The sequence below is a fragment of the Tachypleus tridentatus genome, chromosome 13 (genome assembly GCF_004210375.1).
Source record: "Tachypleus tridentatus isolate NWPU-2018 chromosome 13, ASM421037v1, whole genome shotgun sequence".
NCBI classification, from domain to species: domain Eukaryota; kingdom Metazoa; phylum Arthropoda; class Merostomata; order Xiphosura; family Limulidae; genus Tachypleus; species Tachypleus tridentatus.
The window spans coordinates 220,274,860-220,335,807 of record NC_134837.1 but is presented as its reverse complement, the minus strand read 5'-3'; the positions used below and the strand labels follow the sequence as shown (position 1 = coordinate 220,335,807).

General features: G+C 34.4%; 1 protein-coding gene and 1 long non-coding RNA gene across 9 annotated transcripts; one reads left to right on the top strand and one right to left on the bottom strand.

Moving 5' to 3' along the window:
• Positions 1 to 566: 566 nt before the first annotated feature.
• On the bottom strand, positions 567 to 41,662 carry LOC143240481 (ras-responsive element-binding protein 1-like). 8 transcript variants are annotated; one of them, XM_076482970.1, is made up of 4 exons: positions 41,522 to 41,662; positions 10,969 to 11,172; positions 8,788 to 8,990; positions 567 to 8,522 (listed from the first exon to the last, which is right to left on the bottom strand). In XM_076482970.1, the coding sequence occupies exons 1-4, from the start codon at positions 41,616 to 41,618 to the stop codon at positions 4,194 to 4,196; spliced, it is 4,833 nt and encodes a 1,610-aa protein (XP_076339085.1). In that variant the 5' UTR covers positions 41,619 to 41,662; the 3' UTR covers positions 567 to 4,193. The 8 variants fall into 8 exon arrangements, with proteins under 8 accessions (XP_076339085.1, XP_076339089.1, XP_076339086.1 ...); XM_076482974.1 differs by lacking the exon at positions 41,522 to 41,662 and adding an exon at positions 40,276 to 40,683; XM_076482971.1 differs by lacking the exon at positions 41,522 to 41,662 and adding an exon at positions 38,614 to 40,681.
• LOC143240482 (uncharacterized) lies at positions 38,967 to 42,064 on the top strand. The gene is made up of 2 exons (XR_013021783.1): positions 38,967 to 39,101; positions 41,529 to 42,064. It is a non-coding gene; the product is annotated as an uncharacterized LOC143240482 (long non-coding RNA).
• Positions 42,065 to 60,948: the final 18,884 nt, after the last annotated feature.

The following is a 60,948-nucleotide window of genomic DNA, read 5'->3' as shown; positions in this document are numbered from 1 at the left end:
CTGCTAGAAGCCGGGTTTCGATACCTGTGGTGGGCAGAAAACAGATAGCCTTTTGTGTAGCTTTGTGTTTAAATACAAAAAAACAAACAAACAATTCTCCATTAGATGACTATCTTAACTTAAGCAGTTATAAACACCAAATGCTAATATGAACTCATAAACCATTATCTGTTTGTTTGTTTATAACTGAGCACAAAGCTACACAATGGGTTATTTGTGCTGTGCCTATTGCGAATATCGAAACCCGATTTCTAGCATTATAAGTCCGCAAACGTTCCACTGTACTACTAGATAGCTTAAACCACTGCAGTATGTTAAAATAGGAATTATTTTTCCTGAGCCTACAAGATATTTACGTAAATGCTTGCTAGAAAAAACAACAAAAGTGCTTTGAACATATGACCAAAAGTAGGCCTTCTAAAAGTGTAACCTAAAACTATGCAGTTTATTCCAAAAGTAATAAAACAAACTGCAAGTTGTGATCCAAATATCTCTTTCATTTTGTATGTAAATAAGTACCTACGGTTGATATCGAATGAGTGACAGAATAAATGATCACAAACATATATTGGTCAAAATCAGTTTTATTACTGTGCATGCTCAATCACAAATATACAATTACATTCTAACGACTATTTGGTAAATGGAATGATTGCTTCAAAGGCATGTGATGGTATAACTCAGAGACAAAAACTGTAATCATATATTAAACATTTAGAAGGATGGACATTTTTCATTTCATCCTGCGTATTGCTTAACTATATTTATTTATTAAAGCACTCGTATACTCTGAAAATGTAATAGCCATTTGACTAGCTCCTCCTATTAATAGTTAAATAAGATGATGACAGTTTTTGTTACAGCACAATAAAATGAATATATATTTCATAATGATGTATTTCTGGTAATACTACACTTAAAGTGTTCTTTTAAATTTACCTGTAACTTTATTCGCTCTTCCTTGCATTACAAAATTAATATTTTCAATCGAAAAACTGGTCTGGGAATATTGCTTATAAAATCACATTTTCTCTGGAATGAAATCAACAAACTTCTTGTACGAATTATACTTAAAGAATTAAAGCAAGTGATGCTGCAGTGATTACGGTGGGTTATTTTTTAAAAGCAGCTACACTGGAAGAAAAAAAATTACTGTACAAAATTCATTTTACAGTTGGAAGCGATTTTATCCAATTTTAATAATCATGGAAGGACAAACATCTCTTCCAACATTACTCACTCGATTGCCTAACGTGTACAGGATCATTTTGATTCTCCTACATATTTGGTCAGTTTATTTCGAAGAGAAAAAAAGAAGTTATATATATGTAATATTTAAAACTTTTTATTTTTCTTTTGTACAAAATGGGACAAAAACGTTTTATTTTCAAAGGAACATTACAATATTTTTAAATACTAATTTTTTTTTCTCCATTTAATCTGCATAAAAAGTGTTATTTTGTATAATGGTTCTTCTTTAAGAAGTTAACTTCGACTTCGTTATACTTCCAACCGAAATATACTTTGTATATGTACAACGCACGGGATGTGGACGGTAAGTATTGGACTCGAGCATAAGACTGTAGATAGAATACTAAAACTACTAGTTTTCTACACTGACTCACGCTTCTAATAGTTCTAATGACATCGCGTAACTTATATGGCTCTCCTTCTAGGCAGATTATCCAATAAAAGCAGTTTTGCTAACTAGTAATTACTTTTGTTAGGTACATTTATCCAAAATGAGGCTTAGTAAATTCAAAGATTCAAGCCTTTTTCAGCTATCCAGAGTTAATAGTTAAAAACAGCTTGTTTAGAATAAAGAAAAAAATAGTAATGTATTTATAGCTGAATGGTTTAAACAAGAGAGTTCTATAAATAGTTTTGTATTTTACTAACATGATAAACAATTTCATTGGATAATCAGACAAGTTTGTAATGAAGTCCAGCACATAAGTATCTGAGGCATAAAGTAATAGATCAAACATTCATTTAAAGATTTGAAACATTATTCTATACCATTATTTTTAAGTGCAAACTAAGTCTAAGAAAATTTATGAAATGTGAAACACAGTCCCAATGGGCATATTGGTTATGATTTGGTGCTTTAATACCAAGAATAACTGTACGATAAGTAACTTCTTCATATAATAAATACCTTTTCTAAAATTCTAAACCATTCCAACACACATTTGTCTATTAGAGTAACTTTATAAAATTGCTGACTTAAAAGACCATGTGTTATTCAAACGTATACATATGCACAAGATAGCTTTGCAAAGTCGAGTAGTAGTGGACGTTATATATGTAATGTATGTAATGTTATATATGTTATAAATGTAATGTTATATATGTTGTGTATGTAATGTTATATATGTAATGTGCTGGAGCAAATCTTGGACGCAAATTTCCAGTTTTTCGCTCATATTCAAGCAAAAGAGAAGTGTTTGGTTGCTAGAGAGAGTATATATATATATATATGTGTGTGTGTGTGTGTGTGTTATCATTGCATAGTTCAGCCTATGAATAACAAACTGACCACAGGAAATAAAAGATTACTAATAATGAACAATAGTGAAAGACAGCATGCATTTGGTGGACGGCATCTAAAAGCACATTCCAAATAAGTAAAAACCAATCATCTATTTTTTGTAATAAACAAGATGATGATTACCTTGTAATTATTTTATGCTATCAGCCATATCCCAGATAAACTTTAAAAATACTTTTTAACTTTGATAATAGATACTGGGCTAAATAATATAAGGCATTTTACACAAAATTTCTGTAAGTTACGAAAATTCGTATGCATCAGTTTAATAATTTTATATGAAGTTTTATTATTATTTTTTTTACTTATCACAGAAAATTCTGACAACTAGGTGCTGTGCACTTAGTTCATCAACATGAACACAACTTACAAAAACATTATGATCTCTTACAGCAGTTCCTGACAAATCAGAACAATTCCTACATAATACAAAATTAATGAAAATTATATTTCTTTGCAATATTTTAAGAAAGATAAGGCGACTTAATTGTTATAAACCCGCAGGAATAATAATAATAACTTTAAAACACTCGTTAATTGTGAACATATTTGGGTATTTTTGAGAGAAAAAGAGACAGTTCTTTATTTGATTTTATAAAAAAAACTTGCAGTAACTTATAATCCTGACGTATTGATATATGGAAAATGACTTTTATAATAATATGCCACATCTTTAAAACATGTATAAAATGGTTTCAAATGAATACTTTACAATAGACCAAGTAAGAAATTAAAGACAGTATTTCTCACAATATCATGTTAATGTATTCTTATTTTTATCATTGTTACTAATCGCATTAAAATCTGCAATCATTATTTTCATTAGAATTCTACGTGTTTACCCAGTTAATAATGCTTATATTCTACTGGTCCACTTTACAACGATATATATATATATATAACTGCTACTAGTTAATTTCAAAAATACAATAACAAGTTGAATCAAAACCTTACTGCTATCACAAATTTAAATGTTATAACAACATCAACATTAAATATTGATCAATAAACAACTGGCCCCATTCAACCACTATACCAGTAATATTATCTGAAATGAGACCTTTACATAAATATATGAAAATGAACATAATTATAAAAAAATGAAATGATAAACTCAAAACTCCATAACTTTGTGACTGGATCGTGATCTTTCCTGAGAAACAAAGGAAGGAAGAATTACAAGATTTAAGGAACTTTTTACAAAGCTTATCAAGAAGCAATCCACTAGTTGCTTTACAAACAAAACACAGAATTTCGTTTTCAAACACAAGTAATAAATCAATGCATAGCCTATTTCTGCATGTTGGTTAGGAAGCTGTTGAAAATTCACTTGAAAATGAATTCACAGTATGACGTTGACATTTAAAATTTTATTAAACGTGCTTTCTACTAACAGTAAGACAGACAGTGAAGGATACGAACTGTCATAGCTTTTGAACTCCAAGGAGTTTAGCAGCAGAATCGGCAGAATCAAGCATCTGGTCAATGATTGTCGAATCTTGGATTCCAAGTAGATCTTGGATCAAAGCGTTCTCGTCCTCTGCTACTTTGCTGATCTCTTGAGAAGTTTTGTTTGTAAATGATAATTCTTCATTTGCAACTGATGTGCTGCCCGTGGTTGTCCACTCCGAGGAGGAATGAGCTAAACCTTTCGAACGAGGTAACAAATACAGTAACGAGTTTTGACTTGGTTTTTTCGTGACTTTGATTTTGATCGAAGGCTAAATTTCATTGGTGGGCAGTCTTCATCTGTGCTGTCCTGAAAAGCCAAAGTTGCATGTCCTTGATGTTTACGACGATGACGTGTCATACTATGCTTCAGAGAAAACTTGCGATGACAAATGTCACAAGCAAAAGGTCGCTCACCAGAGTGTGTCCTCATGTGACGTCTGAGATCTTCTGTCGACCAAAATCGACGTAAACAGAAAGCACAGATAACTTTTCGTTGAATATAACCCAACTGTTTACTTCTGGAGTCGTTTTCATCCTCCTCGTTGTTATTGTTGATAATATTCATATCTATCGGTGAAGGTAACATGGCCTCTTTCTCCAAGCCTTGTTGGTCTAATGCCCCCTTATTTATTAACAGCTGATATTCAGAGTTATGGATTAGCTGCAAGTGGTCAAGACATTCTTGTCTCTTGCCATAAGAATTGTCGCATAAGTGACATTTATAGGGTAGATCCAAATGTTGTCCTGTATGGGCATCAAGTTCTTTACGTGAAAGAAAGGTTCTATCACAGCACTGACAATGCATATCGTTCAAGGGTTTATGCTGTTTTGAGTCTGAACCAGAACAATCGCCTTCTGTATCCAGAGCACTCTGATTAAATGAATCTTTTTGCTCGTTCTCACACACTTCTAAGGCATTAGAATGGTCTTCATAATGCTCGTGATTATTAAGTTCAGAATCTGAATAGCGAGGTCCAAGAATTCCCCCTTTTTTGGTCCAGTGTTTTAAGTAGTAATGTTTTCTAAGGTTTCCTGGAGTTGAGAACGTGCTACTTGGACAGATATTGCACTTGAATGGCCTTTCGGGAACACTCCGTGAATGAATCTCACTATTACGGCCGTGTTTACGAAGCAAGTGTCTCTCACAATTCGACTTTGTAGTGAACCAAATTGGACATCGAGGGCACTTGAAAGGCTTTTGGCCAGTGTGAGTTAAGATATGTCTGCGCAGAGAACTTGTCCATGGAAATTTTCGAGAGCAAAATGGGCAGGAAACGCTGTTTGGAGAATCATTATAATAACTTTTCTTTTTAGAAAGAGCATTATTAACAGACTGTGTACTATCTTCGGCCGAGATTTTACACTCTTTGATTTCAGGTTGTACTTTTTCAGTAATCTCAGAACTACTGCTGGGTTTTCTATCATCTGTTTTGGCATCCATCAGGTACTGACGAAATGCCTGAGAATTGGCAGTATCAATAACTGAAGAAACACTGGCTAAGTCTGCAGCACCTTCTGAATCACTAGTAATTTTTTTGTTACTCTCACTGCTACTTAAAGTTGAGTTATTGCCACGAATTTTGTCAACTTCACTGTTGATATCACCAGTTTCAAAAGAAGTAGAACGTTCGGATTCTTCAGCTAGAGTTAAATTGAGCCCTTGTTGTTGATAATCTAACTCTACCGATTTGTTTTCGTTAACGCATATTGTGTCTTCAGTTTGGTCGTTTTCTTGAGCTTTGTTTCCAAGAACAAGGTCTCTGAGCGCAGCTCTAGTTTTACTGGAAAGAGCTGGGGCACTAGGTTTTTGCACAGAAGGAGTTAAATTAGGAATGAAGTTTCTGCTTCTTGTGGGTCGGGCATATTCAGGGTGTTTTCTTTTAATATGTCGTTCCATGTTTGATTTCAAAGTAAAACCAGCTGAGCAGTAGGGACAAATGAATGATCTTTGGTTTCGTGGAGCTAACTTGTCATTTACCATTTTAAAGTTCATGTAAACATCGTCGTTTTGCTTCAGAGTTCTGGGTCTTGGCGAAATGTTTGTTGAAAAGGAAATATTCATATAGGGAGAACCAGAAATTCTAGGTAGACCATGAAATTTGTTCGTTGTACTAAGTTTAGATCCCGAAAATAGTGGTGGTGAAACGTGGAACTGTTGAGAATTAGAAGCGAAAGAGGTTGGGAAATAACCAGGCATACTGAAAATGCTGGCTGGTTTCGCAATTTTATATAATTCTGATTTATTGCTTGTTTTCAGGCTCAGGTCTAAAGCATGCACAGCAAGGTTCAAAGGTTCCTCTTGTGGAGGAGGCATAGTTGACAAGATGACAAGACTATTGGCAGCCGATACAATATCATCAATGCTACTAAGATCTACACTGCCTGTTCTACTTGATGTTCGAGAGATATGCTCTATTTGCAAGGCCAAATTCAAAGGCTGATTAGTATCTGTTAAATTTTCAGACTGAGACCCAAATGATGACTTGCTGCGATCGTCTTTATGTGGACTTTCATCTGACAGAATAAGGGATTCTTGGTCAGATATATCACTTGTTACATTTGCAGAAACCACTTCACTGAGTTTTTCTCTCATATCAGGATGTTGCTTCATAACGTGCCTGATGCAGTTGTTTTTCGTAGAAAATCCTAAATGGCAGATATTGCAACAGAATGGCTTTCGGCTACAGCTATTTTGTAGTGATCTTAGATGATGTCGAAGTACACGATTAAACTTAAAGTCCACGTTACAATACTTACACACGCTAACTTTAGTATTAATTTCCTTGGGTGACTTTAATTCAGCCATGTTCGGGTTATACTGCATAGCACTTCGAATTTCTATTTTGTTTACTTTTTTATGACGTTTTCTGACATGGCGTTCACAGTTAGCTTTCGTAGTAAAGGCATACTTGCATATACCACATTGAAAAGGCCTCTCCCCATTATGAGTTCGTAAGTGACGGATTAGTGTACTCTTGTCTAAGCTAGTATAGGTGCACAAAGAACAAGAGTAAGTTGTACATCCCTGGGAGTGGCACCTTTTGTGTCTTTTTAGAGCACTTGCACTTTTAAAAGAAAAGTTGCAATAATCACATGGAAATTCTCCCATTTCATTAAGTTGACCCGAAGGTTCTGAGTTATGGTCATTGCTTGGTTTGTTTTTAGTGTTAGACTGTTCGGTTTTAGATGGAGAAGAAGGACTGACTGCAGCTGTATCAGCTACTAGGGGAGACTCTGGTGAAACACTAGTGGTAGGTTGAGGTGGGGAAGCTGGTGAAGCAGCTACAGGTGAAGATCGAACGCTGGACAACAGTGGAGACTTAGATGTAACCGACAAAATCGACTGTATATCAGCAAAATCTCCAGTCGGTTCAGTGGCCATACCCTTTCTAACTTCTTCTTTAGGTTTCCCATAAATGAAATAGGATGGATTTTCAAAAATTCCTTCTCGTGTCTCACGATTTACTGGCTTCAATGCTACCTCAGATCCTTTGGTTTGCAATTCTAAAAGAGCAAGAAAATCTTGTTTTTTGGGTCCCAAATGATTTGACTCAGAATTCAGTGTTTCTATGCAGTCTTTGTCTGCATGTACTTCTTCGAAGCAACGTTCAATCGCTTTATGTTTTAGCTGGTGTGACTGTAGAGAAAGTGGAGACTCGAAGTCGCATCGACAACTTGGACAATAAGTTGTCATCTTTTCGTTATGATTAATTTTATGAAGTCGAAGAGCACTTCCACAAGGAAAACCCTTATTACATTTTGGGCATTGAAAATTGTGAAAGGCACTACTTGGACGTCGTTTATTTTGTTCACAGTATGTCTTTGCAATCAAAGAAAATTTATCCAAAGAAAAATCAACAAATGTGACATCTCGAAATCCAACACTGGGTTGTGCAAGAGTATTTTGCGATTCCAATTCTTTCTTTTTTTCCTGAGTAATGCAATAGCTTTGTTTAGAAGGTGAAATAGTAACACCACCTTCAGAACTTGTATGTGGATCATGAAGTTGCTTGTCCATATGACTCTGAAATTGACATTTTTTACTGAGATCTTCCTCAAAAACGGGAACACCGTACGAACTATTGTTTACTGTGTTCACAGTCTCCGAGCCCACGCTTAATTTTTTCATAACAGAATCGGAAACGTGAGAATTTTGCTCACTACAAAGCTTTCGTTTAGATGTCGGTTTAGATTTCGATTCTTTTGCGATCTTTACGCCTTCCTGGTTCTCATCCGAGATACCGTGGGTCCGCATATGGCGATGCATGTTTCCGTTCGTGGTAAACGCCATGTTGCAAATTTTACACTTGAAAGGGCGTTCCCCTGAATGAACAAGCATGTGGCGATCTAAGGAACTAGTAGAACTGAGAGTTTTACCACAAAGACGACAAGTTCTGCTCTGATCGTTTGGATTGTGCTGACGAATATGTACGGTAAACGAATGGGCCGAGTTCAGTAGCTTCTCACATAATGGACACGAGAAAGGACCTACTTGTGTCGACGAAACTTCGATTGCAGCCTGTGAAGGGAAGAATATGACATTTAAAATGTGTCCCATATAAAGGGAAGATCAAAAGGGCCTCATTATTATCAGTAATCAAAATTTTAACTTGTATTTAATTAAACTTGCTCATAGTTAACGAATTAATGGTTTGATGCAACATTAATAAAAAAAACAACTGAATATCCCAATTCAAATATAGTCAAATGTTAAGAGCACGATAATAATGAATTATTTTCAATAATTACCAAAGTAAACAAATTAGTCGAATAGTGATAACTACCTTTTCGTTACTCCTTTCTGGCTCTTGTATCGTGAGGATGTTATTTTCTCCTTTATCCACTGATGAGAAATTCTGATCCGATTCTTCAGTCGGTTCTTCTCTACTCTCACTAGCTGTTGTGTTTTTCTTAGTGATTGTCCTTTTCTTGTCGATCAATCTATCTTCTTCATTGTCATCCACTGGCTTAACTTCTTCAATTGCTTCTGTTTCAAAAGGTAGATAAAACAATTGGTTATAATGGCATACAGGTGCACCACAAGTTTCTGGACTCAGTTCTCTTTCTCTTTTCACAACAATTAGTACACTTAACACTGATATATAATATTTTCAAAACCTTTTATATATATATATATATATATATATATATATAAACAAACACAATAAAGCATTCTTACTAAAGTAAAACAACATACGGAGCACAACAGTGTGTAATTTATAACTTGAAGGAGAATGTGAAGGCTCACTAGGAATGATGTGTGTGTGTGTGTGTGTGTGTGTCTAGTATTGATGCTGAATTTTGGTTTTGAAATTGTTAAAAATAATTTTAAAATAAAAAGGCATTTAAAAAGAAAAAGTATAGAATCTAAAAGAAATATTACACATTTCGTTGCTATTTGTATAGATTGTTGAATAATGTGTGTTTTCTTATAGCAAAGCCACATCGGGCCATCTGCTGAGCCCACCGAGGGGAATCGAACCCCTGATTTTAGCGTTGTAAGTCCGTAGACTTACTGCTGTACTAGCGAGGGAGCATTGTTGAATAAACCCAAAGAAAAAAATTTCTCTAATAAATGTATTTTCAGTTGTGCAAGAAAAAAACTGTATTATATAATTCAGGTTATATTAAAAACTGCCAAAACAATAAAGAACAATAATAAAGACATTTTGTTTTTTACTAACAGCTCACTTAATTAAAATTCTAAAAATACAGCATATATTTTATAATATGTACATTGTGGTGGATTCTATATTGTTGAAACAGATAATTTAAGATTAAGAATAAGTTTATATAAATTCAATGTTACATGCCCAAAAAACGCCCCATATATGCCAGCAGACATTTTAAATAATGTATTTTGAAAAAAACAAAATTAAATTATGAAAGAACCGTATTTTCATATTCTCCCTTTTAAGGAATGTTAAACATATAATATTATCGTTCGAAAATATTATATACTTTTTGTTTACCCCGCTTAAGAGGGCAAAAGTAACTGGTTGCGTACAGTCAGTAAAAAGTAGGAATGATTAAAACTGTTATTAGACTTACAACAAAAAAAAAGTAAGTAAGAATATAAAATTATAAGATAAATAAGTTACATTTCCGTAACAATAGGAGAATTGTTGTTGTTTTTTAATTTCGCACAAAGCTACTCGAGGGCTGTCTGCGCTAGCTGTCCCTAATTTAGCAGTGTAAGACTACAAGGAAGGTAGCTAGTCATCACCACCAACCGCTAACTCTTGGGCTACCCTTTTCTGTAACGAATAATGGAATTGACCGTCACATTATAACGCCCCTACGGCTGAAAGGGCGAGCATGTTTGATGCGACAGGGATTCGACGACTCTCAGATGACGAGTCGAACGCGTTAATCACCTTACCCTGCCGGGCCATAAGAGAAAGTATAATTTGAATAAAATTTCAATTTAAAAAATAAAGTATATTGACTAATTTTAGTTATTTGCGAGTATTTTTAATGTACTTAGTGCACGCATGGAAAATATGCGATTTTAGATTTGAAAAAATACACGTATTTAATTTGGATTATTTACGTTTTTTTTGAAAAACGATATTGTATGTTTTTGTTATACATTCTTAGTAAAATTACATCATGAAGTCAAAAGAGGTTGAAAAAATTAATAAAGGAGAGAAAAAAATAGAATAGTCTGATATTTCACTGTTTTCATAAACTATAAAATATAAAGGCATGTATAAAATTAGATCTACTTCATTCCGAACTAAACTACATATTTATTAAGCCTAATCTTCAGAAGTCATTGTAAAAGACATGATTTATCACTAAAAGTAAACACTACTGTGTGTGTTATAAATCTTAGTAATAGATATCAATTTTTGTGATATATAAGCTTTTAATCGTTAAAATGTATACCAACATCGTTTTCTTTGCTCTAAACTCTGTATATTGGGTTGTCACTTACAAAGACATTTTTACTGTCAATATACCTTTGTCACTCAATGTAGGATTGTCCACTTTCGATAGCTCTTTCTCAGAAATGTTCTCTCTATTCAGTGTGCCCGACTGCTTCATGTCATTCGCTATTTCGCCACCTAGTGGTCGATATTGGTAAGCATACCCGTGAAGGGTCTGGGGCGAATAGATTCCACAAATTGATGGCGTTTCCCGTATTGATTCACCGCAGGATCGATCTGCAACAATAATAAAAATTATGCATTTGTAAACATGTTGATCTGTCCTTCGGCACAAAAGGGTTAGTATTATAACAATTCAAAACACCATGACCCCAAAGTTCAAAAGTTAGATTTAATGAAAAGATTAGTTTGGGTTCCGCGAGGTGAACATTAAAAAGTAAGAACTACGACATAATATTCTCCATCTCGAACAACAACAAATATTCTATAATTTCTTTCATTTGTTATAGATAATAAGTAGTTCTGAAAGAAAAAAACAACATGGATCATTGGTGTGTCTTATATATAAAGATCCATTTCCAGATGTCATTTAAACAGCTCATCAGATACTTCAAACAATGGAAAAATAAATTATGAATTTCCAAACAGAGGTCTTACAAAAATCTGTTGAAGTTGTACATATTATGATATTAAACAAAAGGTTACAGCTGGGTACATTTGAAACTGAAAATACTCATTATATCTACTAGGTGTTAAAAATGTATTTTCGAATAATACATACATTTTAATAGATACGTTTTTCTCAGAGATATGAAACAAAGCAGACTGTTAAACTTGTTGTTTGTCATAGTTCGTTCGTATTAAATATGTTGTAGATGTCACGAAAATGAACGGTTAATCCTAAGAATATTATGTATATCAATTGAAATTATTTGTTGATTGTTTGTTTTTTTAATTTCGCGCAAAGCTACTCGAGGGCTATCTGCGCTAGCCGTTCATAACTTAGCAGTGTAAGACTAGATGGAAGGTAGACAGTTATCACTACCCATCGCCAACTCTTGGGTTACTCTTTTACCAACGAATAGTTGGATTGACCGAACATTATAACTCTTCACGGTTGAAAGGGCGAGCATGTTTGGTGCGACGGAGATTCAAACCCGCGACCCTTAGAGCATAAATCGACCTTCCTAACCACCTGGCCATGCCGAGCCTTGATGGTTTGTGCATCAATTATAATGGTTGGTTAATATTAAGATTATTATATGTATCAAGTAAAATTATTGTTTGATATTAAGTTTGTATATTAAAGTACTCCTTAGTATGAATTATTAACACTGAGTATATATTAAGGTATTAATCAAGAGCTATCATGAAAAAAAGAGAAACAATATTTGAGAATCTTCCAAGTGAATCTTAATCGATTTTTTGACAGTTTACAAAATAAAACATGCGAAGGAAGTAATAATTAAAACACTTAGAAAGCTCTCCTTCCAGCTCCTAGCTGGTACAGTGGTACGTCCATGGATTTACAACGCTAAAATCAGTGGCTCTATTTCCCTCAGTGGACTCGGAAGATATGCAGATGGGGCTGTTCTATACCATGTTTTGGTATATTTCTGTGAAGTGTATCAGCCTGACTGACGTATAGTGATGAAAACCCAAAATCTTAAAAATTAGATCGAGTAAAGAAAGTGTTGAGATAAAACTGAAAGGAACGTAAATTAATGAATTACGTTATTCATTTCAAACTCAATATCTTTCTTACCATAAAAATATGAACTTGTTTACTGCCTTCATTACAAAATCTGTTATCGCAGTTTTACACCAAAAATGTATCTCAGAACGGCTGGTATAGGTACTAACACTTACTGATAAGGATAGAACAACGTTTCGGCCTTTCCTAAGTCGTCTTTAGGTTAAGAAAGAGAGAGTTTGAAAGTGATCGTTGCTGGACACATCACGAGAGTATAAACAGACACGGGACTGTAGGGGGCGTTACAAGTGGATGCTAGGTTATTAATTAGTATAGGTATAAAGGTGTTCATTTATATTGGTTTAATTTTGGTTTTAGTTGTTGTATAAGTAGGGCTTCTTTGATTTTGCGTTTGTTTATATTTGTTTCCCTACTTAATATCTGGGTGTTTCCTGTGGTTGTGTTTATTTGATTTGCAGTGTTCAAAAACGTGTGAAGGTGTTTTTTGTTTGTTTGTTTTCTTTGAATCTAGTTTCCATTTTTCTGCTTATTTTTCATGGCAGTTTTTGCATTGTATTATAAATTATGTTGGTGTTATGTTTGTCAATGTAGTTTTTACATATTATGGACTTTAGTTTTGTACCACATTTTAGAACAAATTTGGTGTTTACTGGAATGTTCTGTTTTAAGTTTTTTTCCAGATGCTTATTTTTTTCGCCGATATCAGGAACATATGGTATGTAGCAGTGTAAGCTTTTGTAGTTTGTTGTATATTGGGATTTAATCTTTAATCAACAAACGATTTGTTGTGTACGCTGTTCTTCGTTTTGTTTGTTTTCTAACACATTTAAAATGTTTCTTTATTTGTTATTAAACATTAAGCACAGAGATATACAATAGGATATGTACGTTGTGCCCACTGCAAATATCGAAACCAGATCTATAATCTTCAAACTTAGTGCTGAACAATGTCAAAAAATCAGAATAAACGCGCTTTCGTTGGTTCCACGGTTTTGTCATCCTTCGGCGTTAATAAATATTGTAATAATGTAAATATTGTTTTCATAAGAAGCTTATTTTTCCAGTTCTTCTCCTTCGTTCATCAATAAGCGTATTCTGAAAATTTCCTGGCAACAAGAAGAAGATTAATTCACATAATATTGTCAAATCCAGATAAGATACCTGCGAACTGCAGAGATTAGAAGCTATAAAACTCTCTTGTTATGAAGTCTGAAAAGTGATAAGGTTATAAATGATAAAGGGACTAGCGAGACAGATTTAACATATACCCTATAAACCCGGTCTACTCTGACTATAAGAGAAGTGCTGAGAAGCCACTGAAGATCGAGGACTGAAAGGCATCATTGATTCCCTAAGCAATTTGAGAACCTCTGATACGTCACCAAGCCACAAAAACTAAAAAAAGCCCTTTAAGTCCTAAGTACTGCATTGTTTTCTTAATGTACGCTGGAATATCTGTTCTTATCCACGACATTTGCGTATAGCTTAATCAGACTTTCTGAATAAAAGTCAATCCTAGAATCAATAAATAGCTCTTTCAGTTCTTATGAACTGTAAATAACAGGTCATTGTTATCTACAAAGTAAACATTTTTAAAAACATATGTGAAAAGCGAAAAGCTCAAAACGCAAATCAACACGCACATACCCTGGATTACATCACATTTAAACAATGCAAAGTATTTGAGATCAGATATTTCAAAACTACTTTCCTCAGCTGTTTTTCAGATTTTCTGATTGGCGAAATAATTTGAACTCTTCACTAAAGTAAGAGTAATAGTTTGTAGATGGCGCTCTAAAACAACCATTATCTCTGAAATGGCTGTAACTAAAAGCAAAATATCTATTGCATTAAAGAAACGTATAAACAACAGCAAACGCAAATAAGTGGACTTAAAGACGATATTAACTGTCATCTGAAGCGACAACTGTTACGAAATATGATAGAACGTTCTGACAAGTTATTCAAGATTCCGTTGAAGCGAAGCGTCAGCGAATAAGTAAAATGTTCGAAAATGACGTACGCAAGTTCCGAAGAAAAAACGATGTAAAAAATAGGTCTTTTGATCCTCTGATACTATCGAACTTTTATTTACAAGCTACATATTCTGTAAGAAGAACTACAAAATAAAAAGACAACGTAAGTAATATTATGCTGTTTTGTTTTTCAGTATATCTTCATTTAACAAACAACAGTCGTTACAATCTTCACATCACGTGCCCCCACCGTTCCGTGACGCCTAGGTCCCGGTACTTTGGTAAGTCACATGAAAGCTTTCGTAACAACTTTGACTTCTTTTCCTCGTAACCACTGATACATCATTCGTCCAATCACAATATGAAGAACCTGGTACGTCACAAATAAATAAATAAAAACCTAGATTTGGAATTCCCTTTGAGGAAGTAATCGGATGTTGATATCCTGTTGAAACACATCAAATTATGAAACTATGTATGGAGTTTCTAGAAAATTATTATTCTTTTTAAATCGGTTTTCTTTCAAGAATCATTATTATATTACATCTCATTACTTACATTCATAAAAAATATAAAAGTCCAAGAGTTCCATTTTAAACGTATTTTTATAACCTTTAAACTTAATTAGCAAAAGGTTTTTGAACAAGAATGCCACATGGATCGCCCACCCATGAAGCTCAAAACCAAAAGGTGGAAAACCTGAGATGTTTTCGAATTATTTTGAGGAAGGAAAACCTGAAATGTTTTTCATTGTTTTAACGAAGTAAAAACTGAAATACGATAGAGAGTCGAATTCCACCTGATCCCAATTTCAGGGAATCGAATCTCATCTGATCTCAAGCTCAGTTCTAAAAAACACAAAACCTAACGTCACAGAACAGTGTATCGTCCATACAAACTTTTCTAAGGGAAAGATGAATTCTGGGGGGTTATTGTACGAGATCTAAAAATGGAAATATATGAAATCAAACACTGAGCTACCGACAGAAACTAATATAACATTATAATAAAACGTAAAATGTTCCCAAAGATTTTATTCAGTTATTTCCCCCAGTGTTTTTATAGTTTTATATCTCTAGATGCACTTTTATTACAGAAATATGTTAATTAAACTCGTTAAAACATGTAATAAATACAATAAAAACTGTTACCTTATAATTTTTACATTTGTCATTTACAAGCAAATTTATTACCTATTTTCTATGTTCTTTCACTTTTACTGTGATATGCTATATCATGATAAATGCATTTAAATAGACTTACTTCGACGTAGTAATTAAATTACCATGTAATTTAATTATTTGCTTCTTATCCTTTCAAGTTATGGCGAATTGCAAAAACTTTGTTACTTTTGCATTTAGTTTTATTCCTTGTAAAATAGTTGTGTGTATGTTTGTGAGTGAAAGTTTTGGTTATTTGCAGTGAAATTATAAAACAATTCGGTTTCGAAGTACTAAAAACACATTACCAACAATATAAGAAAGTAATGTATCAAGCTAATAAAAATAGGTTAAAAAACACGTACAACAAACTTACATTGATAAAATACTATTATTATTTTAAACTAAAGCTACACAATGTACGCTGTGGGGAATCGGATCCCGGATTTTAGCGTTGTACTTAATGCTGACCCACCTGTGGACTATTAAAATTAAAAAAATAATCACGTCTCAAAGTACAGATTATGGTTTCTTCTACCAATATATAGTATTTATTTCGCTTTACTCCTCGTTATGTAACTATAGATGGCGTTGCACGTGAGAACTGATCTGATGGACATTAATTTACCCTCATAATTTTCTTGAATGCTACTTAAAGTTTTAGTAATTTGTATTCGTCGTTTACAAACAATATTATTACACAATTAGTGGCTTTCACCTTCACCACGAAGTGAGTTACTGAACAAAGCAATCGATAAATTTACTATTATACGCTCTTTAAACTGTTATGAGTATCTGAGTACAAGGCCCGGAATGGCCTAGTCCGTAAAGGCGTGCGCTTTGTAATCTGAGGGTTGCGGGTTCGCGCCCAAGTCGCGCCAAACATGCTCGCCCTCCCAGCCGTGGGGGCGTTATAATGTGACGGTCAATCCCACTTTTCGTTGGTAAAAGAGTAGTCCAAGAGTTGACGGTGGGCAGTGATGACTAGCTGCCTTCCCTCTAGTCTTATACTGCAAAATTAGGGACGGCTAGCACAGATAGCCCTCGAGTAGCTTTGTGCGAAATTTCAAAACAAACAAACAAACAAATCTGAGTACAGGACTATTCAATCCCGGTAATCAAAAATGTCTGAATGAGTCGTACGGCTTGACGTAAGTAAGTTTGCTAGAATAATTGGGTGAAATGACAAAATTAATCCCTTGTTTAGGAAACTTTACCACTTTACTGGCCAAGAATGAATTCCTTAAACACAAATATCAAATTGAAATTTCATCTAGAACCTAGGTCAGAAATTAAACTTGCAAAACTATTTCAGAGTTCGTAACTGTCAGTGCATAATTAGGACTAAAATCGTGTTTTGTTACATTGTGATATTCACCTAACCAGACCGTTTCACAGATATGTAGCGTCGATATTAAACTTACATCGTCAAACCCAAGCTACCGTACAAATGTATATTGACACATTCCAGTCGAACTTCTTACTACATTATACAAGTCATTACAAAGTGTTAAAGTAAACATTAAATTACCATACAAAAAGTGTCACAACCGAATGCCATTAAGGTATTTACTCAAACCAACTGCAACATCAAAATAGTCACTTTATCCAAGAATTAAAACATCACGTATAACTACTTCAAAACAAGTTGTCATAACTACATGTATGTAAGTTTATAGCAAAGATACATCAAGCTATCTGGTGTGTCTACTGATGAGAATCAAATCCCTGATTTTAGCGTTGTAAATCCATAGACTTACCGCTGTCCCACCGGGAGACCCATAATCACAGTATTATACAAACAAACCACTTTACACAATTTGAGACCCACAAGTTATTAAGAAAATAAACTTATTACATTCCACTGCGTGAAGGGAACGAAGTTGGACTAGTGGTCAGCGCGTGTGAACTGTCATTCAGGTGACTCGTTGTAGAAAAATCGCGCTCCGCCACAGATGCACAATAGAAGTAATGGATAAAACACACTATATTCTCAATTCAATACGGGAAATAGCCAAACACTATATAGTCCCTATATAGCTAAATCATTATAGTTACTGTTGTTTTAAAAATTGCTGAAATACATCAGGGAATGGTTAACGTGTAGTTTATATTTAATCTTTTTTGTTGGAATTTTCAACAATAAAAGTAATGAATCATGCCATATTTTTTCCCATACAAGTTCCACAATTTTGTTTCCATGTTGATCCAGTGATTTGTTAACTGACAATTTTGAAACTGTACTCAAATCCTTTGGGAACTTAATATCATTTTGTAATATTTCTTGAGCTTATACTTACAATTTTGAAGTGTTACGATAGCGTGACGTAAACTCAACGTAATCGTCTTCCTTATTGGAATCTTATCACTCACATTTTATTCTGCAGATAAATTTTTGGAGCTCGTTTAATATTTAAATAAGTTATCAAGTAATAAGTAATAAATGGGTGAAGGACGTCTGTAACGTTCTTAATTTATCTATCTTTAAACAAGAAATGGGTCCAGAGACCAAATTTCGAAAAACATACACAAGTTAAATTGATTCCTCTAAACCAGCTACAGTATTTGCAATTTACAAACCTTATACCCAAATTAATTTTCCCATCCTTTTATTAAGTTTTTGGGTTCACCCAACCTTAGCCAAAGTTCTATTCAATATGTTTGAATCTTAAAAGCTACACGGGTGCAACATTAAATGATTCAAAAGAAGCTCAAATTCAAATGAAATTGAAAAGAAATACATATATATAATTATGAGATTAATTGTATCACAGCTCGATATCTACAGGGAGTTGATTTAAATGACTAACAAATTCATATAGAAATCATTTATTATTAGACATGATGTTTTCATCATATTTTAGGTATATCAAGTATTATTTCACCGTTGACTAGTATAGTATAGTCGTTGTTGTTGCTGTTTAATCTTTTAATTTTTCTCGCGACGTGTTGGGTAACTTTTTAAACGCAATTTCCGTGGAGATAGTTATAACATCACCAAAATGTCGTGTTCGAGCTTTTCACATTTAAGATGAGGATGATGGCGTCCCCGCTCCTAGCCGACTCCAACACACATCACCATGCTCAAGAACTTCATAGATTTTTTGAGGATGGGTGTGTCTCTGGAAAAACGTCAGAAAATCAACCTTTGGCGATTTAGAGCCTATAATGTATTCCCGAGGCTTAGTTCTTTTCTACATTAATATCTTGATTATTTTCTAACGATATTCTATGTTTAATAATCTCGCATTTATTTTGTGATCAAATAAAAGAGATTTGTTTGTTTATCAGTGGACAATAAACATCTAGAAGACACTGAGTTCTATTTGGCTCATAAATAAAGCATTAGGTATGAGGGGACTAAAGATGTAAACAGTTAATGACTTATTCATGATTAAACAAAACAAATAATTATTAAAACAGGCCTAGGCTTCAGAAAGACACCTAATCTATTTTTTGAATGATTTTTGACATAAAATAAGCTATGAATGAAATAATAAAAATTATCTTACACGTAATTGTACAGTTTTCTAATTGTTTAAATTAGTTAAGATATTCCCGAAAACCCCAAATTCCGAATAAAGAGAAAACATGCTAATACATATCAGCACGGTTCTCAACTGTGGTCACATATGCCTGTCGGTTGGTTCGGGAAAGGTTACACAAGTACGTACGGAAAGGAAGTTCACATCCCATTTTGGTCCGGGTAGAAAAAAAAAAAAAAAGAGGTTTTAAAATCCACTGCTTTACAACGCACACACACCATAACTAGTACCACGCCCTTTGTATTTGCCGAATAACCCATTCTGGTGGCTATGTTGGCGCAACTAATGAACGACAACTATAAAAAAAGTCAATGAAATAACTAAGTTGAAGAATGTTCTCAAATTGCTTAAGAGTAACACGCTCGCTCTTTCTCAGAAATATTGCTTGTTTGTCGAATTTCGCTCAAAGCTACTCGAGGTCTTTACGCGCTAGTCGTTTCTAATTTACAAGTGATAGACTAGATAGAAGGAAAGTAGCTAGTCAACAACATCCACCACCAACATTTGGGTTACTCTCTATCAAAAAAAAGTGAGATCTTTTGTCACCTTATAGCGCCCCCTATGGCTGAAAGGACGAGCATATTCGGTGACGGAATTCGAAGCACCAAACCTTATCAAGCGGTAGTCAGAAATCGCTATTAATATATCCAAACACTGTGCTTTAGTTTGCCACCGACTTTCCTCGATTGTCAATATTTGTATAATTTCTTTCCTAACGTTAGTCGTGCATTTATCATTGCATTCCTTTTAAACGTTTTCACATACTCATTTTCAGTTTCTATATTATTTTCCAGTTTCTAGAACAAAATCATTAACTGTTTCGCGTTGTTTGTTTACATATTAAACTTAGGATCACATGTGGAGGTAGTTTAACGTTGGTCTTTACTAACCACAAAATAGACATGTGACAACACTAACTTGAAAAGTTGTCTCTCAGACAGTTAAGCTAAAGAGAGTGTGAAATGATCGAGTTACAAGCGTGGTTGTCAATTCGTGCAATCTGTAAAACGGCTGAAATGTGTGATCCACCTGCGCTAAGAGTGTCGCATAAGGACCAACGGTTGATAATCCACACAATGAGACACGAGAAGATACTCCAACACAAGCACAATGCATCGACATTGTTTGAAATAATGTGAATGTTTAATACAACGACTGTTTATGTAGAAATCTTGCTATGACTGACTACAAATTTAGTTTCTAAGACGTGGAATTTGTGCCGATGTTATGACTGGTGAAATTTGCAAAACTTTGTCTGTTTAATAAGCTCATTACTAAAGATGGTAATATTTGATGTAAAGATACAAACTATGAATGAAATAATAGTTAACATTATGCAGTTCAAACCAACTGCATAAGGTTTTTTGTAATAATATTTTGACATATGCTTCCAAATTACAGAAAAGTTATTAATAATTATATATTTAATGAGTATATAATGGATCCTTTATGTGTAACAAAAAATTAAAAAGACTTAGTTATCAGAAGAAATACAACTGTTCACAGAGAAACACTTGAATTTGTAGATAGTAGTTCTTTGTTGACTGTTTAAAACCTAAGTAATTTAGTGTAATTCAAATAGGTAAAAAATGATACACACAATAATTATGGAAAATGAAATAAAATGGAAAATAGGTATTGAGCATTGTTTTCAACTAAACCATTCCTGGATGCAATTCTTCATTAAATAGTTAAACTATAGTTACTTGGACCATATTGAATGGAGGATCTGGTTTCATATTGTGTCTTAACCTCTCCTTGGACCAGTTATTCAATAGGTACTTAAATCAAACTATGCTTGACTGGATCGTAAACGACTGTGTTGTTTTTATTCTTTACTTTATACAAACATATTAACTTAATTGTAAACTAACTACAAGCAGGCAATTCAAATTTGTCAAAGTCGTAAATTATTCTGAGATACATTTACTTTGTTCTGATAACATTTTGTTAAATATATCACACACATATATGTGCGTTAACTTCCCATACAGACAAATGCAAGTGCCCTTTGATTATGGAAAATGTTTTCAAATTATGTGCCAAATATGCACTGCTGATTAATCTTTGTATAAGATACTTCAGTTATTGTGGATTCGAACCAAGTATTTCGTATTTATATTACACTTATCTTATCTTTGATTTCTCGAGACCTCCCGAACAAAACGCCCTTTGCAGGATTTGAAAACAAAAGCTTAAGTCATACACCTATACTATGATTTAATCGTTAGACCAAAATATAATAAATAAAACACAAAATAATAATGATGAAGCGAAACAGAAAAAGTTACTGAAATATATTCTGTGTATCCATAACTCACATTTCTTAACCCCAACGTGTAGTAAGGCTTCCGCACGACTTAAACAAATTATCGTTGTACAAAATGTTTGTAAACATTGAGTTCCGACAGCTTTGGAACAAAAGAACATTATCAACAGTATTTTTTTTTTACATTCCATGTGTTTACTTACGTTCTTGAAGTTAGGAAACTGTGGACTAAAAGAAAACTTCTCTATTATAATTTGTTCGCGCAAGGATACTTTATTGGAACGTCTACCTTAAAGGTAACACATACCTTTACTATCAGCCATTCCTCTCTAGTAACCTTCAGAAGGATATTAACAGGGAATTCAACACATATTCTACTTCATGTTTGCAAGATGTGAAGACCTCGGACTAAAGGGGATGGCCGTCATGCAACTAGCGACAAATCTAACACCTGAATAGGCACCAAGTGGCTAGACATACAAACGGTAACTCAAAGGGTTACCATGACAACCATCCTGTACACAGAACATGACCCGTCGTTAGATGCAGCGGATCACAAAGATACTGTGCGATCAATGAAAGATGACTTACCTGGCCTCGCATTCTCTTCACGCGCAACGCGCTTACCCGCCAAGACCGTATATGGTATAGACGACAATCAACCGACCAATGGAGAATTATTCTATAGGTGTAAAGCCCCGATTACAGAAAATTTTCATCTGTTTATTATACATGTTTATTAGCCTCGGCTAATAAATAATATTACCATATTAAACGTAGTCGTCACTTACAGTGTAAATTGGTGATATCTGGGTATCAAAACAGGTTTGGTTGTTAAGTACGAAGTTACACAATAACCTATTTATAATCTGCTCACAACCGGTATCGAAACATGATTTTTAACGTCGCAAGACTACAGATTTATTGTTGAACAACTGAGGTGGGGGTTGAGTATATAAACGACAGATTAGTAGTGAATCAGCTGTTTTTTCACGACTGGAGGTCAATAGTTTAGAAATTATCATTGTCATTAGTTTAATTAAATATATATCAGACAACAAAACTACTTGTTGGTTACGATTGCTTTGTTAGTCTTTGTTTGTTATTTGAACAAAAAACAGAAATTAGGTAACTTTTAATATTAAAACTATACCGACAGGTTAAGCAATCCTATCTTAGACTATACATTTGGGTGGAAGGGAAAAACCTATATTATTTTTCGATTCATTTGTTTTTGCCAGTAATTAAGTCTGTATTGCTACTAATATTGCTATTTAATATCAATACATATTAATATCTTTAAGAATTTTAACATTAAATTTACGCTTTTTAACAGACTGACAGTAACACAACTGAACCGAAAACCCCTTCAGAGTTTTGCCAATTATTTGATATCGAGGAAGAACTAAAACAGGACTTTTTAAAAATCTTCTGTTCTTTTTTATTAACAAAGAAAGCAAAAACCTAACGTCAAGGTTCTTAAAATCGTTATATAATATATGTATAGCCATTTTACGGTTGCGATCACTGCAGTAGTGGAAACATTCAGTTCGTTGGTTAAGTATAAAACTATACAATGGGCTATCTCTGCTATGCCCAACATGAGTATCGAGGCCCGATTTTTAGTGAGCGCTTTAGACTTACCGCTGTGCCACTAGGGAACACTCACATCCACATTATGTGTTTTTTAATTCTAAAGGCTGGTGGCAAACTTAGCTTTTTATAATTCGCTTACAGCTGAAAGTTCGGAGAATGTCCAGCGAGATCACGTCTTGAATTCTGGACACTGATCCAATATCCGACACAATAACAATGAGGCAACACTCAAATTTCTTTTTCACCGAAATAAAAACAGAACAATGACAGTATTTTAATTAACAGATCTTTAAATCATTCTGCATGATAATGTTTACTAAATAGATAAGAGGGATTTTTAGACAAAAACTGATTTCTTGGATTATCTGATGTACTCGATATTTCGTATAGTTGTAAGAATGGAACTACGAAACGCATAGTACGTTGAGGGTCACTGGAGTTGTGATCAGAATTACAGTCAGAGACTTATCAAAATGAAACCTATATAGACGTGTATCTAAAACATGTCATGTGCTTATGAATTTTCAGAATTGTTTTATCTTAACCCTTGGCAACACTGATAACGAGGTATATTCTAATCATAGTCGGTTCACTTTATAAAAATATTGTTCTATCGGAAGGATACATAATGATAAGGTTATTTACCTTTGAACTTTCGAAAAGCAGCTCATATTGCAGAAACTAGCCTGTTATTTATTAACTTATATTGAAGCAAGAAATAAAAAATGAGTTTTATAATATATATAGAATATAGTAAATTGAAATACCTTCCTATAGACAACTTTATAGCTCGAAAACATCATAACAATTTACTCCCAGCTATATATCAGTAACACTATAAGTATCAACTTTGACATGTAATTAAATTCTTCGACAAGATCAACAACCAAATGAAAACATAATGAACACCACATGACACTTGTTTGCCGAACACCGCAAAAATTGGTGTTTTTCAATCCCTTGACAATAATATAATTTGGAAAATAAACAGTCTCTTATTAAATGATACAACTATCAAAGCCGTAGGAAGCAGTAGGGCCAGTCAGATCATGGACTTACCATTTTTGCCTTGCATATATAGCTACAACTTATGTATTAAAACTTGCTTATTTTAATTCAATATATTACGTTGTGTATATGCATGAATTATAGTTAAAATGGCTCAATATTCAGTCTCACAGCATTAAACCAACCTATAAATGGCAATGTGACAATGACCTGACCACTCAAAAATTGCTCTCTACAGTAATAGAATAGATTATTAATTAGGATAAGAAAGAAGAAAGGCTTTGAATACAAGATTTAAAAAAATGGCTCAGAGGAGGAGATATAATAAAAATAGTGTGGAAATGTTCTGCATAGAAATAGTGTATTGTTTGAAAATGTTTGCATACCTGTCGAAAACAGCACACGTAGGAACAGTACATCAACTGCTTACTGTGTTTTAAGAATCATTTATTACTATGTAGGGACGACCTAACCAGTTACTGTCATCATGAATATCATTAACACAAACCACATATCAGATTTAACTTAACAGTCGCGATATTTTACATGAAGGAAAACAAGGTGTCATGGAGCTCAGTCAAAACGTAGCCTCTTATGACGAAATGTCATCGATCTTCAAAAGCATACATTCTTGTAATGTGAAATCATCATTCGCCACTGTAATCACATGGTAAGGTTTCGAGATTTATCGCACAGAAGTGCTGTAATGAATTCTACGACTATATAAAAGCATTTTAGTTTACAGAAGTGAGGAAATTTGTGAAAAAACGTTATACAATATCTTCTTTCTTTTATCATATACATTTATTAATATGAGCTTTTCATCAGAGCAAACCATCTATTTTTTCAGCTGAAATCCATTTAACCCAATAATATCTCACGAGGTCGGACTAGCTTGTCACATTCAGGTTAGTCCTAAACTCGAATAGTAAGGTAACAGTGGAAAACAGCACAATAAATACAGATATTTAAACATTCTATTATAACCAATACTTGTAATAAAAGTAACCATAAAATAATGATACTGTATGTTAGGTTTAGTGTGTGTGTTTTCTTATAGCAAAGCCACAAAGGGCTATCTGCTCAGCCCACCGAGGGGAATCGAACCCCTGATTTTAGCGTTGTAAATCCGGAGACATACCGCTGTACTAGCTGGGGGCCGTTAGGTTTAAGTTTGAAGTTAATTAATGATCTTTTTCCACAGTTTGTTATTTCTCAAAAGAACCGTTATATGCATTACAGCTTTTAATTATTCAACTTGTGTAATGAAGAATCGGAAAAAGAAGCACATTTGGTAGAATTATCTCACATAACTAATAAAAAAACAGTGATGGAAGTAACTCAGCAGCACCCACCGCCAACCCTTTGGCTATGCTTATCTGATCGAATAGTGGATTTTGCAGTTGCTGCCTTAAAGTAAATGGGATACAAACTAGAATCCTCGGATTCATAGATGGGTATGTTAACCACTAGGAATCGCCAGGCCTAAATTAGATATTGTTAAAAAGTTATAAACGTAGGTAATTAATATTGGGACTTTGAAATAGAAAGGCACACTGTACAACATATAGACAAAACTGCCAAGTCAGTCTCCTAGGGTTCGAATACACAAGTCTCTAATTTTGAACTAAACTCTCGGACCAGAGTCTTCTAGTGTTCGAATATACAGGTCCCTAATTTTGTACTAAAGTGTCAGGCCAGAGTCTCCTAGGGTTCAAATATACATGTCATTAATTTTGAACATCTGAACGGATGAAGATGAGGCAGTTAACAAAACTAGTCGTCACAGGAGGTTTGTCCGCCTTACCAAACCAAATAATGTGGCTTCTCGAAACTCGAACCATGCAAAATACAGCAAAGAACACTAACAACAGGCAATGCTCAGGTATGAGTATTTAAAACAAACACGAATAAAAATCCTTGCAACTCTCAAAGTGTTCCTATCTTGTACTTGATTTACGTTTAAGTGGAAATAAATAGAACGTTATTTATTTGTCATATAGTGTACGAATAATGGCAAAATTGTTACAATAAAACAATAACTGTACTCTTATCTGTCCAACAAGCATCATTTCACCAGTAGACAACAAATACAGGCCTGTTCGCAGCAAATACAGGCACGTTCGGGGACTGCAAATCCCAAACAAATCATGAAGAGTAAACTAAACATATTAGAACAACAACAACAAAAGGTAAATATATACTGGACTATTTACGTGGTGTATATGGGTTCATAGCCTTGTCGGCCCACAGTTGTTGTTATTCATGTTTTAAGGGTAATACGGACGTGCTGACTATATATGTTAATTAAAAAAAAACACTTTCTTTTTCAAAGGCATGTCCTAACATTCAACATACCAGATTGTGTATCCGACGGGCCGCGTTTTTCGAGCGGAGGTGCCAAATCTTACTGTTCGATTAGCGTAGCCCAAGAGTTATTAGTGGGTGCTAATTATTAACTGTTTTCTCTGTTGTAAAGCAGTTCCAACTTAAGGACGGATACTGTAAATATTCCTTCTACAGCTTTGCTAAGATACCTGAAACGAACTCATCCTTGTGTTTTTCGTTTTACATGCGTTCTTTACTTGCATGCATATGTTAGGTAAGTTTGAAAGTTTCTGACAAGGAGTATCTTCCTATATATAAATCTTCATGTTTCTAAACTCTCAATCCATAATATTATACTTCGATATTCTTTGAATTTACGTTAATCCGCTCAAAAAAAGCACTTACAATGGGCTAACTGTGATGTCCCACCAACCACCCACGCAGGGATCGAACCCCGAATTGTAGCGTTATGAGCCAACGAACTAACCGCCGAGTCTCCAAGAGGTAGTCTTAACATGATATATATCGCAGAGTGTTGGATCAGTGTATAACTTCGAACTTCAAGGGGCACTAAATAAGAAAGGAATAGCAGCAAATTTGTTTACGCATGCGCAGTTGAGCTAGAGAGTTCCGAGGTAAACGAAAGTGATCCGTTAACTAATGTTATGGTTAGTTAAAGAGTATTATTTTGTTTTTTTTTCCAGGATATACATCATGCCACATCCTTAGAAAATAAACACAATAAAATGAGTATGGTGAGAAAAGATCACGGTTTTTTTCTTCGAATTTGTTACGTGTGCCATTTAAAAAACAAAAATATTACGCTGTTCATAACACGACTCATTGCTGCATCCTCTAGCGGAAAAAACATAAAACTTACGTAGGCCGTTCACCTGAACTGTGGGAAACACCGAGCATCGCGACAGCAAAGAAGGTAATGCTGAGAGAACATGTGGGCTTGGTTATTCAGCTTTAAACTTTTGTTCTTCAACGCAAACGATTGTAGGGACAGTGTTTGAGTCATCGTTTAAATAATACTAGTGGCAAGTCATACCCGTTTGTTCCTTACATCTACAGGAAAGGAAAAGATGGCAATAACACTGTTTTGAATTCTGTAATGATTGTCAACTTTTAAACTCGATATTGTAAGATAATGTCTCCAATCGTATTGGAAAATATAACAGTCTAAGAAAGCTGTAAAAATTGACAGTTGTTGAAGTCACATAAAATTAGTCATTGCACGACGGAAATTGACTCATGAAATGGCTGCCCATAATTAGGCGAAATATGTCACTACTTCAATAACAAATATAAATAATACTGAAACTGTACAACACCAGCATTTGTTTTTATGCGTTTCAACATTAAAATACTTGATATATACCAGTATAATACTATTTCGATTTTTATTACATATGATACATTTTTGACACTTTTTTAAAATGAATATTTTTACCTTAAATACAAGAACTTTTAAAATTAACTTACCCGCGTGCATTTCGCTGCAGGAATCGAAAAAAAAGTCGTTGACTGAAGTCTTGCTCATTTTAATACACAAACATGGTTCTCATTAAACTAAAAGACACTGTATATAAGTAAGATTAAAAATATACAAAAACAGTCATAATTATACACAATCCATACACAAAGAGCAGCTTGGCCAACCAATACAAACTTGAGCATTGCAAGTAGGGTCGTTTACTTATAATGTTGTCCTTATTTAGATATCAAATGATAATTATAAACATTCTTGTTTCATTCTTAATAATTATATTTACTCAGAACCGATTATTAATAATTATCTGAACGCAAAGGCCTGATTGTTAACAATTACCTTTACCTAGAAATCATAATTATCTAAGTACGTGACTGCTTATTTAACGCTTATACACATAAGTAATAATTACTGCGATATACTAAGTTGGGTAAACCTTTCCATATCTTAGAAAAGTCTGTAACTGATTTCAATATGTATTATGCGACTGAGGGAAAATCCCCCTCCCTGCCAAAAAAAAAAAAAAGTTGAAACTAGTTCCAAATCATTACTTTAATTTGTGACTAAGTTTTCGGGTTTTTAAGTTTTATTTTAGGTAGAGTCAGGCGATTTTGCTTGCGTATGGGGAGGTGTATACCCCCAACACACACACCCTCCGGCAGTAAGAATTTATTTTGTACACTGAATAACCACTTTCTATGAAACTAAGTTTTTGATTTGTTAACCAATAGGGAGAATCTATCCAAACTTTATCACGAAATATTTATTACAGAGTTTTTAGGCTAGAAAAGCAGACCAACATTCTGGACTAGTAAAGGATTTTTTTCTCTAGACAGAAGATTAAAAGATCCCAAGTTTTACAACATCTTATAGCCAAGTTCACATTTCTAACCCCTCTCACCAAATGCGTATACATAAGTTTTACAACACATTACAGCCTGCACACTTCTAATCCTGATCATCCTATGTCTGTGCTCATGTTCCCTAAAGATGTACAAACTGGTCAGTATTTCAGAGCTCTTACAGGAACCTAATTACAAAATAGAGAGTACAAAACTAAGTTATTTATACTGCTTTGAAAATTTAGGAGTTAATACTCGTTAGTATTAACAGTTGTTGACAACCTTTCATTTTCGTCTACAGCATCTTTCTTAATTCTCATGTTTAACCATACTTATATACACAACTAAAGGGCACGATTCTTAAAGAACGAGAACCCGTTTTCCAAAATAAGATCAACAATCTCACACTATCGTTGTATAGGTTCCAAAAGTTTTGTCTTTATCTGATTTGCCAACAACCTTAACCCTAACAACTTTTTTTGAAAGCCAACACATAGATGTGCACGCACGCACAGAAACTGAAACTTAAGATCATAATTTGTTAGGTTTTTACGTCTTAATTTATCGAAATTTTCAACACTAGTTTCACAGTAGAAAAAGAAAAAAAAAAATATATATATATATATACATTTATGAGTTAATACATTTGTCTTTCGGCTAAAATTTCTTTCAAGGTGTTCCGGATCCTTTACGTTTCAGTGAACAACTACAACATTTGGGCAGGAATCAATAGTATTTTGTTTAATACATACAACTAGATACGATGGGCAACATGCTCATGTGTTTTTGAATACAACATCACAAATACATACGATGTATAGCAACGCTTGTGGTAGACTTTTGTGTTCACTTCTTTAACTGGTTGCTAAGGGAATACGCAAGCGAGCGAGCTCAAGTCAATGATGCATTATCACGTGCTTTGCTAGTGCATAAATGACGAGATGGGATCGAAATATGACATGAGCATGGCTTAACAGGAATGTTTTTATTGTAAATAATGATAGTATTTTGAAACTACCGATATTATGATCAGTTTAACAGTGAACTTTTCTGGGTTAAAACGGACTTATGTACATTATTAACACTCCTTTTCCTATCTAGCAAGAAATGCGTGCGAGGATACAATGACGTCACGACATACGTGACAAATTCCTCAAACGGGGAGAGGATGGCTGTTCCTACAGTTTCAAACTGATGCACATGATGGAAGATTTTTTCATGGCGCATTAAATGCACAGAATAAATAGTTCCCTCTCTCATTCTATAATCAGGTGCTTTCATATGTATACGTCAGAGACAAAATATAAAAGTTTTAGAGAAATGAATGTTTTCATAAAAGCCTATTGAAAACGAAATAACACTAAGTTAAATTAAAAATATGAAAACCTTATCACGTGAGACCCAAGGTTATATTAGGCGCATGTATTGCACTAATCGATCTACGCAGTGTGTGTGTATTATATTCACATTTCAAGTTAATATAACCATACCAAAATCAAAACTAAAACCTCTAGACATTCTATTTCCCTTGTATGATTTCGAGTTCAGTTAATTACTGCATTCATAGTTCACTTATAATCCAGATCCTGTGAGAATTTACACTATTAAATATCCGTTTGTGCAGCTATCACGGAAACAAATTATATCAGAGACACTTCTTAAATACACCCATAATTAAATCCAAAAGTGTTGGTTTAATATTTGGTGCCCGTGAAAATACCATTAAGCTCGATTATGAGCTTACTCACAGAAGCTTCATGAAAGTTATTATCTATATGTCAAAAAAGTAAAATCCTTTATAAATACTTGTCCTAGACTGACCTAGAGTATTATAGTAATTGAAAAACAAGAAAGATAGCGGAAAATGAAAAATATTTCAGGAAGTGAACTGTTGAACGACTAACTGACTACCCTTAGTGATCCCAATTCTTCCTACATCAGTCGAATGGGTAGCGCATAATAAAAACCACGTGTAGATCAGCAACAGATGTAAAAAAAAAAAAAAAAAGCACAGACTCGAAAGTTTTACTATGGTACACTAAAACATTATATATACATATATATATAGACAGATACAAATTAATTAAGTAATTTGCTCAATAGCCTAAAGAGAAGACCGGAACTGGAATACATGAAACAAAGAAAATACACTATTGTTATTCGAGGCTATCCAATGACAACAAAGTTCACCAAAAAATCCCTCTCTATACACCAGAGTAAGCCTAATTGTCTATCTAATCACAAGGTATGATTATCTGTATCCAAGTGGAATGCTTGCAATATTGATATGAAACACATGAGGAATACTCACTTGAAGAGAATGGGAGGGGGGGGGCTTATGACACGTTAAGTTACCCGAGCTGTTTTATAATACTAATTTCTGTAAACAAAAACATAAATGTGTAAAATACTAGTGAATAGAGAGATGTAGAAAATTACATTTTGTATCATTTTGGGAAGGAGTGAGAGAGAGACAAGAACCATTGTCTTTTTTTAAAATACGCAGGACAAAACTACGTTATATATCATACAAGGTTAGTTTTAAGCAATTGAGGCACTTTACTCCCGAGTTAGGCAAACGTAATACTCCTAGTGTGGTCACAAGGTCTGTGCTAATTAACGATGTCTAGTTGCCAATGGTTTGAGCGTCATACACAGTACAACAGCCATCACAACAGGTACAAAAGTTGCTCACTCCATTCAGATTTTCACACGAGATTAGAAAACATAATGAAACATAACCTATCATCTCTTTAACAAAAAAAAATAAATTCAATGTATATCATAGGAACCATATCTAAAAATATGTCAGCTATAGTTGCATCGCACATAAATAACATAGTAAAGATGTAAAACAGAAAATATTAAGCGCAAAAAAAACAACAAAATCATTTATGATGAGAAAATGGTTGAGACATCACAAAAAATAAGCTTCCAATATAGCAGATATAAAATGATTAAACATTATATTTTTTACTTTCAGTCTAGTGTTCCTTTAATTACTAATGTAGTATTTTTCCACTGACGCAATAGTCAATTGACTAGCTTCCGGATTAAAAACAAAGACTACTTTACTCGTTCGTCAGTTCTTCTTAGTTATGAATAAACGTTGGTTCAAATAATATACATATTGATAATAAATAATTTGGTGTTAAAAATAAGCAAACACTTAAATGTCAACAAAAATCTTAAACCTAATTATGATGAATAATCTCTTAAGTGCATTTTAAAAATTACAGTTCACTAACTTAACCTATTTTACACATAAACTGTTGGGCCCAGCATGGCCAGGTGGGTTAAGGCGTTCGACTCGTAATTCGAAGGTCGAGGGTTCGAATCCCCGTCACACCAAACATGCTCGCCCTTTCAGTCGTGGGGGCGTTATAATGTGACGATCAATCCCACTGTTCGTTGGTAAATGAGTAGCCCAAGAGTTGGCGGTGGGCGGTGATGACTAGCTGTCTTTCCTCTAGTCTTACACTGCTAAATTAGGGACGGCTAGGACAGATAACCCTCGAGCAGCTTTGTGCGAAATAAAAAAAAAAACAAGCAAAAACTGTTGTTGTTCAAATAAATTTTCAACCACTGTCATCCCTCGACGGGACAACGCTAAATATATGGACTTATCACAATAAAAACTGGAGTTCGATCCCCCGCATTGAACACAAAAGGTAGCCCAATGTTGTTTTGCTCTAAAAAACTAAATGAACAAACGACCACTGTTTGTCTTATCCCAGCTGATGTAATGAGCTCTGGTTATGCACGAAAGGTTTCGTCGGCAATGGATATAGTATGTAGAGGGTGTGAAGATATTATTACACACTACTTAGCTTTTATTCTAAATTTCTTATAATGTAAACTGCACTGTCTAGCATATATATATAGTGAAAAGTACTAAACAAAAGCAGAGCTTATTTAAAACTGTACAGTTCGTGTGGATTTTATTTTCACTTTGATAAACCTAAATGTCCAACCAGATTGTTCTAAATTTCAAATGTTTTTTTTTTTTTTTTCTACGCGTGCAATGTGATCGCTCAACAGCGATATTTGCATTTCCGAACGGTTCACTACAATTTCAAATTTATTGTGTATCTCGATGAAATGGGGCAAACTTTTAGTAAAATATACAAGTTTGGTGCTGCACATAAAACATGATGTGTTGCAAACAATATTTTTACTCAGCACATACAATTCACAGATATGTCCTGAGAACAAATATATTTTGTAACACATAATTTTTTGTTCGCAGCACCAAACTTGTACATTTCACTAAACGTTTTCCCCATTTCATGTAAATACAGACAAATGGAAGTTTATAAAAGGTGAGTGAGGTAGAAAAATATATTTTTTACATCGGGCAAAACATCTGTAATAATATTTCTCAACCAAGGTCTGCAGATTCTCACAACCAAAACATCTGTAATAATATTTCTCAACCAAGGTCTGCAGACCATTCTCACAACCAAAACCTCTGTAATAATATTTCTCAACCAAGGTCTGCAGATTCTCACAACCAAAACATCTGTAATAATATTTCTCAACCAAGGTCTACAGACCACCGCCAATTCTCACAACCAAAACCTCTGTAATAATATTTCTCAACCAAGGTCTGCAGATTCTCACAACCAAAACATCTGTAATAATATTTCTCAACCAAGGTCTGCAGATTCTCACAACCAAAACATCTGTAATAATATTTCTCAACCAAGGTCTGCAGATTCTCACAACCAAAACATCTGTAATAATATTTCTCAACCATAGGTCTGCAGACCACCGCCAATTCTCACAACCAAAACCTCTGTAATAATATTTCTCAACCAAGGTCTGCAGATTCTCACAACCAAAACCTCTGTAATAATATTTCTCAACCAAGGTCTGCAGATTCTCACAACCAAAACCTCTGTAATAATATTTCTCAACCAAGGTCTGCAGATTCTCACAACCAAAACATCTGTAATAATATTTCTCAACCAAGGTCTGCAGATTCTCACAACCAAAACATCTGTAATAATATTTCTCAACCAAGGTCTGCAGATTCTCACAACCAAAACCTCTGTAATAATATTTCTCAACCAAAGTCTGCAGATTCTCACAACCAAAACCTCTGTAATAATATTTCTCAACCAAGGTCTGCAGATTCCACCGCCAAAATTCTCATAATAAACCTCAACCAAGGTCTGCAGATTCTCTCAACCAAAAGGTCTGTAATAATATTTCTCAACCAAGGTCCAGATTCTCACAACCAAAACCTCTGTAATAATATTTCTCAACCAAGGTCTGCAGATTCTCACAACCAAAACCTCTGTAATAATATTTCTCAACCAAGGTCTGCAGATTCTCACAACCAAAACCTCTGTAATAATATTTCTCAACCAAGGTCTGCAGATTCTCACAACCAAAACATCTGTAATAATATTTCTCAACCAAGGTCTGCAGATTCTCACAACCAAAACCTCTGTAATAATATTTCTCAACCAAGGTCTGCAGACCACCGCCAATTCTCACAACCAAAACATCTGTAATAATATTTCTCAACCAAGGTCTGCAGATTCTCACAACCAAAACCTCTGTAATAATATTTCTCAACCAAGGTCTGCAGATTCTCACAACCAAAACCTCTGTAATAATATTTCTCAACCAAGGTCTGCAGACCACCGCCAATTCTCACAACCAAAACCTCTGTAATAATATTTCTCAACCAAGGTCTGCAGATTCTCACAACCAAAACCTCTGTAATAATATTTCTCAACCAAGGTCTGCAGACCACCGCCAATTCTCACAACCAAAACCTCTGTAATAATATTTCTCAACCAAGGTCTGCAGACCACCGCCGATTCTCACAACCAAAACCTCTGTAATAATATTTCTCAACCATAGGTCTGCAGACCACCGCCAATTCTCACAACCACCTTACCAGTTTGCGGAATTTCACGAAAACAAACAAGTAAAAACTAACAAAATATTTACGTGTAAATAGTAATGAGTTTTCGCTGTAGTCAAATTTTAGTTGTCTGTGTAAATTAAGAGAGGCACTGAGCCGGTCTCTGGTATCGAAAAAACTTAGAAACACTGTTCTAATACCTCCGAAATGCATATTTATACGGTTTTTAGTCTCTTTATAATGTTTTATAATATTATGTCTGGTATTTACTCTCCTTTACCACGAACTGTAAGAATTTAGGGTAAAATGAAAAGTTGATAACTCCGATATCAAATACATAATACCATGTAAAAGGTCACGACATGCGCACTTTGACCCCCATTCTTGCACACAGGGTATTTTGGTCACGTCTCACAATTTTTTCTTTCCCAATCTTTTACACATTACGTCACAAACCCATATCATCTACAAGTTTACACATCCTTTAAACTGGTTTATTGTTTCTAGATCTCCATGACGTGAGAGATTTGCCTTATTATATATTATTCCAGAAATAGATTGTTTTCAGTTGCGTGTACCAAACATTTACGATTATTGAAAGAAAAATTACTCCGAGATTAAAAATGGGATTCTAAGCTTATTACCAATTAAAGAGATATAAGTTTTAAATATAAGTAATTACTCGTAAGTTACACAACTATGATAAAACGTATATTCCAACTACAACTGTAGATATGTTTCACAATTTGATCATTAATAAGTGTGTTAGTAAATCAATGGCCATTAACAGATGTCAGTGACTAAGAAAAGCTTTGTGTTATCATTCTGAACCATAAAAACATTGTTAGGATTAAAGCAATAACTCAATATCGCATTTTGAAGTAAATTTAACGGTTTCAAATTTCTAAACTGATTAAATTTTGTTACAACTTATTTCTGTTTTTTTAGCAAAGTAAAAATAAAATCTTAATGCAAAACGATAAAAAATTATTTACCGAAAGTTTTATTATGTTCTAAATGTGACAGCGTTTAGCAAAGAAGCCTTAAACTTTATCTAATTCTTAATGAAACTGTTGATTCTATTACATGAAAAAGTAAGAATCATTTCATGAGTCGCAAACGGTTTAACTACATTTATTTGTAATATCTGGTAAAAAGGTACACAAGATTACTTGCTGTTATTAGATTTCTAAATCGATTCAAAAAGAACAGGAATAATTTATTTTCTTAAGATTACGTATAAATGAGGTTTAAACATATTATACAAAACAAAGAAAAGGGGAAAATGTACAGATGAAAAAAACTTTCTGAATTTCGCGCGAAGCTACAAGAGGACTACCTGTGTATAATTTAGCAGTTTAAGACTAGAGGGAAAAAACAATCAACATCATCTCCCACCACTAACTATTAGGCTACTCTTTTAGTAAAATATAGCGTATTTTGTATCTCCCAACTGCTGAGAAGGTGATCACATTCTGTGACGGGGATTCGAACCCGAGTCCGGCAGATTGAAAGCTTCCTGACCACTAAGTTATGCCAGGCCAGTAAGCAAATCAAAAGAGAGAAAGTTTTAACAAGGCAAAGATGGAAAACACAATCTTGCAACTCTGTGACTCAAATTCGGATCATTTAATTTCAATACTAAACTACTTAAAATTGTTTGTAAAAAACAAAAAGGTAGAACAAGAAGTTTTTAGGGCTGTATTTTATATTATGTTTTTCTTAAATGACATAAAATATTTTAAGAGGAGTAAAACTAGTTATTTCATGCCTGGTTTTAGGTATAACTCACAGAACGGTAAGTAACAGGACTTTGTTTTAGCTCGCATTACAAAAGTTAATTGCTTAAGGACTCAGATACCGATTCATACATCAAAGAGTGTGAAAATGTATAAGAAACAACACAAACGCTATGTAATCAATACAAAAGCTTTACATCTAAAATATCATGTTAAAAACAACAGACAAATATTTGTGTTTGGGCATGCGCAAGTAACTAGCTCTGTAAATAGTTAAATATATATATATATTGTTTTTACAAAACTCTGTAGAGGATCGACAGTCGCTACCGATTTAAATAATAAATCATAGATTAGTGAAATGTAGTCTTACATTAGATTATCATACGACTTAGTTTCATATGAATCCCTGGCACTACTTATATTCTTATACGATTCTTTACTGGTTAACTTTCATTTGATTTTATATGTGTTAAGTGTACTTTTTGCTCTTTGACTTGCGATGTTTTAAGAAAGATGCGAAACATCGATGTCTATATAAATATCACGAAATTGTTAAAAATATTTCCTAAAGTTTCAAGCCTCAAACTAACTATAGGTTTATAATTTAACTGATTCACGATTTAAAATAATATTTACCAATCACACAGCGAAAGTGCAAACAAAATATCATCATTATTGCAGTTAATTTCATTTGTCAGAACATATATTTCCTATATGTTTTGTATTGAAAATGGGTTATTCTTTCCTACGTGTTTTATATAGAAACTAGGTGATTCTATCACCACTTTTTATGTTTACTTGTGACACATAAACACATGAAATTACTCAATATGATGCAAAGTCTGAAAGGTATATTCCAAATTACTCCACGGCAAACATTAGTAGTTGTAAACGTACGGTTTTATTCTCTTAGCATTCGACATTTTGTCTTTACTGATATGAGTGTACTGCGCCGTCTTTGTATGTACTATTACAGTTTGAATATGTAAAGCTGTTGATACTCTCGCTCACGGGGGAGGAAGGGGGTATGGTACTGTAATAGGTTCTGCATGTATGTTTGTCTGTGTTTCCGCGCAATGATTTCTAAAACTAACAACACGATGCATACGAAAACATTACACAAGATAAGAAGTCATTATGGAACAGTCCTCCCCAAATTTTGTCCGGCTCCGGATTCTGGGTCACTTTAAAGCTTTCCTAATCAGTAGCAATTAATATGTAACAACAGTTCATAACGGATTAAAAGCCAGAATAAATTCGTCAACGGTAGGAGGTCAACTTTTGTAATGCCAGTAGTTCATATATTTTGTGTTTTCGACAGTAACCTCTAAAAGTGGTCATTAAAAAATATACTCGGATGAAATATATCATCACAATTAATTAATAATCTAACCTTTACAACACTTTTCCCATAAAATAATACGGTTTCCATTTTTAAGAAAAATAATGTTCGTCTTTAATTTTTTTAAATGAACACTGTATTCGGAAAAAAAAAAGTTACAAAAGTTAGACTATTAGTGATACTACAACTATCCATTAACAGAAATACAACAAAGAAATAAACAGCCAAAAGACAATATAACCCTATTGACGTAAAGAACCACCTGTAACAAGTTTTCAGTTTGTTTTAGAACAAAACCACATTGGACTAACTAATGTGTCCAACGCGGGAATGGAACCTCTATTTTTAGTCCCACTAGGGTTACCGCTGTCCCACTAGGTGGCTCGAATATTTCATTTTATTATTCTTGTCAACAATAAAACTTACCTTTTTTGTAGGAATACAAACTAATTCTAGGTCTTCCTGGGATTTACTATTCTATACTAATTTAAATAAGTGAAAACATAAATGTGGATAAAGAAATGAAGACTTTTTTGAACTAAAGAATCAACACCTAAGGTTAATCCATCTATCGAATATGATTCAACTCACCTTGGAAAACAGTAATTGGGCATATATCAAATCTCGTAGAGCAGTTTGTAGCAAAGGATTGATAGTATCGATATTAAATCGTTGTTCGTGTTTTAAAATGGCGAACGGAAGTGACATATGCTATTGTTAAAGTAATTTTACATCTTCGTAGTGAAACAACAAACAACAATAGAACAATCTTACCCCTTCTGTGAAGTTGATAAAGTATAAATTTTAATTTCCACTCACCGGACCTGTAGTTATTTCCTTTATTTATTGAAACATTTCTTTGACCAATCGTCATTATCTTCTAGCCAACTGGACACGCAAGAATACACACCCTTATAATGAGAAGACTAAACTTAAGACTGCCCTTAAAGCGCTGTAATCTACCTGACGACGATGTTAGACGGAAGTTGACATCCTTCCGTCTTCGTCAGCCGGGAAGCAAGATTCCTTTTAAACATGTTACCCAATCACTTCACGAGTCAGGTATCCTGCTTCCGTCAAACATTCATGGTGCCCGCGGGGATGGGCGCGTAAAAACTAGCCTTTAATTTACCGCGTATTACAGTTACTGTTATATCACTCCTATACATTCACGTATACATGTGTATGTTGTTGCACGGACATTGGCAATACGGCAAGTCATCCTGAGAACGAAGTTACACTGCTATCCTATGTTGTCTACGTGGTGGAAACCACGACCAATGCAAGTAAAGAAACGGAGATTAGAGGTAGGGACGTTTGAAACACAGAAATAAGGTTAGTGACGCACTGCCTTTCCTGTACGATAACAATCGGCTAAACTTTACTCTTAAACACGCCTGAGTTCAGAATAAATCTTAGTAAGCTACTATTGGTCATTGAATCCACGTGCCATATGTAATTATTTACGTTCACGAATAAACAAGACATCGTAAACAATATATTAACTTCAATCTTCAAGTAAAACAACACTAACAGTAACACCGAAACATATGTACAGACACTTTCAGGTGTCTAGTGACACATGAAATTCACAACCATTGGTAACAGCACGACCTCTGTACAGAAGGATAACAAAAAAAGTGATTGTTAAATATCCACGAGAAAATTTATCGTAAAATCAACAAATATTTTTATATCTATGTTAAGCGTATCTATTCTTGAAAGATTGTTTCTGTGGCCCTATCCCTTCTACTTAGCTTTTATTTTTTCATGATCAATCTAGGGAGAGATAAAATTGGACGAAAGTTGTCCTCGTACGTCACACTTCGGTTGGTTGACTCCCACTGGGAGTGAAAGATGGAACGGAGTATTAAACTTACGTTCTGCTGCCGTCATCTAAAGTGGGACAGCACGTGACGCTTCTATACCACTACCTGGAGATAATACTTCTGACAAGCGTCGCCAAAACAGCAGGCTTACGAGTTCGTTCTATCTCTGGGCCGCATCCCATCCTAACAGCCTGCCAGGGGGAAGAAAGCGTTCATAGAGCAACAAGTGGCATGGCGGGTAACATCTAGAGATAGAAGGCGTAGGATGTTTCTTCCAAGTTGATGTGTCGTTCTAACAAAATACTTGATGGTTTCCAGTAGAATAAAATCAAACAAAACTGTTAATTAAGTAGCTTTTCATATAAAACAATTCTCATGATTATAAATACAGAGGAATCTGCAACTGAAAACTCAATAAGTAGTAACTATGGTAATCCTAATCTGTATTCTAATATTCGAAATAACTTCCACGTGGACGGATGTTAGCTTCTCGATCCTAATATTCTATCTTCTAGAAGGGTACTGTTGGTCATTATTAAGCTGTTTATTCAAGGAGGATACTATTGGTCACGATAAAATTTCTCGAACAGTAAAGACCCTAGTACGTTCATGCGGAATATTAAGGTATAACTGTTTGTGCATTTTTACATACCTTCAACTATTCACAGCGCTAGCTTCTCTCTGTGAAATTATCTTAAAGCTGGTACTTTCTCTGTGTCGTCATTTCCTGTGTAATACTCGTACTATATTTGACTAGCGCCACCATTTTGTACGGTTTCTCGCCGAGTAGCAAACAGAAAATACCAGCTCGAGGCAGCTGGGGAGTTGTCCCAGACCAAGTATCACGTGATTTGTTGCGGATGTTGGATTGCTCCTTCAACCTCCTGTTGCTAGGACTGCACGCTACAGGGGCAACATTCTTGGTTGCACGGGGGCGCGAGACAGCGATCGGATAAACTGACACCGACTTGGAGAAGAAACAAGATGCAATGGACGTCGGTGACCTTGTTAGGGTTTGATGTTTCAGGAGAAAGATGGTGTGATTCCCACTTTCCTTTCGCTGCGTGTCCAACCGTACCAGGTTGGGTGTATACCGGGCTCTTCGCTTGACTACACTCATTTCGGGCTACTTAGAGAAGACAGTACGTCACACGTCTCTGAATCGTAGAGAGACTTTAAGGACAACCAACCGCTCTTTAAAAATCCAAACTAAACTGGCAAGACAAGTCTTATCATGTACTTAACCTAAAATCTGCTGGTAGCAAATTGTAACACGTACTAAAAACATTATGTTTCACAGTCGATATTCACACAAAAGTAACAGTATAACTTCTACAGATAGTCACAAAATTATTGGTAAAACTCCCACAGCCAGACACAAAATGTATATAACTACCACAGTCAGCCACAAAGCCAGTGGTATAACGCCTTCGAACAGTTAAAGGAGCTTAATTTTAAACTCAATAGATGAAATAGTTTTAGTTTTTCTACGATAAAAATAATTTTAATATTCCCAAACAAATCCACTGTGTGTATTCTTTTGTTGTATTAAATATGAGTTAATCATGCAACATCGGAATCTCGGGTATACATGAGAAATACATTTTAATTTCCTATATTTATAGCATTAATACTGATGGAAAATCTCACTCGATAACATGCACAAGATATTTTTGCCAATTACGAAAGTCCCTGCGCGAAAGCAGTTACATTGTCCAACGTTCATGACGATGCATTAGTAAACAGGTTGTTATCGCTCAACTGAATGAAAGCCAGATAACGTGATGTAGGAGAAAGTCTTAACAAAAACCTTTTAAAGTGTTACTTTAGTACAATTAACTACCTCATATTCTATTTTTATAGTTAGAAAAAATATATGATTTTATTGTTTTACTTACTTGAAAGGTTACTAGAAGTACTAGCAATGTCACAAGGTCTACATGCACGATGTACGGCCCCCTTGTCTTCTGCTGAGATTCGGGGAAAACAGTTCATACCTCACTTACAGGATGCTAGAGACAGACAGCCCCTGCCATCCTTAACTGGCTTATTCGGGTCTGTCCATTATGCCACCACCTGTAGGTAGGAAGAAAGTTGAACGTGGAGGGGCGCGCATGTATCATAGGGAAAGATAAGAAGTGAAATAATGTTAATTTTATGTATATTCCAGTAGTAATTTATTTCATCAAACGAGAAACTGATATAATGTCCTAACATGAGTTATGAACACAGTTCTTATTAATTTCATTTGAAGGCATAAGTCTGATAAAAATAATTTTACTTATTAAATGTTTATAACGATAACTACTAAATATAAGCATATATATATATATATATATATATATATATATATATATATATGTAACTCTGTAATATATGTATGAATGAGCCTGTGTTACTCTTTTCGAAAAAATACGAATAAATAAATATTAGAAAATATATTAACTGTGTGGAGTGTGATTTATAATATACTATAAAAAGTTAAAATCTCGAGTTTAAGTCTCTACCGGAAATTTATAGTTGATGTAACAAAGGTTTATGGTTGAAGCTACGCAGTCAAGTGGAGAATCCAACAGTTGGAAACAGCGATGCATAAAGAGCGACTGCAAGATAACATTGCTAGTTGCTACCTGCACTTGGTAGGCAATAAAAGATACCACACCCTGCACGACACATCATCTCCGTGTAAGCGCCACCTAGGAAACAAGCAACTCGCTGGCTGACTCAGTTTCCTGCATCTCTGTTCACCTGTATTCCACGTTCCATGCAACTTTTAAGTGTTCTGAACGAACAAAGACATATCTTGATTCGAGTCGTGGGTACACTGATATTTTGTTGGTTATGAAGGCGAATGGACAAATAAATATACGAAGAGCAGTTTCAGGTGAAAAAAACAAGTCCATCGGTACCTTATATTTAGCGAACTACGAGATTTTAAGCAAACTCAAAACTTATTTTCGTAACTTAAATATTTTACTCACAAAAAATTATTTATTATCCCCCTATAACATCGTTAAGATGGGTTCAAATAACTGATTGGATTTTTGTTTTGTTTTTATCATTGACTGGTCTTACTGTTAGATGCCGTAGGACGAATTAAAGTGGCCCAGCATGGCGAAGTGGTTAAGGCACTCGACTCCTATTCCAAGAGTCGTGGGTTCGAATCTCCTTCACACAAAATATACTCGCCCTTTCAGCGGTGGGGACATTATAATATTACGATCAATCCCACTATTCGTTGGCAAAAGAATAGCTTAAAAGTTGGTGATAGGTGGTAATGACTACCTGCCTTCCCTCTAGTCTTACACTGCTGAATTAGGGACGGCTAGCACAGATAGCCTTCCTGTAGCTTTGTGCAAAATTCAAAACAAACCAAATGAATTAATGTTGTGTTCAAAAGTCATTAGGTTTAAGAGTACTAATAAGCGAGGTATTAATGAAATTGGTATCGAAGATTTAATAACTTTTTTTTTGTATTTTAGTTTTATAACGAACGAGATCAAGGCTACATTGATAAAACTCTCGACTACAGCATACACAAGAGTGATCCATTCTGATCCCTGTATTTCTTCCAAACGACCAGACTCAGTGGCCACTTTCTTGGTTTGTTTGGTGCTGGCCTTCTTTAAACGTGAGTCCGCCTCCGGCATCTTGTCCTATCATATACAACCCTCGTGTATTGTAGACTCCCTACACAGCTAAATTCCTTATTGGTCAGAGCATCCTGTTCCTTTGGTTGTTCAAACTGATGGTTTGTACCCTATTCTTATCAGCGTCTTTCAGGCACAGACTAATTCTAAATATAGAAGTCCAGTCCTTTCTGAACCCTCCCCCTGTGCGCACAAACATGACTAGCCTAACAGACGGTTTTAGAATTGTTAGTATTTGGACTTGAGAGCCCTCGATGAGATTCGACGCAATGTTCATATTGACTGCATTAAGCCATTATTGGTACAACTATAGCGTTAGTTATTGACCTCAAACCATGTGTGTTCAAGTCATAAATGTTCTTCACTGTTCTTACAACAAGATCACAAATCTATTTATCCACTCTTCGAAATGTCGGCTCATTCAAGGACAGATTTATTATCCTAAACACATACGTATTTATAGCCCTTAAAAACATTTTAATTAAGTGTTGGTGAAGAGAAAATAACTTTAACAAAATCAACCTTTTGATGAATAAACAATTATGACTTTTCTCTCTTTCTCTCTCAGAAACAGTAGCTGAGAAAATTTGCGTTTTAAAAACACTTTTGAAAAGAAACACGTTCAATTTCTTCAGGAGCACGCGACGTAGACGAAATGGGTTCATGCTTCAAAAATCACCTTTGTAGAACTGAAACGCTTTGGTTTTTTTTCTTCAAAAATTGTTGAATGACAATGGAATAATAATTATAATTTGTCGTAGAAAACGTGGTTTACTACGTAGGTCTTAACCAAATATTTAAACTTTCACTATTTCATAATTAAACGTAAAACGATAGTAAATTAAATCAAACCCCCTTTATACTTAGTATACATTTTAGGCATCATTAAATTACCAAATATTGTGATTTACGAGTATCATACATTTATAATATGTATTTTTGGTGAGGTGGACAAGTAGGAGAATGATCCACCCAATAACTCAATGTATTCCGACTTGGTCATTTTGGTGAGTGTTCATTTCTATGCACATATTGTATGTATGTGTTTTAGTATCGTTTATATATCTATGTGTGTAATATCTATGCGTTTCATGCGCTTGCCCTCCACAGTAGTGGTCAAACTAAAATTTCTGCCCTTGGCCATGGTGTGTTTCTTTGCCAACTTTTGTACAAAATTCAAATGCTTGAAAATATAAGTATAAAAATGTGTGCTGTACCAAAATTAGTCAAATATGTTTTTCTGAGCATTATACAAAACTTTTTAAATAAGTATTTCAAGGAACATGGAATGTTTATCTTGTCTTTTTGTAGATATAAAAACTATGTTTACCAATTTATCTAACGATTACCTTCATTTCAAGTTTATTATGTTTAAAATGTTTCCATATTCGAGTTTTAACGTTCATGGCCACAAAAAGTTCAGATAGTCATCACTACCCATCGCTCGCGCAAACTCTTGGACTACTCACTACCCACCGCTAACTCTTGGGCTACTCTTTTCCCAACGAATAGTGGGATTGACCGTAACATATAACGCTCCCACGGCTGAAAAGGCTAGCATATTTGGTGCGATCAGGATTCGAATCCGCGTCCCTCAGATTACGAGTCGAACGCCTTAACCCACCTAGCCATGCCGGGCCATCTTAGATTGTAAATCTGAGAGTTTGTGGTTCACAATCCGTTATCCTAAATGAGTACCTCGTACTCTGGGAGTGTGTGCGATATAAAAGTGACGGTCAAATCCCACTATTAGGCCAAAGAATAGTAGTACAATATTTGTCATTAGTTAAGTGCTGTTAACTCTTCCCTTCTATCTATCAAGTCAAAACTATATACAAATCGTCCTTTGCGTGTAATTTTAAAACAAACAAATCACATAACTATTCAATTAGCGGCCATCAGCATAAAGTTTACAATATGCAGCGACTGTAAAATATCTGCCAAAGAATACTACTGAATATACTAAGGTATATTTGTTAAATAAGTGGATGGTCCCGAAATCAGATTTCACTTGACAGTTATACATCTGTCAGAGAAACAATATAGATTTTCTAGACTAATAATCTAGAGGTATGTGTCTGTCAGAAAAATAACACAGGTTTTCTAATAATCTAGAGGTATGTATCTGTCAGAGAAACAATACAGGTTTTAGATTAATAATCTAGAGGTATGTATCTGTCAGAGAAACAATACAGGTTTTAGACTAAAAATCTAGAGGTATGTGTATCTGTCAGAGAAATAATACAGGTTTTAGACTAATAATCTAGAGGTATGTGTCTGTCAGAAAAACAGTACAGATTTTAGACTAATAATCTGGAGGTATGTATCTGTCAGAGAAACAATATAGGTTTTAGACTAATAATCTAGAGGTATGTAACTGTCAGAGAAACAATACAGGTTTTAGACTAATAATCTAGAGGTATGTAACCGTCAGAGAAACAATACAGGTTTTAGACTAATAATCTAGAGGTATGTATCTGTCAGAAAAATAATACAGGTTTTCTAATAATATAGAGGAATGTAATTGTTAGAAAAATTATATAGGTTTTCTAGACTAATAATCTAGAGATATGTATCTGTCAGAAAAACAATGTATGCTTTCTGTATTAATAACTTATCTGTGTATATCTGTCAGAAAAATAATGCAGGATTTTTTCTTTCAGTGCAGATATTAAAATTTCGTATGTAAGGTAACTACAACTAACTTATCGCCCCCCGCTAAAATCAGGCGTTCGATTCCCCTCGGTGGGCTCAGAAGATAGCCCGATATGGCTTTGCTATAAGAAAAACACACACACACACACACTAACCTATTACACAAAAAGTTGAATTAATACAAACCGAAACAGGATGTTTGCACCTTGTAAAGCAAGTAATTCACTATAAGATTTACCCTTCAAATACAATATTTGTTTTTTATCGTTACCGTCGATTAGTTGCAATAGTCTGATACATATTTATTATCCATATGTTTCGATACAAAAGTAGAGATGCAATGAGATTCACGCTTAATTTGTTAGAAATAAAAATAAGATATATTTCCAGAAGTTATAGTCTTTTGCTGTTTGCTTGTTTCAGCACAAAGTCGCACTAAGGATTATTTGTGTTCTGTATACAGGATGAATCGAACCCAAAATTTTAGTGTTGTAAGTCCATAAACTTACCGCTGACCCATCGGTGGAAGAAATAATTATTAGTTGTTTTCTGCAAAGCTAAGCGCCCCCCCCCCCCAGTGGCACAGAGGTATGGTTGCGGACTCACACCTGTAGAAACCGGATTTCGATACTCGTGGTGGGCAAAGCACAGATAGCCCATTGTGTAGCTTTGTGCGATGCTTAATTTCAAACAAGCGAAGAATATACTGTCTATGCCAGCTATACATGATATTGAACTGATAGCCTAGAGGGAAAGAATAAGCTCGTCAACATCACCCACCGTAAACAAATCGTGGAACTTGGATTTCACTTTTATAGTAAACACGTGGCTCCTAAGTGCAATCGTAATTTTTGTTGTGGTAACGGGAGTCGAATCATAGAATCTCTGACGAAAGTTCAGTATATTAATCACTTGGTCACGCTTTCTCGAGAGATGAGACCAATTTCTTAGCTTGTCTGATCGGTTTGTAGATGTATATGGATTTTACATAGTCCTTTGAGCCACAATAAATAGCGAAACTTTGGCTCACCGATAATTTTATCTGTAACATACAGACCGCATTTTTTAAATCCATAAATGAAGAAAATACTTCATAAATTCATACTACTTGGATTTTTCAACCATCCGGTTTCACTATCACTGGCACCTCTTGATATGTTTTCAATGGTATCTTAAACTTAAGTATTGATTTAGTAAAGTAGTTTAGAGTTTAATTTTATTTTCGTGTTTAAATTTATTTCTAATGGATTGTTTCACCAGTACAGTAAAGTCCAAGTATTAATTCCAAAACACAAGATTTGTCATGTATTTAATTTGTGCTAACCGTACTGATACTAGTATAAAGATGACGTTTTGTTTATTTACTTTAATAATGAGAAACATGAGGGACGGCTAGAGTTGGGCTAGTGACTAGCATGCCGGACTACTGATCATAAGATCCAAGGTACGGTCGATGGGCAAATCCACCGCGGATTGTATAAATTTGCGTTATAAAGATGCAAATAAATGAAATACTTTAAAACATCAGTGGTACAGAAGTGATGTGTAGAGACATTAAGTGGTACAGAAGTGGTGTGTAGAGACATTAAGAGTAAGAGAACAATAAGTTGATTCAGTTCATTCTCATCTGGGCAAAAACAACGCAAACTGTGCTCTTAAAATCCTATCTATGTACCTGCTTAGCCACACTGTTAAAAATAGTTTGTGATTTAGGCTTATAATACACTTGTTCCGCAGTTTGGAACGATGGTGACGCTGTAAGGGAAACGGTGGTTAAAATTTCACTGTTTGATCAGATAAAAGTAACCCAAGAGCTGGTGGTGGGATTATGTTTACTAATTACCTTCCTTCTGGACCATCAATACAAAACTAAGGATGATTAAGGCAAATGATCCATTCTGTATCTTTGATTGCAAATTCTTATAAAAAACATAATAATACTGTAAGGTGTGACATTTTTGTGTTTATTAGCAATTAACATCTCCTTACACCAGCGTTTCATAGTGTTATAACGAAATCTAATTTTAGGCACTACTGAATGACTTATATAGAATAAAACCAAGATGCTGGTCGTCTCAACTGCGGTAACAACAACTTCCTCGCGTAACACCGGTTAAGAATCTCTAATTTAATGGATTTTTGTGTGCCACCACCACCACCACCAATCTCACGTACCACCTGTTAAAATCGCTGTTCTAAGTGAAACCTACACTTTGAAAGTCACAGTATTGTTTTAACGTATCGAATCAGTGTGATTCTAGTTATATAGATTGTAATGTAAAACTGTGACTAGTGTCTGCTATATAATACTTACTTTGCTTTATTAAAGACCTTACCTCCGTAAATATTTTTATCATATTTCAATTAGAATAAATAAACGGTTAGACAACAAACGTCGAAACAACAGGTTCACAGAAAAGTTTCAACAGAAAGTACTATTTATATATTTATGTTTGTTTTAAGTGGAAGGATTTACAATGGGGCATCTGCACTAAGCCTATTGCAGAGATTGAATTAATTTCAGTATTTATGAGCTCTCAGGCTTACGGCTGAGCCACCAGGGAGTTGCATGTTCCGAATTAATCCATCCTTACAGTTGCCACTTGTTTACTGTGATTCTATTTTGAGGTCAAAGCCTTTAGTGTTAGTGTTACACATACAAATAATTTTACACGAAAAGACAGAAAAAGGGAGATCATAAATTATATTCTTTGGAAAGCTCAAATACAGCTTTGAAAATTAGATTGTGCTTGAAAATAACACTGGCTTGAAATATTAAGACATGTTAAACTAATTACTTAAGTAACAACCATTCCAGGTATGTTTCAATTACAATTTTAGCACATAATTAAAATGATTAAGAAGTTGTTTATTTCTTATTTCAAGGACGAATAAACTACTTTAAGTTTACTATCTATCTATCCATCTATACCTGTTTATAACTCAACAGCATCACCTTATCACTTCAGGCAGGTTTGCATGGATAGTATTTCCTTGTGAATAATAATTGGATTTTCGGTTTCAGAAAAGACATTGAAATGTTGTCCTAAGGAAATACACCGAAAAAAACGTCCTGCTCATAAAACCTGCTCGTGACGAGAATAAAAAGTTCATTCACAGAAGATATTAAAAGAACATCCAGGTGGCTAGGCCTGTAAACATGAAATCAGCTTAATTCACTTCTAATTTAATAATTTGCAAATATAAAGAGAACAAAAATAAAGAATAAATTCTGCAAGCATAATATATAAGCGCGAAACGTATTTGCAGATACACCGCAGTATGTAACATAGAATTCGAATTTTATATGGCCTTATATAATATTTCAATATACTGCTTGATCTCTTTGTGTAACGTTGGTTCTTCTCGGGAAACGAAGGCTTACGATCCTCTAAATTTTAAGGGCTAGAAAAATGCAGATTATATTAAAATAGAAATTACCACGAATCTACAAACCGAAAGAATACTTATTAGATGACCGTGGTTATGCCCTAAAGATCAGCTGGACCTCGACACCTGCCCCACCATTCTACTGTCACTCCGTTTCCCGTTTTCATTCGAAAGAACAGCCTGAGAACAGGAACAAAGAGACCTTCGGGCTACAAGGGAATGATAGGACCAAGAGGGGAGGGTGAAACTAAACTGGGTCCACTGCCTCGGGCTGACCACTGTATGCATGGTAGATTAGGTAAATAGCCGACCACTACCATTTCAAACTTTCTAAGGTAGGGAAGTAAAGTGAAAGCAGACAATGAAAAGTGTGTATAAAAGTTCTCTTTTCTAGTTAAAACGTATCCTTGTTTATTTCTATTCTAACCAAGCAAGTTATTAAAAAACAGAATAACCTGAACAGTTACTTACAGAGTTAAAAAAATATTATTTATGAAACGAGTATTTTTCGCTTTTCTTACACTTTTGAAATCAATTAATTTGTAATAGAAATAATTTATTAATCATAAAGCTGATTCAGAATATAAGTTCCAGAAGTTTGTAACCCGTTTTGTCTATAGAGATAATCATGTGACTTTTTAACATGATGATCTCTATAGACCAATTAAAATCTTTGTTATGAAAAAAATACAACGAGAAAACATAAAACTTCAAATACTTTAGTATACTTATTATATCTAAATACTTCTGTTCCCATAAATATGGCTGTAGCTATATTTTTCTGAAAAGAAAACGGTATTGTATTTCATTTTCATAAACGCCAAAAATGATGGTGTTATTCCGTTTCTTTACCTTCGCTGAGTAGCATCCTCTGACAATTAAAAATAACAGCTTTAGTAATGTTGAAGTGCTCTAAGAATTGTGAATGTAGCCACTTTTGTGTTGATGAATATTATTTTGACGCAATTGCGAAGTTTTGAAAACAAAGGTTTGAAGCACTTGATTAACTTCTATGGTTTGGTTTGTTTTGAATTTCGCGCAAAGATACACGAGGGCTATCTGCGCTAGCTGTTTCTAATCTAGCAATGTAACACTAGAAAGAAGGCAGCTCGTCATCACCACCCACCGCCAACTGTTGGGCTACTCTTTTACCAACAAAAAGTGGGATTGACCGTCACATTATAACGCCTCACAGCTGAAAGGGCGAGCATGTTTGGTCTGACGAGGATTCGAACTCGCGACCTTCGGATTACGAGTCAAGGGCCTTAACCACCTGGCTGTGCCAGGTCTAGCTTCTATGAGTATACCATATTGTGTGCATTCTCGTCCCAGTAATTTAGTTTCATTTATCTGAGATGTCAGTCCTTAATTTAAGCCTTCAATGGCTCAGTGGTAAAAACTGGGTTTCGATAGCTGCGGTGGTAGATGATAGATAGTATATATCGTGTAGCTTTGTGCTTAAGAACAAATAAACCTTTATTTAAATCTTTGATCTTCATGATTTAAAAAAATCTTATTGATGTTTTTATATTTTAGCTATCAAACAAATAAATCGAAATACAATATGATAAATTGAGATTTTCTTTAGTCATAAAGGCGAATATACGTAATCCTTCAGGTTCTTTAGCAGCAGAAGGGTTACTTCTGGAACCGAAGGTGGTAAAATGAAAACCGAAAATCTTACAAGTTTCTTAGTTTCTTCTATGTTTGATCTTTGTAATATTGCTGAAATACAATATAATAATTATTAAATTCCCTCCTTAGTTTATTAAAATGAGCGTGATAGTTTTGCACATCACAATTTTGATACAAAGTGGGTTTTAAATCTTAATATTATTAGTACAGACCATCTGAAAAAACAAATATTTCATCAAGTAAAATTAAAATGACTAGTTATAAAAACAGGTTTCCTTTATTCATCTCTTTGGTTAGAATAAATTCTACAAAGAGAGATTTCTTTTGATTTACAATTGAATTACGAAACTACTCAATGATTTAGCAATTCCAATTGAAGCAAAGCAGCCACGTGGCGGCCTAGCACGCGCGTGGTTACGGCACTCGACTCATAATCCGAGGGTCGAGGGTTCGAATCTCCGTCCCACCAAACATGCACGCCCTCTCAGTCGTGGGTGCGTTATAATGTTACGGTCAATCCCACTATTCGTTAGAAAAAGAGTAGCCCAACATTTGGTGGTGGGTGGTGATGACTAGCTGCCTCTCCTCTAGTCTTACACTGCAAAATTAAGGGAGGCTAGCGCAGTTATCCCTCGTGTAGCTTTGCGGGAAATTCAAACACATACCAAACAAACAATCCACGTGGTAGCTATCTCCCCAGCTCGTGGTAATAAAACGTGATACTTAGCTTTAGTGGATAAAAAACCCTTCTCAACTATGTCATCTTCAGATCAATCAGTCAGGCAACTGTGTATCTTTAGTTTGCTGATTATTTTCGGTTGATCAGATGGTCACATAACGAAACTGGTCAGGCAGGTTCCATCATGAATAGGGAACCAAGCACTTAAAGCGAAGTATGGAAGTTCATTTGAATAATATAACTTATACACATAGAAAATAATATAAACTTACAAAGTATTTCCCTAAAAGTGAGTACATTCCTAAGAAAAATTTAATATCAAGACATAAGTACATAGCGTGACATCGGCAAGGTTTAAGAACAAAGTGTGCGTTATAGAAAATGATATTTATAGGATTTGCGGATAATTAAGAGGAGTATGCCGTTTCTTAGTATACTATAAAATTGGAAATCAAATCAGAAACCCTAAAATCCAGGATAGGATGTAACGTACACGTATCACATAATGAAAAATGAGTCAAAAATATACAAAGAAGAAGAAAAAGGAAGTGATAAAAGCACGTTTTCGAAAGGCTTTAGTATCCAACTGCCAAGTAAAGTTTACATACAATACGCACACATACACACTTATTAAAAGTTAATTCTGAAAAGTGTACGTGTATGTAGACCAGCCTAAAAACTATTTCTGAAAAGACTTTAATTGTAATACAATAAAATTGTAAAATATTTTTCTTCTCTCTTTATACCTATTGTTGCTAATGCGCTGAAAATTCAAGGGCTGAACATCAGTATTTGACGTTTTAGTTCTGAAGCATTTTAACACTTTCGTTGCAAGCTAAGCCTCATTATTCGGCAACATCCTATTTCATTAACTCAAAAAATGTCTTACATGTAATTCATACTTACACTTGACCTCAATGTGGACCTGTGAAAGATTTTTATGAGAATTATCTCGCTTTTATAGAAAACTTAACATGTACATAAGAATGGAAAACATCTTTAAATAATGCATACTATGAAACAAGAAAAAATAGTGAAATAGATTTTGTTTGTTATTAAGAACAAAGCTAGATAAAGAATTTCTAGAAATTAGTGAAGTAAAAAAGAGAAAAAGAAAAAATATAATTATTTGAAAAAGTAACTAACTGGATAATTGTGAAAAAAAATTACGTTGATTTTATGATCCATTTATGTTTCATTACCATCGTGTCACGCTAAAAATATGTTATCAACTATATACGTATAACTGACACATTGGACGTGAGAAGGTTTATTGTTGGTCCATCTCTTGAACGCTTATGCAGGTTAATTGTAATCTTTATTTTGCTATGTTGTATTATTGTGGGGTTCGGTGGTTGATATTTTGTTTCGCTATATGAAAATGTACGTGTGCAGGTTGATCGTTGATTTATTTTCGCTATATTGCATTACACGCGTGACGGTTGATTGGTATTCTATATTTCACTTTGTTGTATTACACGTGTGAAGGTTTATTGTTGTTCTAAGTCTTGCTATATTATATGACGTGTTTGCAGGTTGATTGTTGATCTTTGTTTCGTTGTATCATATTGCACGTGTAAAGGTTGATTACTGGCTCACGTTTTGCTGTATTGTATTACTTATTTGAAATTTTGTTGTAGGTTTATGTTTTATCATAATATATTATATATGCGAAGGTTGATTATTAGTCCATGTTTCGCTTCATTGTATTACATGTGTGAAGGTAGACTGTTAGTTTATGTTTCGCTGTATTGTATTATACGTCTAAAGGTTGACTGTTGGATGGTCTTTCGCAGAATTGAATGGTTGCTCATCTATGTTAGTTCGTTCTTGTCGTAGTGCATATAAATGTTAAAATTGGTTTGTAGTAGGATTTAATATTTACTTACAAGTAATATGAAAATAATAAAAACTGAAGTGACACTGCAGTTCAAATAAAAATAATGATGTACTAGACTACACAGTATTATTCAAATAGCTGAATAAGTTTACCACTCATTTATAAAACTAAGTCGCATGACTGGAGGTAGAGCAGTCAAAGAGTACGAACTGCACTTTAAATATAAATGTTTAGTTAACTGATGTAAAATCTACTAGAAACTTTAAATAAAAAAGTAGTATCTGAGTACAAATTATATAATTTGATTCTTTTTCTGAAATAATCGAAGGAGTCTTAATATCAGAAATGATTAATCGGTGACGAAACAGGTGACGCAGTGTCTCTATCTGCGTTGCAAGGGGACCAACACCCAATTTAAATTGAATTTTGGTCTAAAATGATGAATCATTATCAATAGAGTACTGGCCCACTTACCCAATGTATGACGGTGACCCCTTTTTGGAAAGTATAACGTTTTCGAAGTCCAGTAGATATCGCGTTCTATACTATTTTTATTACCCCATAGTTAGTCTTTGGTAACACTATACATTATATAGCCCTATACACAGCTAAATCATTTTACTGTACATAATGAAATTCATACTGAATTTAATAAAATAAAGAACGTTCTCACTACTCTTTTAATATTCTAAATGTTTTGGTTTTATTTAATTTCGGTAAAACTAATTGTTTAATATTGTTTCCGTTTGTGTAATGAATACACTTTAAAAGTGATTATGCTTTAGTAAATATGTATAACTGTATATAAACAATATGTTTCGACTTAGATATTTCTGAAGCTAGAACTTATGTATTGTTTATGCATTCAAAAGTATTCAGTAATATACAATAATATGTGTACCTTCATATATCACAAAACAGTCGTTTAGGTAGGAAAAATTGATATCGTATTACTCATTTTATGAACTACTTAAAATAGATCTTGAAAACAAAGTATTGGATACGATATCTTTATCACTTAAATATTAACTTGCAGGGCTACATTTTTAAGTATGTACAAACTACAGAGTGGAAAAAAGGTTTAATGCTGTAAAACTACTGAGAATAGTATTTTATTTTTTCATGCCAGTTTTATATAACCAATTTCTTGCTAAGGGTAAAACTACTCTAACACTTCCTACAATTGCACATAACAGGTAAAATGTTATACTCTGCAATAAAAGTGTCAGAAACTTGCAATGAATGAAAAAAACAACAAAAACAGTTTGACTTTTGGTTTGAACTTTGAAGATAATTTAAATCAGTGTTTTATGGAGTTAAATGTACTTTTTGTTTGAAACTTTTAAATACCCTGAGGCTCCTTACTGTCTCTGTTAGCCCCTCCTCCCTCATCCTGAGTCTACGTCTAATCATCATAAGTAGATAAATATCCCAAAATGAATTGGGTAACCGGCTATTGCATAACATACTACAAGGACAACGAAGAACCACGAGGGCCTTTAAGGTTGTTTGAATAACTTCCCTTGAGAAAAGTAAAACTTTAATTCAACAAAGTGCCACGAGGACCTTTAAGGTTCTTTGAATACCTTCCCTTGAGACAAGTAAAACTTTAATTCAACAAAGAACCACGAGGAACTTTAAGGTTGTTTGGATAAATTCCCTTGAGAAAAGTAAAACTTTAATTCAACCATTTGTTTTTCAGAAAATCGTTAACTTCCTCTTAACAACAACTTTTACATTTCTATCAACCAATCATACTACAATCCAAATTACTTGCTGTTACTTATCAACAGGTATGATTTTTCTAGCTAATATTTTGTATATCAAAAGCTCTTGAAAATCTAAGTAAACCAGTTTCACACCCATTTCACCATCTAGATAACACATAACATTCACGAAAAAACGTAGCAGGTCTGTGAAGAAGGATTTTCTTAATGTGAATTATTATATTATATCATCTTTCGCTAAAAGCTTTATAAATATTCTTTTACTATGGTTGATAAAACGTTTCTCTCCATTCAGATTTTAGTAAGCTAAAAGATTTTATTTTCAAGGTTATCCTCTTTTCAGTTACATCTCCTCTTAAACTATAAGCATTTTAGTTTTTAAAAACAAATCTATCACACGTCATCTTTTTTACTCCATATTCCAATTCTCTACTTATACATCTTGCCTAAAAATTGGCTTTCTGAAAATTAGTAGCTAAAATTTCATTTCTTGTCATCTCAACACGTCAGCATCAAATCTAATTATACAATTATCATTGTACTCTAAATACTTCTCTGTTGAAATTCTTGTAAACACATCCTTCATTAATCATTAACGATAAATCTAAAACTATATTTTCTCTGCTTGGGCTAACTTTTTAACCACTTGGTATACAAAACCATCTTTAAATTCTTCCAGAAACATACACCTCTCACCATTTCGTTATACACCAACACCAATCAATCTGTTTTGAATTCGTGTCTCCCCTGATTTCCATTATATCTTGGCCTCCATTCCATTAGCATAGACCTAAGTTGTTACTCAGACTGTGTCAAGTTTCCACTGTTTTTCACAAACGTAGTTTATTTTCAAGATTTACTCTTCTCTCACATACTTTGCTTCCGACGTATCCTGAAAGTATTGTCTTCCTATCAAAGCAAGCTACGTTAAAATTTGATGACATTTAATAACACATTTTTATATCTTAAATGATTATATAGCTGTTGTTTGTTATAAAACATAAAGCTACACAAAGGGCTATCCGTGCTCTGCCCATCATGAGTATCGAAACCCGGCTTCTAGTAGTATAAATCCGCAGACATACCAGTCTGCTCCTGGGAAGGGGCGAATGTAAAGTAAACAAACAATAAAGTATAATATAAAACATCTAGGTTACTTTTGAGTCTTCTTATCTCAAAAGTGGAACAGGATATTCATACAAAACGTCTTATAATGACAACATTGGTATGATGACTCACGTAAATGACAACAAGGGCATGCTGACTCACGTAAAATATTTTTTACGTGTTACATAAAGACAATAGTCATAAACCTCTTCTGTACCTTGTTTAACGAGACCCTGATCCAGTTGTAGAAAGCCTTTCGAAACACCTGCTTCGCTTCCCAGTTCTCTCCCTTAGCGTTAGTGCTATTCTTTAGCTAGTCCGACATTACAGAGTTGTGTTATATTATCAAATCTTCCAGAAAGTGACTGTGATATGAAAATTAGCAACAGCAATATTTATGTGGCAAGATCTCCAATGAACATTTTTTTTCACTTCTGGGTAGCTTTTCCATCCGAATTAACCTTTTAATCACATGACTTTTTATGGCTTAAAACCGATGTTTACTTGTTTTTATATATGTTTCACTGGCCTTTTCGACTAAAGAAAGATAGAGTCTGACCTGCATAGTCACAAGTTCTCTACTCCAAGGCTAATCAGTGACTCTTGCTTTTATACACAAGTTAATATTTTATATTACCACTTATAAGTTAAAAGTTAATATAGGTTTTTGTCTTCAATCTCACTAGATTTGACACTTTACAACGTAAAGTTTGTTCACCTATATATTATTAAATGAGAAGTTGTTTAAACAAATTTATGTAGTTGGATAACTTAGATTACTTGAAAATATTTGTTCTTCGTCTTTTGGATTTTGTTTCATAGTTCAAGTACTCCTGGTTGAGCCGTGTTGTTCTAGGAGATGAAAGAATGTCTTCGTATCAGGCAGAATAAAGAACTTTGGCCGATATCTTATCAGGCTTAGTGTCACCTAAAGCAGAAGAAACAATGGATTCTTATCAGAGGTTTTTATCATCTATAAGACGATTAATCGTATTCACAAACCTCTCATTGCACAGCTTCTCCTAGAATGATAAGAACGTTGGAATTTTCATCATTGAATCCGCAAAAGCTATACGAAGGAAAAAGACATTTCTCTCATCGAAAAACAAATGCAACGATTCACATAACTAATATTATAATAACTAACACAGAACAATAACAGTGATTACTCATAAATATTCAGTAAATCGAATTATTACTTTGGAGTTGAGTTCAATGTTAAATTTAATACAACTGATAAAGTTAAGAATAACGATCTTCATTATGATGATGATATAATGAATACTAAAAATAATTATATTAATAACACAACTAAACATTATACATTATCACATTACTAATGTACCCGAATATAAAACCATAATTCAGTTAGCAACATCACCGAGTTCTACATCTAATAAGATATAAGAGCACCGTATGATAAACTTACCGGATTGTAAAGTTTACCAACAGTACGTACTGATGATATATATATATATATATACATAGATATTTTTACCGTGTAATTCAAGGATACGACCGACTGTACTCCGTATTTCAATTGGCTGTTAAAGAAAACACTGCAAACCGTTTGTTTTTATTAGTAACAAAGTTGAGTTTCCGGAACACAACAATGCACTCAGCGAGTCCACTCTTTACACGATATCAAATCATGCCGTAACAGTTTATATACATACATACGCTAATATATTTTCGTGTTTAAACTTATTAGACCAATGACCTCTACCATGTAGTTTGGACGAGTAATGATCCGTGTCAAGAATTCAGCGTTTTGTTTTCAGGGGCATTGTAACCTTTGTCATGCACCATACCCGTGGTGTCGCCCTATCATGACCAAGTTGTCTGCGATGTCTTTAACTAGGCAAAATTCTTTTCTTATCAGTTAAACAGGTTTTTGGCCAGACAATGGCAGAAGATGAGAGATGGAAATAAAAGGGTGGAAAGTTGTGCAGCCAGGATGTGTTTTTCTTATCAGCAAAGTAAGTAGGTTTTATTCAGCCAATGACGAGAAGAAGTTGACAAGAGAACAGAGCATCAGGAAGCTCCGATATCATTACTGTGTGTTTCCTGTTACACCACGACACATTAAACACAATTCCTTACTTTAAATCCAAAAAGGCGCAGAAGACAGGAATTATATGGTTTAGAATTCAGTGTAATCCACACTTTCAAGGTATATCAGTATATGGTACCGATATATAGCTGTTGATATTTAAACAGAAATGCAAACAACATCGATTTAAATTTTTGATAATCGTTGAAAGCCGTATTACTTTTATATATGTTCATATTATTATATAAATGATAATGTATACCTTGTAAAGGGCCCAACAGTAGAATTGGACACGTGTAGTGCACGTTGTATTCATAACAAGTTAGACATTCATACGTTGTATGACATGTGACTTTACTTTCTGACTTTTGTCCTTTTAGTGGAGGCCTGACATGGCCAAGCGCGTAAGGCGTGCGACTCGTAATCCGAGGATCGCGGGTTCGCGCCCGCGTCGCGCTAAACATGCTCACCCTCCCAGCCGTGGGGGTGTATAATGTGACGGTCAATCCCACTATTCGTTGATAAAAGAGTAGCCCAAGAGTTGGCGGTGGGTGGTGATGACTAGCTGCCTTCCCTCTAGTCTTACACTGCTAAATTAGGGACGGCTAGCACAGATAGCCCTCGAGTAGCTTTGTGCGAAATTCCAAACAAAACAAACAAAACCTTTTAGTGGGCTGAGCTAGGCCCAGAGGTGAGCATACCTGACTCTTAGCTGAGGTTACGTGGATCTAATCCTGTTACCGTTAAAGAGAAAATCTCGTTCCACACTTTAGAGTCATGGGTGCATTGTAAGAGTGACGGTCAACTCCCACTATTTGTCTTGACAAAAGTAGCCTAAGAGTTGGCGGTTTGTTTAATTAACTAACTGCCTCCTATTTAGTTTGTCACTTTCAAATTAAGGACGGGTATAATGATCCATGCGGCTGACAGAAATGCTCATGCTATTAAGCTGAAAACTTCAAAAAGATTACATTCATAAAATCGAGTTCCTGTAGTACGTACGAATGACACCAAGGTTCCAAGGAAGCGAAATACACACTATGAAACTATTTTGGAAGCTATAAACTTGTCTAAATATTCAACTATGAATGCTTCAATTTTGTAAGCCTAACTGGCACACCTTAATTTAGCAGAATGTGGTTATTTTAGTTGATCAACGATCTTTCTTCTTGCTGGCCCCAGATATAGTTATCAGTACTTTTAATGTGTTTTTTTTCACCAACTTACTAGTTTGTTTGTTTTACCAACGAATAGTGGGATTGACTGTCACATTATAACGCCCCCACGGCTGAAAGAGTGAGCATGTTTGACGCGATGGGGATGCGAACCCGCGACCCTCAGATTACGAGTCGCACGCCTTAACACGCTTGGCCATGCCGGGCCCTTGAGTCCAACTTACTAGTGAAATTATTTGAAATATATTTTCTGTTTTACTATTCATTAATTGTATTTCATATATATATATATATATATATACACATATGTTTATATTAATTGTATTTCATATATATATATATATATATATACACATATGTTTATATTTCTCAAACTCTCTAACTTTATATAGGGAGCCTCAAATGCAGACACTCGTGTGTTTTTGTTGGTTATTTTCGCAATTGTTAATATTCGCAACTTGATTTTATATGCTTTTCAATCATGCCGAAATGTGTCACACATGGTCTCAGCTTAGAGATACAAATTATTTATATATGTATATTAAATATTAAAATTATGTTTCATTGTTCTTTTGGTTAATTATCGTCTCATTTTGTTTTTATGCGTCGTCATTTTTCATTTTCATTATAGCCAGAGGCCTCAGAAGATAGAAGTGGTCCAAACCTCTCTGGAAACCCTGATAGGGCCTGACAATGAGTACACTAAGCGAAGCTCTAGAGCGAAAATAGGTGCTACGATAATTTATTTAACGGACACTATCAAAAGAAAGCCACTGTGTAAAATCGGTTTGCTTCTTAAAACAGATCTACTTTCATAGGTGGCATTTTTATTCTTCATAGCAGAGCAACATTCCCTAAACATTTGACAGCATTTCTCTGCTAGAGTTTTTTTTTTGTGTGTGTGGATATTCCCTTAAGATCACACACAGGCTACTTGCGCTAATTGTCTCCAGTTTTAAGTTCAAAGATTTGATGGAGGTAGCTAATGAACAGAATGAACTTTTGTGTTGTTATAATTCAACTGTTACTTTTATAACATGTCCACGGATACTAACAATGGAGCGCGATTTTACAATAGATCCTCAGATCAACAGTGGAGCCCGGCATGGCCAGGTGGGTTAAGGCGTTCGACTCGTAATCCGAGGGTCGAGGGTTCGAATTCCCGTCGCACCAAACATGCTCATCCTTTTAGCCGTGGGGCCGTTATAATGTTATGATCAATCCCACTATTCGTTGGTAGAAGAGTAGTCCAAGAGTTAGCGGTGGGTGGTTATGACTAGCTGCCTTCCCTCTAGTCTTGCACTACACAATTAGGGACGGCTAGCGCAAATAGCTCTCGTGTAGCTATGCGCGAAATTAAAACAAAAACAAAAACCAACAAACAATCGACAGTACAACGCACGAATTATTAGGC

Coding starts and splice junctions, on each gene's coding strand:
- LOC143240481 (XM_076482969.1), bottom strand. CDS start 27,009: ATGTTAAGACTACCTCTTGGAGACTCGGCGGTTAGTTCGTTGGCTCAT. Junction 11,173..26,897: donor GACATCACAGTTAGCCCATT/GTAAGTGCTTTT, acceptor TTATTGTTGCAG/ATCGATCCTGCGGTGAATCA. Junction 8,523..8,787: donor CAGAAAGGAGTAACGAAAAG/GTAGTTATCACT, acceptor TTCCCTTCACAG/GCTGCAATCGAAGTTTCGTC.